General features: G+C 47.9%; 2 protein-coding genes across 3 annotated transcripts; both read left to right on the top strand.

The window, feature by feature from the left end:
• Positions 1 to 21,529: 21,529 nt before the first annotated feature.
• On the top strand, positions 21,530 to 59,709 carry LGMN (legumain). Of its 2 annotated transcripts, none has more exons than XM_081089358.1 (14): positions 21,530 to 21,678; positions 35,228 to 35,393; positions 45,120 to 45,217; positions 46,180 to 46,261; positions 49,171 to 49,256; positions 50,378 to 50,453; positions 50,896 to 50,958; positions 51,706 to 51,772; positions 52,606 to 52,724; positions 52,810 to 52,899; positions 53,575 to 53,775; positions 57,024 to 57,194; positions 58,962 to 59,029; positions 59,276 to 59,709. In XM_081089358.1, the coding sequence occupies exons 2-14, from the start codon at positions 35,241 to 35,243 to the stop codon at positions 59,316 to 59,318; spliced, it is 1,317 nt and encodes a 438-aa protein (XP_080945484.1). In that variant the 5' UTR covers positions 21,530 to 21,678; positions 35,228 to 35,240; the 3' UTR covers positions 59,319 to 59,709. The 2 variants fall into 2 exon arrangements, with proteins under 2 accessions (XP_080945484.1, XP_080945485.1); XM_081089359.1 differs by having other exon boundaries at positions 21,568 to 21,835.
• LOC308529493 (G-patch domain and KOW motifs-containing protein-like) lies at positions 23,293 to 25,824 on the top strand. The gene has a single exon (XM_081105609.1). The coding sequence runs from the start codon at positions 23,300 to 23,302 to the stop codon at positions 24,725 to 24,727; it is 1,428 nt and encodes a 475-aa protein (XP_080961735.1). The 5' UTR covers positions 23,293 to 23,299; the 3' UTR covers positions 24,728 to 25,824.
• Positions 59,710 to 70,937: the final 11,228 nt, after the last annotated feature.

Below are 70,937 nucleotides of genomic sequence, written 5' to 3'. Positions count from 1 at the left end.
TAGTTGTTAACTTTATTGCAAAGATATTATACCTCAATTAAAACAATTCTTAAAAAATATACATATGTATCCTCTAAGAAGGCAATACCACTTTTAGGTAATTATCCTATAGAGGTACTCACACATATGCAAAATGATGTATGCAAAGCTATTAATCACGGGATGCTTATAATAGCGTATATTGGTAACAAGTTAAATGTTCATTGATTTTAAAATCTTGGAGTATTCATCCAACAGAATACTATGAACTGCTTTAAAAAGACAACAGAAGCTCTTACATAGGGATCTTAAAAGAGCCCCACAATCTTAACAATATATGTTGTTAAAAACAAAGGAAAGGTGGTGTTTATAGTCTGCTATCATTTTCATACAAATACCTTTTATGGTAGAGCCTATTTCTTAAGCGACGCTTTCTTTGCAGGAGAACTTGGCTGGGCAGCAGAAGTGAGAGGGAGATTCATTCTTTAATGAATCTTTTTTTTTTTTTTGTATATCCCCTTTGAACTCTGTATCATGAGAAACTATTGTGTGGGTTTTTTTTAATGTAAGTAACATAATTTTTTTGAAACTTTAAACACCTTAGGAGGCAGAATGCCCTCCCAAGTCTTCACAGCCCTGCCCCTCAGATGCCTGAGACCCCACCTTTATGTCACCAGCCCAGCCGCTGCAGGGATCCTCTAGGGATTTTGTGATTCTCATTAGAAGATTCCTGTGTTCCTGCAGCTCTGGGTTCTGTGATTCCACTTCCTTGCTGAACAAATTTGAAGAATGAAATTCTGAGCCTCATTCTGCATTTTTACCTACCAGCAGCAGGGGGCACTCAGTACTTAAAAAGATATGTATGCCTGCCTATTATCTCTGAATTGACAAGTGAAATCAGCATTGCTGTATCCTTTTGTTTACAGAGCACAGAATGTAATATTTCCATGAGTCGATCCTGGATGATGCCTATTCCCATACCTGTTTGGAAGTTCCTACAAATGGATCAAGCCGATTCTGGTGGTTCCCATGTTTTCTGGAATGCTAAATTGTTCCCAGAAAATAGTTCCTTTGCCACTGAGCCCCTGATGAAGCTTCCTAGCCCCCCACCCCCCACCCCACGTTCTCAGGCTGTCTTTGCTTTTGCTAAGAGTCTCCAGCCACCATATGACCCCATGTTGGCAGCTGGGCTGGGTGGAGAAAAAGCTTTGTGTTGTCCTGGAAACAGCACATGCTGGTATCAGCAAACAGCCTGCTGTGCCTTGCTTGGGCTTAATGGATAGCTCCCTTTCTCTCTCAGGGCCTCAATTTCCTCATCTGTTCAACGGGTGGTTAATGAATTTTAAGGTCTAAGCGAATGCCACAGAATTCTTTCTTTAAAGAACATCTGTCTAAATCCCATGTATAAAATAAATCAAAGTTGAGCAGTGCTAGTGGATGAATGAGGATGAAGAGAGTGGGGGCTGGAAGAGGGTATGCAGAGCCCCACCCAATTGCTCCCCACCCTCCACCCAGAAGCTCCCAAGGAACCCCAGAGAGTTTTAAATGCCTTTACACTCAGCATCGGTGTTTTGTAAGAGTCTCTTCTTAGCCTGGCCGGCGTGACCCAGATTGAGCCCTGACCTATGAACCAGGAGGTCCCAGTTCAATTCCCAGTCAGGGCATGTGCCTGGGTTGCAGGCTCAATACCCACTGTGGAGCCTGCAGGAGACTGCTGACCAATGATTCTCTCTCATAATTGATGTTTCTACCTCTCTCCTTTTCCCTTCCTCTCTGAAATCAATAAAATTATATTAAAAAAAAAAAAAAAGGAATCTCCCATCTCTGAGATGCTGGGATTCTCCAGAAGGCTGGACCAGATCTGGTGCAGGGAAGGGACCTATATCTTTTTTGTGACATATGCCCTTTTGCAGAATTGTGTTTTTAAATGCATAAAATAATATGCATAGGATGACAAAGGAACTATATTTAAAAAGATACTAAAATGTGGTTATAAAAATATTTTTAAATTTTGTGATTAAATAATCCATATATATGTTTATTAATACATTAAAATTAAACCCAGCCTCCTTACTCTGGCTCACAAGTCCCTGCAGGACCTGGCCCAGGCCTCTCTTTCAAGCTCCATCTTAAGCAGATGTCCCTCATATGCAAACATTCCAGCCATCCCAACCTTGGGAACAGTGGGATGTTCCCACTGCCTGGAAATTTCCTTTCCACCTGTCCCCTGTCTCCCCACCACCACACACACACACCAATCCCATGTCTTATGGCTGGTCCCTCCCCATCCTTCAGGTCTTAGTATAAAAGTCTCCCCTCCAAGGCCTTCCCTGGCCACCCTGAGTAAACTAGGTTCTGTCCTTCTCCGCATGGTACACCACTCAATATAATTTAATTTTGTACAATTATAATTTTATAATTATGCAAATTTATAATAATTTGCATGGTGAGTATATATTGTTATTTATGTAACTCAGTGTCCACCTCCCCTCCACAAATGCATGGACCACATCTGTCTCTGTTTCCCTATTTCATACTTCTCACCTAGGACAGGGCCTTCTACATGCCAGGTGCTTATCTAGTTGTTAAATGAATACGTGCAGTGGGCCCACCCTGTGGATAAGAGCTGCTAGTCCCATGAAATAGGTCAGTGATGGCGAACCTATCACAGGCGTGTCAGAGGTGACATGTGAACTCATTTTTTTGGTTGATTTTTCTTTGTTAAATGGCATTTAAATATATAAAGTAAATATCAAAAATATAAGTCTTTGTTTTACTATGGTTGCAAATATCAAAAACTTTCTATATGTGACACGGCACCAGAGTTAAGTTAGGGTTTTTCAAAATGCTGACACGCTGAGCTCTAAAGGTTCTCCATCACTGAAATAGGTAGATACCTCAGGAAGAATCTATTGCATATGTAAGCATCCAGCACGAAACCTAGCACACAGGTGCTTCATAAATGGCAGGCATGATTTTTGTGTCCCTCTGAGTTTTCCCCTGCATGTCCTTCTGCTCATTCTTCTCCATCCAAAGTCCACATCCAAAGTCCCAGCTCCGGGCCCTCCCATCCAGCCTGCCTGTCCCACAAGGCCAATCTGCTGCTTTCCTCCCCAAAGTCATCTCAAGAAGCTTCCCTACTTGGCTTTCAAGAACTCCAGGACCATGGAGGTGGGCCATTCTATTCTGCAGAAATTCTGGAGGCATGCCTGGCCTGCACGCGGTCAGATTCCTGGTGGAGTTCCTCCCGCCTGAGAGGAGAGGGAGTCTCCATCGCCCCTCAGAGGAGATTTCATCTTTGCGGTTGGGTGTGACTTGGGTGGAGTGGCCAAGCGGCAGGGCTAGAGCAGCCCGTTGCCTCAGGAGCCAGGAAGCTGAGAAGGAAGTAAGAGTCTCAGGAATGAGGGATGGTGAGTGGTTCTCCCTGGTCCCAGGGGGAAAAGGGCAGAGAAGACAGATGTCTGAGTCATGTGACAGGGTTCCAGAAGGGGCACTGCCAAAGTCATTGACCTGTAAATTGACAGCTAATTGTGGTTTGGGGATACAGTGCCTGCAAGTGGGGTAGCTGAAGGGCCTGTACTCCCACATAGCGGGTGCCAAATAAACGTGTGCTTGCTTCAGTCTGTATTCCTCCCGACTGGCCTGTTCACCCCTAAACAGGGGGCCGAGGCAGCCTAGCAGGGACTCCGTGCTCTGCTTTACCTCTCCAGGGTTGTTTCCTAGCATTTGGACAGCTGTAGGGTGGGACCGCACCGCTAGGGTGACTTTTCCTCCCCTGCCATACCGCTGGTCATGTGGTTTAGACCCCCTGACCTTTCCTCCCTAGAGAGAACATCCAGGCCTCAGTTGTGTTTCAGCTCCAGGCCCAGAAAAGCAGCAAAACCACACAAGCACTGCCAAGGCTGACCTCGGGACCAGCTGCACTGAATAATGACCCCTGCCCTGGCACCGACCAATCAGTGGAGGCCCGGACCCCGAAAGGACACCCCTGGAAAGCTGCTGGATATTCTACTGAGATCTCTCCCTGGGACCTCCCCTAAAATCTCCTCCCTTAACACCCTTAGGATGGAGGACCAGGGTGCTCTCCCTCTGGGGAGCTGGCCCCGTCCCTTTCCCTCCCCCTCGCACTTCCCCCCAGGTGTGTCACCTTTACCTGCCTCACTTCTAAGCTCCAAGGGCCTTCCTTTGCCTCTATAACTTGTTTCCTCAGCCCATTTCTTCTACAAGTTACTCCTTCTGTTATGGGTTCACTCAGCGAGATAGATCACTGATTCAGAATTTAAATTTAAGAGCCTTTATTAAGCTGGCCAGCTGACTACAGTTACAGCACCCTGCCGAAGCAGAGGCTGAATTGCAGCGATGACTACAGGAGTTACATTTTATTATTAAATTTTGTGGAGGCCCAGAGAAAATGTGTCTTTCAAATTCTGGGCCCCCCAATATGGAGGAAACTCTCTTTATTTATACTTTTTCCAGTCTTTTGTCTCCCAAATTTGGAATGAGACTTCCGGGCCTTCTGAGAAAGAAGGCCTGAGTGCTGGGAAGAGGCCATGAGACCATATCTCAAGGCCTGGCCTGATGTCAGTACCTTCCTATCTATGTGTTTTAGGAACAGACAGCACAGCATGACCTGTCTGGCCAAAGCGCCAGATATGCGGCCCAGCACACTTCTTTCTCTGTGACTTTCTAAATAAACATTTTCTTATAGTTTGAGTCTTGGGTCTGAATTCTTTCCTAGCCAGAACTCAAGTACCCAGGTTGCCAAACCCAGGCCTGGTCTCACCCCGCTGGCCAGTTTCAAATCTGGCAGGTTTCTCACCACAGACAACACAAGTACAGTTATTCTTTCTCTGAAGACCTAGGGACTTTCGGCCAGTAAATGTTAAGAAACCCCTTTATTCCTATTTCTAATGGTATTTTCATTTTCCTTCAAACTTTCATAGTCAGCCTCCCTTCAGCTTCTTTTATCTCCTAGAGGCCCTTCAGGCTTTGGTTAGCACACTCCTCAAAGTCCTTCGGTTTCTGCATGCTCTCCCTCTTGGCCGCACAGCGGTGCCTTTCCCTTGCACCTCTTTTCCGCCAGACACATTACCTTTGCCTTCCTTTCTCCTAAGCTCCAAGGGCCCTTCTTTTGCTTCTGTAACTTGTTTCCTACGAAGCCCAGCTGGCTCACTGTGTAACAGAAGCCGGATTCTGCTGCCTGCTGCAGCGCAGCCAAACTCCGGAGGCAGGTGCTGTGCGGGGCTGACCAGCAGCCCCTGAACATTGGATGATGAACAGATTACTCCGACACAGTTTCACTGTGGGGGAGAGGGCTAAGGGGCTTACCAGGCTCAAGGGTCCCAGCAGCCTCGATTGCCTGCCTCATTAGGCTTTTATTGGAATTTTTATCTTTAGAGACAATCAGTGGGGTGAGTAATCTTGGGAGGACACATGTTTACATTGTCCTCTAGGCAAGGGCGTTCAGGGATTAAGCATAAGGATTCTAGTAAACACCCGGGGGTCTGCACATGCACAGACTTGTTTGGAAAGGTCAAGGAATAATGAGGGGCACCGCCTTCAGACACTCCCCTAAGTCTCAATTCCGATAAACAGGGCAGGTGGCCTTCCACACACTTCCCTTTTATGAGAATGTCCTCATTACAAACTTTCCAACCAAGTCTTTTGTGCTCCCCAACAGTGCTGGCAAAAGGAAAGAGGTTTATTGGAGTGCTGGCATCCCAAAGAGATGGGGCACTCTTCCCAATCCTCAAAAACCCCTTCGCAGAGCAGGTCAGGGTTTTTATCAAGGAGGAGAGTGAAAACAGAACAGAGACCAGGGGGAGGGATGTGGGCAATCCATCTTTCCTGGGAGTAGAGAGAAGGGGGGTGGGGGGAGGAGAGACTGAGGGAGTGTTGCTTCTCAAGATTTCCTCTTCCCCTTTTGCTGAATTTGTAGTTTTACCACGGACACCTGTGGATCTTCACAGATGTGCCAGGCATTCCCTTCTCCCCAAACAGCTTTCTTTTAAGCTGTAAAAGAGAAGCTAGATAAGAAAGAATAACACGGGTTTTTAATTACACATTCTTAAGATATCAGAGGTTGGCTGTAGCCTTAAACGGAATGCATAATCTTTTCATCGCTTAATTGGAATGTTAATTTGTGGTTATAATTTCTATTACCTTGGTAACTTTCTAAATAAACTTTTTCTTACCAGGAGCAGTTTGCCTAGGCAGTTCTGGTTCAACTTCTCTGGTGAGGGCCTCTAATGAGCTGATTTTTTTTAATTATTATTACTAGTCTGACTGCTTCTTTATCATCCACTTGGTGCAAGGCACACAGTTACCCGGTGTCAGGAAGGCTGGAGTGTGGCTTGGGTAATAAAGAGCGGGGGCTCTCAACTTCCTTTTTGGTGTCGTGCTGCTTTAATATGAAACAACCCAGCTGCCCGGCCAGCATGGCGCAGGGGTTGAGAGTCAACTTATGAACAAGGAGGCCATTATGTCCTAGTGGAATGGCAGCTGGCTTCCCCCCAGGCCTAGGTGAGTCACCTGGGGAGCAAACCTGAAGGGAGCCCTCAGGCTCAGTTGTACAAATGCAAGGTCAGTGTTAGGTCGAAAGGGGGTCCAGGAGCTGATGCATGCCTCCGCCAGGCAGATAGGGACGTAGATACTGGGCCCTTCCTAGAATCCGTAACAGGCCAGTGCACCAGGTAAATGGTGATGCAGATACTGGTCCCGCCCTGGAATTCCTAACAGGCCAGCTACCAGACAGATGAGGACACCTGGAAACCCTGACGACCCCCTCGGCAGGAACTCCCACAGCTCATGCTCCCCCGCCCTCACTGAACAGCTGTCTAAAAAAATGCCCCTACTCCCTCTCGGTGCGACTCCACTGGCCCAACCCCAGGACCTGTGGACCTCACCGGAGAGCGAAGAATAAATTCTCCTCCTTCAATCTGCCTGACTCTCTGACTCAGTTTCCTGCGCCGCGAACCTCACAGTCAGCACCTGCGATTAAATGTCGCCCTGAATTTTGTGTCATTGTTGCCCTGCCTACCTCAGTAGTTTCAGCCTTGTCCCCCACAGCGAGCAATGCAAGAGACCCATGAGGAAGCCATGATATCTTTTCTGGGTCACCCTGGAAGCCAGAAGTCACCACTTCCACCAATTCATTGTGGGAGAAGAATCCACAAAGACTGTGAGTACCAGAGATCAGATGCAATGATGTCTGGGGTTTGCTATGAAGTAGTGATCAGGACTGGGGGGACTTTGTGAGAGTACAAATCAAACCCGACTGACCACCAGCTGATCAATGTTGAGTGTGGTTGATTGGTACATGGAGGTTCATTACACTGTGCTGTCTACTCTAGCAAATGTTTGACATTTTCCACAATAAAAAGCTAAAACAAAAAAGATATGATATAGGCAGCAGTTTTCCTGCTCAGCCAGAGTGGAGCAACTGCTGGTCCCAACCCAAGTTCACCTTTTTCCTGATGCCTCACAGGGTATTTGGTGACCAATTGCCTCGTTGGTCCGAATTAGCTGAAAGCTAACATAATAACTTTTATCAAAAGTAATTTGAAAGGAAAAATAGTCGCCCAAAGTCCATAGTTTACCTACGGCTCACTCTTGCAGAAGTATCTACATGGAATAATAACATTTATTTTAAAAATTTACAGCTGTAAAACAATATTATGTAATTTAAAAATACTTAATTTTTGCATGGGTGGAGATGGAAGAGGTCATAGAGGGGATAAATAGTGATGGAAAAGTAAAATAAAATTAAAAAAAATACTTTATTATTTTTTAAGGGAAGCATGAGGGGATTTTTATTGATTTTTTTTTTAAGAGAGAAAGCAAGGGAGAGAGGTATAGAGATAGAAACATTGATGAGAGAGAAACATCATCAAGCAGCTGCCTCCTACATACCCCCTACCATGGACTGAGCCCGAAACCTGGGCATGTGTCCTGACCAGGAATCCAACCAGTGACCTCTTGGTTCATAGGTTGATGCTCAATCACTGAGCCACACCAGCTGGGTAATACTTTCTTATTATTTTTTAAATATATATTTTTATTGATTTCAGAGAGGAAAAGAGAGAGGGAGAGAGAGATAGAAGCATCAATGAGGAGAGATAATCATTGATTGGCTGTCTCCTGCACTCCCCCAACCAGGGACCAAGCCTGCAAATGGGGCATGTGCCATGACCAAGAATGGAACGGTGAGCTCCTGGTTCATAGATTGACTCTCAACCACTGAGCTACACTGGCAGGGCAATAGTTTATTTTTTTAAGAGAAGTTTTAGGTTTGCAACAAAATTGAGAGGAAGGTATAGAGATTTCCCCTATACTCCCTGCCCCCACACACATATAGCCTCCCTCAATATCATACACCAGAACAGTACCTTTTTTTTTTTTTTAACCATGGATGAACCAACATTGACACGTCATAATCACCCAAAGTCCATAGTTTACCTAGGGCTCACTCTTGGCGCTGTACATTCTATGAGTTTAGGCACAAGTGCATATGAAATATCCATCATAACAATGTCACACAGAGTATTTTTACTGCCCTAAAATTTTTACTACCCTGCTTATTCATCACCTCATCCTCACCCCTGGCAAACAGAGACTTTTGCCTTTTTCAGAATGTTACATGGTTGGAATCCTACAGTATCCAGGCTTTTCAAATGGGCTTCTTTCACTTAGTAATAAATGAAAATGTCTTTCATTCTTTTCATTGTACCATGTAATTTTTATAGATGTATAATTGCATATTGAGAATATAAAGGTTTACAGTAATAATAAACATTAATATATAACAGTGGTTACTTCTGAGTGGAGGATGCAGGGTCAGAAGAGCCCTCCTATATAAGTTGTTTTTATTTGTTTGTTTGTTTTAAATATATATATTTTTTTATTCCAGAGAGGAAGGGAGAGAGAGAAACATTAATGATGAGAGAGAATCATTGATTGGCTGCCTCCTGCATGCCCCCTATTGGGGATCGAGCCTGCAACCTGGGCATGTGCCCTTGGTTGGAATTGAACCTGGGACCCTTCAATCTGCAGGCAGATGCTCTGGCCACTGAGCCAAACTGGCTAGAGCAATATATAAGCTGTTATTTAAGGGTCAGAAACAAATATGATAAAGCTGAATGGTTGGTACATGGGCATTTGTTATTCTATAGTCTTATGTTTAAAATATTTCATAATTTAAAAAAATAAAATAAAAGCCAAAAAAGTAATATTTCATAATTGTAAATTATATCTCAAAAAGCAAGAATACCTACTGCTATTCAACCTTGTACTAAAAGTCTCAACTGATGTAATAAAACAAGAAAAAAAAATTTTAATTGGCAAATGATTCAAACACTGCCACAGTGCCTGAAATAGATCTTTAAGGGGACTTAGGTAAAGGATCTTTTCTTTTTTTTAATTAAATTTCTCTTGGCACTCTTTTTTTTTTTTTTTTTTTTTTTAAATAACATAAGAGCATTTGTTCAAGGGTAGGAATAATATGAAGAAGACACCAGAGCTCCTTTCTTGAATGATATACGGGAAGGTAAGAGGCCCTGACAGTTTAATAGTATAAACTTAAGAGGATGAGTATTAGATTCATTCATACACTCTGCATAACTTTCCATTCATTCAGGGCCTCATGTATAAAAGTATGACTATATATATATATATATATATATATATATATATATATATATATATAGTCAATGCTTCGTTAGCCAATTGACTGCTTCCTGTTTTGATTCTTTTATTTCCTAAGTCAGCAGTCTCACTTTGAACCAAGTGCTTTGTTGTAGAGAAAGAATGAAAAAGAGGAACTCTTTCTCGTGTTAACTATTTTTCTTTTGAAATGAAATCCATGTCCATGTGTTTTCCTGAACGTCACAAGCCAGCTTTACTCTGCAATTCAGCTTTGGTTTGGGGAAGTCATGGGTTCCGGGATATCAGCCAAAGATAATAATGGCTTTTGGCAACATATTTTCATGCTCATTGAGGCCTGAAGATAGAAGATGTGACAAGAGATAATACTGATGGTATTTCTTTGATTTGCTGAACCCGAAATTGAAAAATAATTTTTATTTGGGAGAAGGAGTATAAGAAAATGATTTGGCAAGTGCTTTTTAGGGAATGACCTGAGATCAGGCAGACTCAGCCCAAAGTCTTAGATTCTTTCACCTGTAGCAACATCTAGAGACACCCTGGGGCTGGAAATCAGATGAGCTGTATTCAAGTCCTGCTTGGTGGCTAACTTGCTGTATGGTTCACAAGTCATGTTTCCTTCAGTATCTTGATTTCTTTATTGACAAAGTTATTCCAGTTCTAAAATTCTGCATCCAAAGTTCGAAAGGGACTTCATTAAATCTAGAAAGAAGGTTCCCAGAAGTTGGAACAAGAGGGTCTCTGGTCAACTCTCATGCATTCATTTGGTATTGAGCCAGCATTTGCAAAGTGCTTACACATCGTGGAGGTTGTTAATGTACTAAGCAGTGACTACTGAGCAAAATGTGATAGAGAGGCCCAGGTCTGTCAAGAGCATTTTGGTGGAGCGCCAGGGTTTTCCTCAGTAGGCACTTGGGCAAAGCCCTTTTTTTTTTAAGGTAATTCTCCAGGTAGGGGACTTTCTTGAAATCTTTAGCTTGAGCTCCAGGGGAAACCTGGTCTTAAGGACAGGGAGAGGGTGAGGAAGCTTCAATTGCCCAGGTCCAGCTTGAGGGTCCTGCTTCAACAATGAATAAATAAAATGTGGTACAGCCCTAACCGGTTTGGCTCAGTGGATAGAGAGTCAGCCTGCGGACTGAAAGGTCCCGGGTCCGGTTCCAGTCAAGGGCATGTACCTTGGTTGCGGGCACATCCCCAGTAGGAGGTGTGCAGGAGGCAGCTGATCGATGTTTCTCATCGGATGTTTCTAACTCTCTATCCCTCTCTCTTCCTCACTGTAAAAAAATCAATAAAATATATTAATAAATAAATAAATAAATAAATAAAATGTGGTACATTCTAACAATAAAACATTACTGGGCCATAAAAAAGAATGAAGTACTGATACATGATACAACATGGATAACCTTGAAAATATGTTAAATGAAAGAAGCCAGACACAAAAGGTCCATCACGCGTGATTACATATATGAAATGTCCAGGAAAAGCAGATCTATAGAGATGGAAAGTAGATTTGTGGTTCCCTGGGCCTGATGAGTGGGAACCAATAGTGATAGCAAGGGGGTATAAGAGATCTTTGGGGTTTGGTGGAAATGTCCTAAGATTAGATGGTGGGGATGGTTGTTCAACTCTGCACACTGACTATAAATTATTGAATTGTATACAAATGAATGGATTGTATGCTAAATAGATTGTATCTCGCCCTAACCAGTTTGGCTCAGTGGATGGAGCGTCGGCCTGTGGACTGAGGGGTCCCGGGTTCGATTCCAGTTAGGGGCATGTGCCTTGGTTGCGGTCACATCCCCGGTTGGGGGTGTGCAGGAGGCAGCTGACCGGTGTTTCTCTCTCATCGATGTTTCTAACTCTCTATCCCAGTCCCTTCCTCTCTGTAAATAATCAATAAAATATATTTTAAATAGATTGTATCTCAATAAAGCTGTTTTTTAAAATGAGAAAGAACCACTGCACACTATGTTGAAGTAAACTTGCTAACCCCTTTCCTTCCTTAACAAGGGCTATTTTTCATTCTGAGAATATTTACTTCCTACTATTTTTTTTTTTTAGTTAATATGTCCTTTTCTTCTGGAAATCAAGTGACAGAAAATGCCAGCAATAGTAATTTTTTAAAAAATCATTCTTCTCCAGTGAGTAAAAAGCAAACATCCTGTGCCAGTTCTTGAAAATTTGTGAAAACTGAACTGATCTTGAAGTCCAAGAGTTTGGGAAGCCATAGACCAGCTGATCTGTTCAACTAGGAAGAGGTCTTAGGGACCAATGAGCTCAACCCTCTCATTTTCAAGATGAGGAAAAAAACGGAGATTCTGGGTAGTTCATTCCGTTTCCATCCTCACTGCTGCCTCCAAGGTGCCTTCTGATTCCAGGAATCTAAGAACTCTTTATCTACCTAACTGTGCACACTAAAGTATGACATTCTGGGCAGGTCAAAATGTTAAGAGGCTTTGCCTGGCCCACATGGCTCAGTGGTTGAGTATCGACCCGTCCGGGCACTTGCCCAGGCTGAGGACTCGATCCTGTTGGGGCCATGCAGGAAGCAGCCAATCAAAGATTCTCTCTCATCATTGATGTTTCTCTCTCTCTCTCCCTCTCCCCTTCTCCGAAATCAATAAAAATATATATATTTTTTTAAATGTTAAGGGTCTTCACTCCTGACACAGTTCTAGGGAAATGCTCGGTTCCCCTGAGCTGAGTTAATCCGGGTGAGTCACTGACTTTGACCCGCCCACACCTTCACATGCTATGCAGTGCATCTGTCAAGTGACTAAGAAGTGCTTACTGGCCTAAAGGAAGAGCTGTTGACTGTGTTGGTAACTAAGGGTTCTTCCCCAAGACTCAGCAACGGGACATGTGATTTGTGACCCTGGGGCTGGACTCCAGCCTTGCATGCTCGGTTTCACTCTGGCTGCTGAAGATACACCATGTTAAAGTGCCTTGTCCCCCAAGGGTCAAGGAACTCGGGGAATGCAAAGATTAATTAGGCGTGTCTGTCTTTACTTATTCACACCCAGTCTTGATCCAGAAGCGAGTGAGAGAATGATAATGAAGTTATCTAAATATGGAAGTCATGTTCTGATCCTAAACCCAACTTTTATTTAAAATGTCTATAGAAAATATTCAACTACATTTTTTATACTAATTAGCTCTTCAGTACAAAAATAACTTTATCGAAATAGAATTCATATAACATAAAATTCACTCTTTAAAAGTGTACAGTTGAGTGGTTTTTAGTATATTCATAGTTGTGCACCCATCACCACTATGTCATTTTAGGATATTTTCATCACCACCATTCCCCCTCCCTCCCCTCAAAAAAAAAAACAACTCTGCATCTGTCAGCAGTCATTCTGTCTCAGTCTCTGGCAATCACTAACCACTTTCTTATGAATTTGCCTAATGGACATTTCATGTAAATGGAATGATACAAATATGACCTTTGTAAGACTCCTTTCACTTATCATAATGTTTTCAAGGTTCATCCATGTTGAGTAAGACACTTTTTAAAAATATAAATAAATCAAGAGAATGAGAAGACACGCCACAGACTGAGAAAAAAAATATTTGCAAAAGATAGATCTGATAAAAAATTATTATCCAAAATATACAGAGAATCCTTAAAACTAAAAAATACAGGGCACATACATACATTGTGGGTTTGATCCCCAGCCCAGGAGCATACAGGAGGCAACCGACCAATGTTTCTCTCTCACATCGATGTGTTTCTCTCTCTCTCCCTTCCTCTCTTTCTAAAATCAATAAAAACATATCCTCAGGTGAGGATTAATTTTTTTTTAAATGAGCAAAAGACCTGAACAGACATCACATCCAAGAAGATACAGAGATGGCAAGTAAGCATATGAAAAGATGTCCAACATCGTATGCCATTAGGTAATGGCAAATTAAAACAACAATGAGACCACTACACATCTATTAGAATGGTCAAAATCCCAAACACTGATGACACCAAATGCTGGCAAAGATGTAGAATAAGAAGCCTCGTTCATTGCTGAAGAGAATGCAAATGGTATAGGTATAACCACTTTGGAAGATAGTTTGGCACTTTCTTACAAAAGTAAACATACTCTTACCATATGATTCAGCAACTATGCTCCTTGGTATTTACCCAAGTGAGTTGAAAACTATGTCCATACAAAATCTGTATATGGATGTTTATAGCAGCTTTATTCAAAATTGTCAAAACTTGGAAACTTGAAGGTGTCCTTCAGTAGATGGTTGGATAAATAAACTGCAGTACATCCAGACAATGGAATATTATTCAGGGCAAGAAAGATATGAACTATCAAGTCATGAAAAGACATGGGAGAAACTTAAATGCATATTACTAAGTGAAAGAAGCCAATCTGTAAAGGCTGCATACTGTAGGATTCCAACTACAGTTATATGACTTTCTGGAAAAGGCAAAACTATGGAGACAGTAAAAAGATCAGTGGTTGCCAGGGGCTGGGTGGGGGAGGAAGGGGTGAATAGGTGGAGTATGGAGGATTTTGGGGGGACAGTGAAACTACTCGGTATGATACTTAATGATGGATACATGTCATTATACATTGGTCCAAATCCATAAAATGTGCAACACCAAGAGTGAACCCTTGTAAACTATGGACGTTGGGTGATGATGATGTGTCAATGTAGGCTCATTGATGATATAATAAATGCACCACTCTAGTGCAAGATGTTGAGGCTGTGTGCATGTGGGCTGTGTTGTGGAGGGAGTGGGGCGGGGCGGTAATATGGGAAATCTCTGTACTTTCTGCTCACTTTTGCCGTGAACCTAACACTGCTCTAGAAAATATAGTCTAATAAAAAAAGGTAAATAACCTGGCCCCAGTGGCTCAGTGGTTGAGTGTTGACCTATGAACCAGGAGGTCACAGTTCAATCGCCGTCAGGGCACATGCCCAGGTTGCAAGCTTAATCCCCAGTAGGGGGCATGCAGGAGACAGGCAACCAATGGTTCTCTCTCATCATTGATGTTTCCATCTCTCTCTCCCTCTTCCTTCCTCTCTGAAATCAATAAAAAATTTATATATATATGTAAATACCTTGGACAGGTAGCTCAGTTGGTTAGAGCATCATCCCAATACACCAAAGTAAGTTGTGGGCTTGATCCCCAGTGTGTGATATGTAAGAGGCAGCCGATCAATGATTCTCTCTCATCACAGATGTTTCTATCTTTCTCCTCTCTTCCTCTCTGAAATAAATTAAAAAAAATTTTTTTTAAAAAAGAATCAACCAATGAATACATAGATAAATGGAACAAAAATTGATGTTTCTCTCTTTCCAAAGAGGATATATTGCCAATAGACCTATGGCCAAAAGGCCTATGAAGAGATGCTCAACGTCATTAATCATCAGAGAAATACAAATTAAAACCATAATGAAATATCACCTCATACCTCTCAGAATGGCTATCATCAATAAATCAACAAACAACAAGTGTGGAGAAAAGGGAACCCTCGTGCACTGTTGGTGAGAATGCAGACTGGAGCAGCCACTGTGGAAAGCAGTACGGAGTTACCTCAACAAATTAAAAATGGAACTGCCTTATGACTCAGCAATTACACTTCTGGGAATCTATCTGAAGAAATCTGAAACACTAATTCGGAAGAATATGTGCACCCCTATGTTCACTGCAGCCTTACTTACAATAGTCAAGATTTGGCAGCAGCCCAAATGCCCATCAGTATATGAGTGGATAAAGCAGCTATGGTATATCTACACAATGGAATACTACTCAGCTGTAAAAAAGAAGGAAGTCTTGACTTTTTGACGGCATGGATGGACCTGGAGAGCATTATGCTAAGGGAAATAAGCCACTCAGAGAAAGACAAGTACCATATGATTTCACTTATATGTGGAATTGATAGAACAATATAAATTAACAAACAAAACTGAAACAGACTGATAGCTGCCAGAGGGGAGGGCGGTAAGGGGCTGGTGAAAAAGGTGAACGGATTAAGCAAGACACATACGCGCACACACACAACAACAACAACAACACTCCAAAATAAATAAATAAACAAACAAACCTCATAGACAGACAACACTATGGCCATTACCAGAGGGAAGTGGGGGAGGCAGAGGAGGGTAAGAGGGGGAGTAATGTTAAAGGAAAGAGACATGACTTGGGGTGGTGAACACAATATACAGATGATATATTAAACCTACATAATTTTATTAACCAATGTAACCCCAATAAATTCAATTAAAAATACTTGGAAACATTGTTCATTGTTCAGAAGCCATAAAAAACAAAGGCTGTGTTGTAGGCGATGGAAACAGCACCAGGTGTCAGACCAGTGTGGTCAGACTGGATCTGGGTTTGGCACCTGGGTACTTGAGTTCTGGCTAGGAAAGAATTCAGAGCCAAGCCTCAGACTGTAAGAGAATGAACATTTATTTGTAAAATCACAGAGGTAGAAGAAGTAATTTGTAGAACAAGTGGGTTTAGGAAACAATTATAGAGGTAAAGGAAGGACCCTAGGAGCTTGGAAGTGAGGAAGGTAAAGTGTCCCGGTAGCTGGGAAGGGGAAGAGAAGGGAAGGGAGAAGGGGAAATGAAGGGGAAGGGAAGGGAAGGGAGAAGGGGAAATGAAGGGGAAGGGAAGGGAAGGGAGAATGGGAAATGAAGGGAATGGGAAGGGAAGGGAGAAGGGGAAATGAAGGGGAAGGGAAGGGAAGGGAGAAGGGGAAATGAAGGGGAAGGGAAGGGAAGGGAGAAGGGGAAATGAAGGGGAAGAGAAGGGAAGGGAGAAGGGGAAATGAAGGGGAAGGGAAGGGAAGGGAGAATGGGAAATGAAGGGGAAGAGAAGGGAAGGGAGAAGGGGAAATGAAGGGGAAGGGAAGGGAAGGGAGAAGGGGAAATGAAGGGAATGGGAAGGGAAGGGAGAAGGGGAAATGAAGGGGAAGAGAAGGGAAGGGAGAAGGGGAAATGAAGGGGAAGGGAAGGGAAGGGAGAAGGGGAAATGAAGGGGAAGGGAAGGGAAGGGAGAAGGGGAAATGAAGGGGAAGGGAAGGGAGAAAGGGAAGAGAAAGGAAGGTGCGGGAAACCATTTACTGTCTTCACTAGCTGAGTATAGACAGAGACCCCCAAAAGCTAGTAACATTTGAAAGCCCTAGCAAAGGTCAGGGCTGTGTACCACCCAGTTAATCTAGGTACTACCCAGTTAATCTAGATAATGATAGCTGAAGCAACCTCCCTACCTTTAATCATGTAAATTGCCTAAGGGTGATGTTGTGACCTAATCTGTGTGTCATTGAAACCTCCTTACCCTAGGGCTACCCCAGACAAACCTCCTTACCTTAGGGCTACCTCAGACCAAATAAAAAGTTGGAGCGGCCAGAGCATCTGAGGAAGTCCGTCGGGACTTGCCGCCTGGTCCCCCAATATTGCAAAATTATCTCGTGTCTTTTTCTCTCATTTGTTGTGCGGCTCCTCTTTCAGATACCGAACCCTACTCCACACAGAACGTGGAGGGAGTCTTACTCGACAGGAAGGGAGAAGGGGAAATGAAGGGGATGGGAAGGGAGAAGGGGAACTGAAGGGGATGGGAAGGGAGAAGGGGAAATGAAGGGGATGGGAAGGGAGAAGGGGAACTGAAGGGGATGGGAAGGGAGAAGGGGAAATGAAGGGGATGGGAAGGGAGAAGGGGAACTGAAGGGGATGGGAAGGGAGAAGGGGAAATGAAGGGGATGGGAAGGGAGAAGGGGAAATGAAGGGGATGGGAAGGGAAGGGAGAAGGGGATGAGAAGGGAAGGGAGAAGGGGAAGAGAAGGGAAGGGAGAAGGGGAAGAGAAGGGAAGGGAGAAGGGGAAGAGAAGGGAAGGGAGAAGGGGAAGAGAAGGGAAGGGAGAAGGGGAAGAGAAGGGAAGGGAGAAGGGGAAGAGAAGGGAAGGGAGAAGGGGAAGAGAAGGGAAGGGAGAATGGGAAATGAAGGGGAAGAGAAGGGAAGGGAGAAGGGGAAATGAAGGGGAAGAGAAGGGAAGGGAGAAGGGGAAATGAAGGGGAAGAGAAGGGAAGGGAGAAGGGGAAATGAAGGGGATGGGAAGGGAAGGGAGAAGGGGAAATGAAGGGGAAGAGAAGGGAAGGGAGAATGGGAAATGAAGGGGAAGAGAAGGGAAGGGAGAAGGGGAAATGAAGGGGAAGAGAAGGGAAGGGAGAATGGGAAATGAAGGGGAAGAGAAGGGAAGGGAGAAGGGGAAATGAAGGGGAAGAGAAGGGAAGGGAGAAGGGGAAATGAAGGGGAAGAGAAGGGAAGGGAGAAGGGGAAATGAAGGGGAAGAGAAGGGAAGGGAGAAGGGGAATTGAAGGGGATGGGAAGGGAAGGGAGAAGGGGAAGAGAAGGGGATGGGAGAAGGGGAAATGAAGGGGATGGGAAGGGAAGGGAGAGGGGAAATGAAGGAGGAACAGAGATGGGAGTGGGAGGGGGGAAAGTGAAAGACAAGAGGAAGGAAAAGGACTGAAGAGCGGGCTGGATCTACTATCCTAAGGGTTTTGAGGGTGGAGATTTTTGCTGAGGTCCTAGGGCAGTGGTTCTCAACCTTGGCTGCACATTAGAATCACCTGGGAATCTTTTTAAAATCCTGATTTCTGGGCCTCATCCTCCGGAAATTCTGTTTCTTTGTTATGGGGTGGGGCCACAACATTAGTAACAAAGAAACAGAATTTCCGGAGGATGAGGCCCAGAAATCAGGATTTTGAAAAGATTCCCAGGTGATTCTAATGTGCAGCCAAGGTTGAGAACCGCTGTCCTAGGGGAAGATCGTAATAGAATACTCAGCAGCTTTTCAGATGCGTCCTTTCAGGGTCAGCATCTGCACTGGTTGCTTGGCTGGCACCAGGGCAGGGCGTCATTATCCGATGCAGCGGGTCCTGAGGTCAGCTGTGGCTGGTTTTGTTGCTTTTCTGGGCCTGGAGTTGAAATACAACTGAGGCCTAAATGTTACCTCTCGGGAGGAAAGGTCACCCTGGGGACAAGGTCCCACCGTACAATTGTCCGTTGCTAGGCGCCTGGGACTTTCCACTTTGATGCCCGTGGGTACCTGGCCCATTGTCCTTGCTTGGCTCATGTCTGTCTAACTGCCTACCACAGATGGTAAGAAAATTAATTATCCAAAATTTCATCAGTTGATGTAAAAAATTAATAGTAAGCTTCTAAGTCTTGTTTCAAGATGCACTGTATTCCATGAAAGGACTTCCCTGAAAAATTTTAAATGAACAAGCCACAGATTGCAGTGAAATAAAAAGGGATTCTGATCATTTAAAAACAAAACAGTGACTTTGAGGAATCATGAACAAAAAAGTGTATAAAGTGAGATAGTAAAGCAAGGGAAAGGCGAGAGTGTGATGGGGGTGTGGGCTATCCTGTGTTCTCTGAGGAGGAGAGTCATGTGGCCAGGAGCCAGCTGTGTGACTGGAAGGGAGAGGGCATTCCAGGAAGAGGAAACTGCACATGTCAGGGCCAGGATGCCGTTGGCTGGAGTGGAGTGTCATATGGCAGGAAATGAGGTGATGGTGATAGGCATCGGCAGGAGTCAGGTGATGTGAGCTGGGTAGAATTTTACTCTGGGAAGAATGGAATGCTTTTTGAGCTGGAAGCCATCATGAAAAGTTTTGGAAATAGATAGTGGTGATGGCCACACAAGAATGTGAATGCAATTAATGTCACTGGAACTACCCACATCAAAATGGTTAAAATGGCAAATTTTATGTTGGATATATTTTACTGCAATAAAAAAGAGAAAAAAGAACAAGTAGTGCTTGGTCAGAATAAAAACAAAGGTGGTGGGGGCCAGAGGGAACAGCATCATTAAATGTCCTGGGGAAGAGAGGTTAGGAGATTTTATTTTTTATTTACTTACTTATTTTTATTACGAGACATTTTAAAAAATCATCTGCAGGAGGCCTAAGGGAAGCTTCTGGGATGCTGGCCAGGCCCAGTTTTCTTTTTTTTTTTTTTTTAAATCTCGGTGTTGATAACCTGGGTGTGTTCACTTTGTGAGAATTTGTTGAGAATTTATTTATGCTTGTGCATTTGTAATTTGTGCATATTTCTCTGTGCATGTGTTAAGAGGAAAACACAGGCCCAAGTGAGCGGGACTCAGGTGAAAAGCCCAGGATACCAAGCATAGATTTAATACCTGATCTAATTGGACAGTTTTCCATTGCTAGGCACCCAGGGCTTTCTGTCCTGGTGACCTTCTGTACTTGGCCTATGGTTCAGGCTTATGCCTGCCTATCTGCCTACTACAACTTCAGCTCTCTGTGCTTCATAGTGTTACCAGAAAGGGGGCCTGACCACTGGTGCGTCTGCCTAAGGCTGGTCGATAGTGTGTGAATTCTTGCTTCCTGCAGGAAAAATTTCACAAGTTCGGGTGAATTTTAGAGTATGTTTATTAAAGCTAGGGACAGTGAAGCAAGGAAGCGCCTAGGACAGTTCCTCATGTTGTGGTGACCTCCAATTTCATTGTTACAAATTGAACATAATTAAAGCATAGTGATTAATCACAAAAACAATATGTAATTATATATGTGTTTTCCAATGGTCTTAGGCGACCCCTGTGAAAGGGTCGTTCGACCCACAAAGGGGTCGCGACCCACAGGTTGAGAACCGCTGCTCTAGGGAGAAGCATACCCTGGAACCTTCATTTTTTTTTTTTAAAATATATTTTATTGATTTTTTACAGAGAGGAAGGGAGAGGGGTAGAGAGTTAGAAACATCGATGAGAGAGAAACATCGACCAGCTGCCTCCTGAATGCCCCTCACTGGGGATGTGCCCGAAACCAAGGTACATGCCCTTGACCAGAATCGAACCTGGACCTTTAAGTCCCCAGGCCGATGCTTTATCCACTGAGCCAAACCAGTTAGGGCTCTATTGATTTTAAAGAGGGAGAGAGAAACATCAATGTGAGAGACACACATTGCTCAGTTATCTCCCTTACACACCCCCACTGGGGATCCCACCTGCAACCTGGGTATGTGCCCTAACCAGGAATTGAACCTTCAGGGTGCACCGGAAGATATTCCAACCAACTGAGCCACACTCGCCATCGCCAAACCATTTACTCTTAAGTGTCCTTGGTTTAGGGAATATAGGATATACTAGATGGCTACAAACTGGTGTTTAACTGTCTATTTCCCTCTTCCCCTTGTCCTGGAATACTAGCCTATCTCTTTAGGATTGTTGTAGAGATCAAATGAATTAATTCATGAAATGAAACAACTAAGAACAGGCTCCAATGAAATGTCAGCTATTGACTGAGTGCATAAGTGTTGGGTACTAGTCTAAGCCCCAAGGGTCCTCAGTCAATTGTCCCCACCACAAGCAAACTGGACTTGTTTTTAGACAAGTACTGCAATTGAAGTATAACATGTTTAAAAAAATATTCAGCGATTTAGATGTAAATATCTAGCAGGCTTTTTAAAGCGATTCATGACTGGAGAAACATCCCATCCAGCAACTAGAAGGGCTCTCTGAGGGGCTGCACAAAATGGGAGGTTTTTACAGGAAGCAGGTTGGGGCAAGGGCACTATAGTGAAAGAAAATAATGGAGTAATGTTGGGCCGGAGCATCTTTTCTTTGTGGGAAGAGAAGAGGAACTGGTTAAAATGCTCTGAGTGCTAGTTTTGATCCTATGAAGGACATGTCTGGAACCATGTCTGGTTCCCCCAACCCCGGGACTTCAGATCTTAGCTCATCTGGCATTCACCTCCACTAGCTCCAGGACCTGTGGGCACTTAGGCCCGGTGCATGCTGGGACTTGTAGTCCCGTCCCTGTCTAGCTCATAGGCCTTGCCTCCACCTCCCATTGGCCTTCCCTGAAGCCCCGCCCCGAAGTTCCACCTATCAGCGTGGCGCAGTCGGCCCTCAAAAGGGAGACGGAGGTCACAGCACTGCAATCACTGCAAGGCGAACCCCCGGAGGTTGCTCGTCTGAGGCTGCGCGCCACAGAGGTTCCCACGGTCCTGCTGTTGCTACCGCCGTCGCCGCTGCGGTCCGCCGCCGCCGGTAACTTCCTGGGCCGGGGCCAGGGCCGCGCGTCTGCCGAGGCTCTGTGCCTCCCGGCTGGGATTTTCAGCCCCCCTCCCCCGGCCCTTTCAGAGTAATCGCTTCTCATCCTGCGAAGGAGAATTTCTGGAAAGGACGAATCCCTGGGGAAAACCCCGTGAGCTCTGAGCCCGCCATCCTGTGGGGGTGGGGTGGGCGTGGGGGTCGTCGTGGGCGTGGTGGGCTCTCTGTTGCGCGTGCTCAGCCTGAGCCCAGGCTCCACCCCCAAGAGCCGGGAGGGACCGGCTGGGGGAGAGGAGAGGGCGTTTGCTGAGGTTCCACAGCCCGCGAAGGCTGGGCAGGGTCTGGGGCTTGGTTCCGACCTTTACCATCCAGGGACAGTGCAGGCTGCTGGTGCTTTTAATGTGGAGGATTGCACCCGTTCCCAGCCAGTTCGCTGTAGCCTAAGGGGAAGGGCTGCCAAGGAAAACAAAAATGCCCAAAGCTCCCGGGTAGTTCTGGTTCTCCGAGGCCTGACCTGGTGGGAATTGCAGGGAGATTCACGTCAACCACGGAACTGAAAGTTAGGTGGACGTGGTCCCCTGCTGCTAGCAGAATTGAGATTATACCTCCTACACGGGTTCCATGGTGAGAACTGCAGTCTGGGGGCTGGGAGAAGGAACTTCGTGTCAGGGGTTTCTTTTTATGGGTGAAAACAAATGCCCACGGTTTGAGACTTTCCCTGTGGTATGTAGTGAGTGGAGGAGCCCAACTTTCTTTACGGTGAGGCTGCATTAGTCAGCCAACATGTGTTGAGCCTTACTAAGCTTTCCGAGCTGGGATTATTTGGTAAAGGGGAACCAGCCCAGTGTTACAGGGGCAGCATTAACCCCAGGGGAAGCGTAGAACTTTGCTGAGAAGGAGTGCTTGGGTGGAGTTTGAGGGAGGGGCAGGAGCTGGTGGGATGGAGAAGACTTGTTTTCACCTGGAAAACAGCATGGGGAAGGCGTGGAAAGAGCACCGATTTGGGAGGTGGAATCCTGGAGCCTGATGGAGCAAGGGGTTTCCTGTGGGCCGTGGGTTTCTTGAGCCATGAGAGGAGAGAAGTACATCTAGCGGGGCCTCCTGTGCTGCTCTGAGAGATTTGGATCTTGTCCTGAAAGCTGAATTCGGTAGATGCGAATCTTAGATACCCTGTCGTGTAGGAAAGTGTTGGACAGTGAGCAACCACCCTCGGGAGCTCATTGCAGTCATTCCCAGGAGAATTGCTGAGGGTTTTAAAGGGTGACAGTGGGAGAGGAGAGGAGAGGAGAGTTGTGAATTGGTATGGAGATGGAATACACCATACCCAGTATTGTTCAGTAAGAATGTATTGAAGAGGACTCTGTTCCTGGAATTTTCCAACCTGTGACTATCTGTTAAGGAAATGCCCAGCATTCTTTTTGAAACTGCAGATATTGCTTTGTAGAGGGTAATCGAATCCCAGTTTGTGGTGGGGAAATGGTCACATGTATCAAAGGTGTTGAGATCAGCATGATTAAACATACTGGACTCTTGTAACCCAGTAGATGCAAATTAAACCCATACTTAGATCCCTTTCTATCCATCAGATTAGAAATAATAAAGTTTGAGGAGGAGCAAGATGGGAGACGCCGAAGAGGGTGCTTTTCGGCAGGCAGGACCCTCCACTGCCCCAGTTTCGTTCAGCTTCATTCGCACGGCTGCCCAGAGACGGCTGGCAGACCCGGGAGATGGCCTGGGTGCGGCTCCCAAAGAGAAAGGTTTCTTGATTGTGGAAGGAAGGAAATTGCAGAGTGTTAATCCCTCAGAAGCCCTCAGGGAACTCGTTGTCCCTTTGATTCAAAATGGCCCTGGAAGACTGCCACCAACCCAGGCTCCTGGCCCCTCTGCTGAGGCCATGGTGGATGGGGTGCTGTCCCAGGCTGTGAAGGAGCTCGTGGAGGAATCCAAGAAGTCTCTGGAGGAGGAAGAGAATGAGGGTGTTGACCCCATACTCCCTATCTCCATGATCCAGAACAGATGCATACCCAGTGAGGAAGGGGCAGACAGCAAACCCTGGACCGAGACCGTACCCAAAGAGGCAGATTACGAGGCAGTCCCTGTGGAGGCCTATGGGCTGGCCATGTTGCGGGGCATGGGCTGGAAACCTGGCCAGGGCATCGGCCGCACCTTCAGTGAAGTGGTGAAGCCCCGTGTCAACACACCGAGGCCTAAAAGGTTAGGGCTAGGCACCAGCCTGATGGAGCTCCAGGCCCTGGCCCCCACCAGCCCCCTCCGCCGGCTGAGGCCAGATGAGGAACACGAGAAAGATAAGGAGGACCAGCCTCAAGGACTGGCACCTGGAGGAGCTGTGGCGGTGCTTTCTGGCCCTCACCGAGGCCTCTATGGTAAGGTGGAAGGCGTCGATCCTGACAGTGTTCAGGCCGTTGTTCGTTTGGCCGTGGGGAACCGCCTGGTGACTGTGCAGGAGCACTTCCTCAGGGCTGTTTCCCAGCAGGAATTTGACAAGAACTCCTCGGATCTCAGCCAGGTGAGCAAAACTTCTCCAGGGGGAACAGCCTTGTCCCGGAAGGCCTTCCAGGATCCAGACCTCCCCACCCAGCGGGGATCGGAAGAGAGGAAGAGGAAACACCTTCCAGGTCGGCAAGAGGAGCTGACGCCCAAGAGGGAGAAAGCAGCTTCCAGGAGGCAGCACTGGTTGCACAGGGACCTGCGTGTGCGGTTTGTGGACAAACTGCACAAGTATTATAACACCAAGATGACAATTGAAGATGTCTTCAGTCCAGATACTTGTATATGTCAGACAGATGAAGGCCAGGTCCTGGAAGGCGTCAGGGAAGACATGCTGGAGACCCTTGTCCCCAGGGTCCAGGGCAGCCGAGTGATGGTGGTGCTGGGGCCACAGGCTGGAAGGGTAGGCCATCTGCTGCGCTGGGACAGGGAGCAGAGCCAGGCCGTGGTTCACCTGCGGAGAGAGAATCGGCTGGTGGAGCTGCACTATGATGCTGTCTGCGAGTACGTGGGTCTCCGTGACTCAGACGAAGACTGACCCGTGGATTCACTCTGTTCCCCAGGCAGTTACCAGTTCTGTCCTGTGAAAAGCCTGTCTTTGTGAAGGTGGGGAGGTCATTGTTCCGTCCTGCACGTGCAGCCCTGGATGGTACAAAATGGATAGACCAGAAGAGAGGCTAGAAGCAAACCTAGTATTTACCAGCATTAATATAAAATAAAAACCATTTTAAAAAAATGATAAAGTTTGATACTATCAGGAGATGTTAGGTATTTTTTTTTTAAATATATTTTATTGATATTTTACAGAGAGGAAGGGAGAGAGATAGAGAGCCAGAAACATCGATGAGAGAGAAACATCGATCAGCTGCCTCCAGCACATCTCCTACTGGGGATGTGCCCGCAACCCAGGCACATGCCCTTGACCGGAATCGAACCCGGGACCTTTCAGTCCGTGGGCCGACGCTCTATCCACTGAGCCAAACCGGTTTTGGCATGAGATGTTAGGTATTTGAAGAAAGGATTCACTACGAGTAGAAGTGAACCTTCAAACACTATAGCTGCTAGCAAAATGGGTATATCTTAAGACTCAGTGGTTCTACTTAGAAAGTAGCCTAGAGAAACAGACATTTGTATACAAGAAGAGGAGTATTAGGATGTTTATGGGAACATCATTTATAATGGTAAAGAAAGATCGAAATAGACTAAATGTCCATTAGTAGGGGACTGTTTATAAAGTGGATATATATTTTTCTAAAAGTATAATATATTGATTAGAAAGAAAATGCTAGCTTCCTATAGTGGTTTCCTTGTGGTGTGGGGAGAATGGGCCAGCACATGGGGAAAATTTCATCTTTTAATGTTTTGTTTGTTTTATGGGGAAAGAGACTTAACAGATTTACAAAATATTAGCTGTTGATGGCCTTTGATAGGTAAGATGTTTTGTGTTATATTTTGTTTATTTCTGAGGTTCAGTATCTACCCTTCAATTTCTTGCAACATAAATTGGAACAAATTTTAACTTAATATGTAGCTATAAAAGTCATTTGGGGAAAAGACTGTAAACTACAATGATACCAGGTTTCAAAAATGGAAATTCAAGTGTTAAATAAGCAGAGAAAATAAAAATTTGGAAAAACCATTAACCATTGGCCAGTCTTACTTTGCTAGATTTCTAAATTTTTCTTACCATTAGTAGATTTAAAAATGAATTTTGCCCTATTTGGGTGGTTCAGTTGGTCAGTGTCTTCCTGTACATCAAAAGGTTGCAGGTTCAATTCCTGGGCAGGGCACATGCCTAGGTTGTGGGTTCAGTCCCTTGCTGGCTGGTATGGGAGGCAAGGATCAGTGTTTTCGCTCTCATATCCATGTTTCTCTCTCCTCCCTTCCTCTCTAAAAATCAATACAAACATATCCTTAGGTGAGGATTAAAAAAATGAATTTTTTACTATTCTGATGTACGATTAGTTGCTTATACCTTTGTAATGTTAAAATATAATTTATCAAGAAAAAGGTAAAGTCCATCACTCTATACAAATATAAAAATGAGCAAGTAAGTTAAAGATTATATTTAACTCATTCATGAGGAAACTTGTAGGTCAGAACATAGTGAAATGAATGTGCAGATGGAGGCAAAACTGGCTTATTTCTGCAGTGGGAGAAGTCAGTCGATCCTCCACTTGATAGAATTAATTTGAATGTCTTTGTATAAGAATTATTTGCATTGTTATCCAAAGTTTATAGAGGTGTAAGAAAAACTCCAGTAGAATTTTTAGATATTAGATACCCTAGAACAGTGGGTCTCAATCTGTGGGTCGCCACCCTTTGGGGATCCAACAACCCTTTCACAGGGGTCGCCTAAGGCCATCGGAAAACACATATAATTACATATTTTTGTGATTAATCACTATGCTTTAATTATGTCCAATTTGTAACAATGAAAACACATCGTGCATATCAGATATTTACATTACGATTCATAACAGTAGCAACATTACAGTTATGAAGTAGCAATGAAAATAATTTTATGGTTGGGGGTCACCACAACATGAGGAACTGTATTAAAGAGTCGCGGCATTAGGAAGGTTGAGAACCACTGCCCTAGAAGGACATGCTCTGATAGAATCTAATTTGCCCCTGAATCAGAAATTTTCTCTGTAGGGAAAATAAATTATTAACCTGAACAAAATACTTTTTTTCATTTGAGAGTTCAGATGAGATCTAGCTGGATTTTAACCCAAGTCTTTAAACAGGAAATAAAAGGATCTGAGAACTGAATAGTCTCTTCCTAATTCAGTTCTACCATCTCATTTCAGCCGGTACCACTCCCGTGATTTCATTGTAAACTTCTGGAGAGCAGAGTAGGATCAAAGACCTTCAGGTTGGAAGGAAGGCTCTTTTCAGATGTCCTTGTCTAGCTTGGCTTTGATGGTTTGCTGATTCTAACCCAGAGCCAGTAGCAAATCACACCTGGCAGTGAGAGGATACAGCCAGTCGATGGTGGTTAAGGTGTGGGCTTTGGTGTCAGACCTGGGTTTGAACTTGACTCTGCTGTATAGATGGTCATGTGACCGTGGCCTTATTTTTTATATTGTTGGTGATAATTTATCTCAAATGGGCACTCTGCCCCAAATCTCCCAAATGGATCGAACCCCACTTGATGGTCGGCTTCTTGAAGTCAAGCATGAAGTCAAGCAGAATCCTTCCGTTGAATCACTGACCTAGTGTAGCCTGGTAACTGAAGGGGTTCCCAGGACCGAGTGGGAAGCGCAGAGGTTTTGTCCCTGGAGGCTTGTGAAATCTTCGTAAAGGCTTGTGCACTGACCTTAGCCTTGTGTGGATCAGGGTGTCTTTGATCGCCCACACGTGCCTTAGAATAGCAGGGTGAAGAGCACGGTGGGTGTCCTCCTGGGGGAAGCACGGGGGTCCGCTCTGTGCTTGGGCTCCAGGTGTGGGGTGTAGTGTCCCCATCTTGGTTACAGGGCCTCCCCGACATTTACATAAACAACTTTTATGACACGCCAGGTGATGTAGTGGAAAAAGCAGTCTTTGGAGTCAGATCTTTTTTTTTTTTTTTTAAATATATTTTATTGATTTTTTACAGAGAGGAAGGGAGAGAGATAGAGAGCCAGAAACATCGATGAGAGAGAAACATCGATCAGCTGCCTCCTGCACATCCCCCACTGGGGATATGCCCGCAACCCAGGTACATGCCCTTGACCGGAATCGAACCAGGGACCCCTCAGTCCGCAGGCCGACGCTCTATCCACTGAGCCAAACCAGTTTCGGCTGGAGTTAGATCTTTATCACTTACCAGCAGCGCCACTTGCCAGTACGTTCCTCTACCTCTGAGCCTCAATTTCTCCAGCGTCTGAAGGGAGTAGTGAGATTGGCCCACGGCTGCTGCGAGGTTTGTGTGAAGTGCCTTGCACATTACACGCTCAGAGCAGACAACCACGGTATCCCACTCTCCCAGCCTGTGCTTGGGGGGACTTGCTCCTCTTTCCTGGTTAGAGTATCAATAGTCTGTTCCTTTTCTCCCCACAGAGGTCGAGTAGACTAAACGCATATCCCCTAATGGTACACCTTGGAGATCTTTCCGCTCTTGGCACATTGAGACCTGCCTTAATCTTTTTAAAGGCTTCACGGTACCCCCTTATAAAGCATGTACCATAATGATTTAACTAGACAGTCCCTGTAGATAGCGGTTCTCAACCTGTGGGTCGCGACCCCTTTGGGGGTCGAACGACCCTTTCACAGGGGTCTCCTAAGGCCATCGGAAAACACATATATAATTACATTTTGTTTTTGTGATTAATCACTATCTTTAATTATGTTCAATTTGTAACAATGAAATTGGGGGTCACCACAACATGAGGAACTGTATTAAAGGGTCGCGGCATTAGGAAGGTTGAGAACCACTGAACTAGACAGTCCCTGTAGATGAACGTTTATGTTTAGCTGTAGGGTGGGCTCCTGCACCTCCTTAAAATCTTCTCTCTTTGAAAACGATACTCCTACTGGGACTCCCTCTCCTGCCTTAGATTTCTCCTGGGCGCTCATCATCACCTGCGTATTTCAATGGTCCGTCTCTTCCCACTAGAATGTCAGCTCCAAGAAGGGTTTTGTTCCTGTGGTTCCCTCTTTGGTGCCTGTGAGCACCTGGTTGGCTGGGCCCTGTTTGTTGGATGGATTGGGGGGCGGAGGCGGTTAAGTGGAAGACCGAAAGCAGCAGTCACAAAGAGCTAGTTTAGCAGGGACCATTGCACTTTCTTCATGACTTTTTTCACTTTGCTGCAAGATTGTGACTTTGTCAGGAATGTTGCTGATCAGGAGGAAATTGCCGCCTGAGGCCGGCTGCTTTGAGAAGCGTTCACTGCTGAGGGGCTGAGGGTAATGGAATGATTATAGTACTTCCACTTTCCATCTTCACCCCAGGCCCCTATAAGTTTCCCCAAATAGTGTTAGTACATGGTCTTTCTAAAGTGACATTTTCCAATCAGTGTCATACTGTGAGGCTTTTAACTTGCCCTTATGCTCAAGGAACCACATCTGTTTATAAGAAAGAAAATGATAGAGGAGAACCATCGCCAAATGTTAGCTATAAAAGTATCACGGTGTGTTTATAAGGCACTTTCCCTCACTGAGAAGTAACTTGCTGGTATATTAGTAGAAGGATGAAAGGAAAACTTGAATTTCAAAAAATAACCTGGCGGTACTTTCAGTAGCTGTTGCTTTATTTGCTAATTTAGGCAAATAAATAGAATGAGCCAGCGCTCATTCTATTCACAGTCAGGCCAACCATTTGATTCCAGTATTTTATTTATCCTTTTTGGCCCTAACTCTGAAGGGAAGAAGTTGCACCAGGGAGTGCCTCCAGAGGAATGAGCCTCCTCCGGATTAAGTCACATGAGCCAGACTCAGAGAGACTGGTGTGCAAACCAGGGAGCCATTTAACGATTGTGGAGGAAAGATGATAAAGCCAGCCACGCTCAACCGGTCGTGTGGGCAGAGGACACCTGCTCCCTCCCTAGGACAGACCAAAGGGACCGCTGGTTTTATTAAAACAATAGCCACGTCTCTGGTGGCTTTGGTGACACAGTGGGAGAGTGGAATAGTTGTGGCAGGAGATGGCATGACTCGCAAGGCTGAAAATATCGGCTGTCCAGCCTTTTATTGAAAGCATTTGCCAACTCCTGTCCTGGGGAAGGCTTCCCAGGGAGGCTTAGTTGCAACCGACAATTAAGGGTGAGCTCAGAATCGAAGAGCTGCTGGGTGAGTCACCTCAGTAGCCACTGCCACGCCCCGCTCCCTGTGGGGGCTCCTGGGGAGCTCTGGGGGCAGGGGTGTGCTTTTGCTTCTTGGCTCTCTCTTGCCTGACCTTACCAATGCTTCTTTTTTTGTTGTTTGTATAATTGTACCTTCTGTTGTTCCCTCCGAGCCCCACAGTGAGCCCTGGGCAGGTATAGCGGGCTTGGGAGAGCTTACGTCGGTGCGTGGGTCACGTGAACAGGCCGGGGCTTCTGCGCCTGCCTGTGCCCTCATCTCTCTGTTCTTTGATGTCTGTTACCGCCATACTAAAAACAAAAACCAACAGACAAGAACTCTTGGCCATTTAAGGATAATCTTTTTTTTAATCTTTATTGTTGAAAGTATTACATATGTCCTCTTTTTTTCTGTCATCAACCCACTCCAGCCCCCCTCCCCCACCACCCTGCCCTCACCACCCCACTATCTGTGTCCATGGATTATGCATATATACCTACAAGGTCTTTGGTTGATTACCTCCCACCCATCCATTCATCCACCCACCTTCCCTCCGAGATTCCACCCTCTGTTCCATGCTTCCATGTCTCTGATCCACTCCATACACCATTTAAGGATAATCTTTAAAACAAACCTGGGACACCTACTGTAGTGACCATCCATCCCTGGCCCTGCAGTGGAGCGAAAGAAACCTGAATCTGGCACCAGCTCACTTTACAGATTGGGATGGAGTTCTGGGGCGGAGACCGCGGAGGGATAGGGCAGGGTCGGGACGCTGGGCTTCCGGGCAGACGTGGACTGGCGCGGGCCAGGGCTGGTGAGGAGGCCTGCTCCAGGAGTCCTGCGCGGCACTGAAGCTGGTCAGAAGTGCAGGGTCCCGGGCCCTACCCCAGGCCTACCCATTCAGAATCTGCATTCTAACAAGACCCCCGGGCGGTATGGATGGACAGTCCAATTGGAGAAGCACAGGCTGGAGGCCTTCTTAGGTTTTTAATTTTCACCAGCCTCACGCTTCCTGTTTCTTCACTTATGGGGGAAAACCCACTGTTTTGAGTTTTAGGCCTGGGTTAGGCAGGGTGCTAAGGATGGTTTCTTAGGTAGAGGTGGTTCATATCTTAGCTGGCTGCATGTTCTGTGAGGACAGAGGCCTTGTCCTGTCTCTACTGCCCTCCCAGGACCAAGCACTTTGTCTGACGGGTGGGTGTCTGACGGGTGGGTGTTCAGGAGACTGGCCCAGCAGGCGATGAATGAGTCAGCGATGCCATGGCATCGGAGGCAGAGGTCAGCCTCACAGACTCTCTGCCCTGAGTCCCTACATGCCACTGTTTTTCCTTTTATCTCAGAATGGCAGGCCTGGCTTCTGTCACAGGAAGGCTGATTTTAGAACAGCACACTCAGGGCACAGGCCGGGTCTGATGTGAGGAGTGCAAGTGGCCAGGACTCAGCCTTAGTCCCGCCTTTGGTGCTTTAAAAGGTTATTTCAGGTTTCGGCCACGGAGTATAAAACTGGGCACGTGCTTCATTAAGAGTAATCTTGAGCCCTAGCCGGTTTGGCTCAGGGGATGGAGCATCAGACCACGCACTGAAGGATCCTTGTTTGATTCTTTCAAGGGCACGTATCTCGGTTGCAGGCTCGATCCCTGGGCCTGGTAGGGCAGTGGGGAGGCAACCAACTGATGTGTGTCTCTCACATCGATGTTTCTCTCCTTTTCTCTGTCTCTCCCCATCTCTTCATTCTCTCTTTAAAAACAAACAAACAACAACTACAAAAAAAAAAAAAAGGAAAAACATTCTCCAGTGAGGATTAACAACAGCAAAAAAGAATAATCTTGATATGCAGAAGCACATAGCAGAAGGCTGGGCTAGGAATTCAGAAGGCCTGGCTCCTGGGCTGGGCCAGGCCGGGGATCTGGGCAGGTTACTTCTCTCTTGCTTCAACCGCCCCCTTTTCTAAAACAAGGATTAAATACTTGCCCTGCCTGTTGTACAGAATGCATGTAAATGGGTTTACGTGTTGGGCTGCCAATGTTTGTTCCTTACCCAGTTTGCTTGCTCACCAGCTAATAAATAGTTACTCAGTGTTTACATTGAATGTGTATTGACCTTTGACAAACTTTATTATATAATATACATTAATTGTAATAAAAAAAGACAAATATGAAAAGGAAAATCATCCTTAATTCTACCTACCACCAGTCATAACTGCTGTTAGATTTTTAAGTTTGCCTTCCACAATTCCCCATGCATCCATTACATGTATATTCTTTTCTTGCAAACAGTTCAAAGCATGTGGTATACATTTTTCTAATGCAGTGAATGTTGTTGATGAACTTTATCTGCTCTATACCAAGTTGTGCCAAAACTTTAAAGGTTGCTCAGAGAGCTTTCTTGATGTTCTTTAGTTTATACTCATAACTGCAACTTGCAATGAAGGTTGGGAGACAGGGGCAGCCCCCTCATCTAGGGAAAGGGCAGCAGAGCTAAAAACAAAGTTCTGCTCTGTCAACATTTTTATCTTCAGCATGTTCTGCGTGATGACTAAGTGGTCTTATCATTTGACTCACTTACTATGATACTTTCTCTCTCTTTTTTTGGTTAATCTTCACCCGAAGATATATTTTCCATTGATTTTTATTTTTATTTATTTATTTATTTTAAATTTATTTTTATTTTTTTTAATTAAATCTTTATTGTTCAGATTATTACAATTGTTCCTCTTCCCCACCCCCCCATAGCTCCCCTCCACCTGGTCCCCCCCCACCTTCTGCCCTCACCCCCCATAGGTGCACAATTTTTGTCGTCTCTTCCCACATCTCCCACACCCCTTTCCCCCTCAAGAATAGTCAGTCCACTCCCTTTCTGTGCCTCTGATTCTATTATAATCACCAGTTTATTCTGTTCATCAGATTATTTATTCACTTGATTTTTAGATTCACTTGTTGATAGATGTGTATTTGTTGTTCATAATTTGTATCTTTACCTTTTTCTTCTTCTTCCTCTTCTTAAAGGATACCTTTCAGCATTTCATATAATATTGGTTTGGTGGTGATGAACTCCTTTAGCTTTTCCTTATCTGTGAAGCTCTTTATCTGATCTTCAATTCTGAATGATAGCTTTGCTGGATAAAGTAATCTTGGTTGTAGGTTCTTGGTATTCATCACTTTGAATATTTCTTGCCATTCCCTTCTGGCCTGCAAAGTTTCTGTTGAGAAATCCGCTGACAGTCGTATGGGTACTCCCTTGTAGGTAACTGACTTTCTTTCTCTTGCTGCTTTTAAGATTCTCTCTTTGTCTTTTGCTCTTGGCATTTTAATTATGATGTGTCTTGGCGTGTTCCTCTTTGGATTCCTTTTGTTTGGGGTTCTCTGCACTTCCTGGACTTGTAAATCTATTTCTTTCACCAGGTAGGGGAAGTTTTCTGTCATTATTTCTTCAAATAGATTTTCAATATCTTGCTCGCTCTCTTGTTCTGGCACCCCTATAATTCGGATGTTGGTACGCTTGAAGCTGTCCCAGAGGCTCCTTACACTATCTGCATATTTTTGGATTCTTTTTTCATTTTGCTTTTCCAGTTGGGTGTTTTTTGCTTCTTCATATTTCAGATCTTTGACTTGATTCTTGTGATCCTCTAGTCTGCTGTTGGGAGTGTGTATAATATTCTTTATTTCAGTCAGTGTATGCTTAATTCCTAGTTGGTCCTATATCACAACCTCGAGGGTCTCGCTAGATTTCTTGAGGGTCTCATTAAGTTTATCGGCGGTTTCTAGAAAATTCTTGAAAAACCTTAAAAGTGTGGCTTTGAACTCTATCCAGTAGTTTTCTTTCCTCCATTTCTGTCATTTGTGTCCTGTTTCTTTGTCTCCGCATTTTTTATGCTTCGCTGTGTCGATACAGTGGCTTTCTGTACTAGGTGACCTATAGGGCCCAGTGGCTCAGCCTCCCCAATTACCTGAGGTGGACACTCTTGGTGCACGCCCTTTGTGGGCTTTGTGCACAGTCTTGTTGTAGTTAAGCCTTGATTGTTGTAGGTAACACTGGGAGGGATTGACCTCCAGGCCAATTGGCTGTGAGAATCAGCTGTGTCTGCAGTGGGAGAACTTCTGTGCTGGAGACACCCTTCTGGGGCTTCTGGGGCAAGACTTGCTTCAGTGGGGCTTTGGTGCTCACTGAGTCTGCCCCCTGAGTGTGTCCTTTATGGATCTGAGGAGCTGCAATCTGGATGGTCCCACTCTGACCACCGGGCACACTGGCTCCTGGATCTCTAAGGAGGTGCTAATCTAGCCTCTGCCTGAGGCTACCTAGCAGGAGCCAGCTGTGAAGCAATGCAAGTTGCCGTGGGGCCTTGGGCCAGCTGCAGTTTGTTAGGTAATTTTCAGATTGCAAAGGGCCAGGCCTTTCATATGCAAAAGCCTCCATGCATGGCTTGGTCAGGGCGGGGTCCCAGGGGATCAACAGGGCGGAGCGAGCAGTTATGGCTGCTCTCAGGCCTGCCCTCAGAGGCCCCGCTTCTCGGTGTCCCGGCAATCGCTGCAAGCACCTCCGAGAAAAAGCCGCCTTCGAGTTCCGACCGATGTCAGACAGTCCAGTTTCTCCTGTATGAATCTGAGTCCCCAGAGACTCACCCGGAACTGGAGTTCAGAGCAGTCGGGGGCTTGAGACTCTCTCCCTATTGAAAAAGACAACCGTGTCCTCAGCTGCCAGCCCTCTCCGCATGTGCCTCCGTACCTCTGTACTTTACTTCTGCACTGTACCTCCTCTGAGTCTCGGTATGCTTTTCTCTTTCCTTCCACTCAGCTAGCCTTCCTGTGGTTCTGGATGATGTCCGTTCTGTCTTTTGGTTGTATTCTTGAAGTGGTTGTGCGAGGCAGCAATCTCCGGTGTTTACCTATGCTGCCATCTTGGTTTTCCCTCTCCATTGATTTTTACAGAGACTGGAAGGGAGGGGGAGAGAAAGAGAGAGAGACACATACATCGACTGGTTGCCTCTCATACTTGCCCTGACCAGGGTCGGGGATGTAGCCTGCAATGGAGGTTCATGCTGTCAATCAGAATCGAATCTGTAACCCTTTAGTCCAGAGGTCGCCAACCGGTGGTCCTTGGGCTACTGGTGGTCCGTGAGTTCCGAAAGGTTGGCGGCCCCTGCTTTAATATGAGGACCAACACTCTAACCATTGAGAAAACCGGCCAAAGCTACTATGATACTTTCTTAGAGGCCAGCAATATTCTTCTGTTCTTGTCCTTCCTTTTTGGCTTGACTTGGCTTTTTTCTTCCCAGGTTTCTGCACGTGATGCCAAGGCACAGAATGATTTGGGAAGTAGCCGTGCTGCTCAGCTTGGTCCTGGGAACTGGGGCTACTCCCGAGGACGATCCCGAGGATGGAGGCAAGCACTGGGTGGTCATCGTCGCAGGCTCCAATGGCTGGTATAACTATAGGCACCAGGTAGGAAAATGGCTCATCTCTTTCTTTATGGCACGGGCATTCTGTAAATAGCCCTGGACGTGGTTAAAAGAGCAGACCTTTAAAAAAGCCATTTACACTCATTTCAGGCTGCCAAAGGGACGTGTTAGCGAGGCTGGCGAGAAATGGGAACCCTTATGTTCCTGGGGGGTTGTAAAATGGGACAGCTGTTTTGGAAAGCAGTTTGCATTTCCTCAAAAAGGCCCCTGTGGCGTCACCTCAGTCTAACCGAGGTTTTTAACCTTGGAGCTGTTGGCATGTGGGGCCAGGTTATTCTTTGGGAGTCTGTCCTGTAGGACGTTTAGCAGCATCCTGGGCCTCTACCCACTGGAAACCAGGAGCATCACCCACCCCAGTCTTTACCAAGTGTCCCTAGTTGAGACCCACTGGCCATCACCTTCCTGATACAGAAAAGGAAACTGAGGCTAGAAGAGGAAGTGACTTCCTGAGACCACACAGGAGGTGAGGTACAGATAGGACTGAAGCCCAGGGGTCTGGTCGAAGCCTCACAAGCCTCTTTGCCCTCCAGGCCTCTGCCTGCTGCTCTCCATACCCTCTTCCCCATCTTTCCTGGCATTTCCAACAAATCAGCCTGGCAGGAGTTAGAGCGAAAAGATGGTGCGGCCACTTTGGGAAACAGTCTGGCAGTTCCTTAAAAGATTAAACAGAGAGTTACCATATGACCCAGCGATTCCACTGCTAGGCACACACCCAAGAGAAAGGAACACATATGTTCTCACAAAAACCTGTACTTGAATGATCATAGCAGTATTATTCATCATAGCCAAAAAGTAGAAACAATCCAAGTGTCCATCCACTGATGAATGGATAAACAAGGTGGTCTGTCCACACAAGGGGATGTTATTGGTCATGAAAAGGAATACAGTACCGATACCTCAACACAGATGGCCTTAAGAACACGCTAAATAAAAGAAGCCAGTTGCACAGGACCATATATTGTAAGGTCCCATTTACATCAAATGTCCAGAATAGGGAAATCTACAGAGACAGAATATCGTTTAGTGGTTGCCAAGGTCTGGAGGGAGGTGACAATGGGGAATGGCTGCTGATGGGTATGGGATCTCCCTTTGGGATGATGAAAATATTCTAGAATTAGATAGTGGTTATGGTTGCATGACTTTGTGAATATACGAGAAACCACAGGGTTGTATATTTTAAAAGCCTGACTTTTATGATATGTGAATTATATCTCAATAAAGTTGTAATTTAGCCCTACCTGGTTTGGCTCAATGGATAGAGCATTGGCCTGTGGACTGAAGGGTCCTGGGTTTGATTCCAGTCAAGGCCACATGCCTGGGTTTCAGGCTCAATCCCCAGTAGGGGGTGTGCAGAAGGCAGCCAATCAATGGTTCTCTCTCATCATTGACGCTTCTCTCTCTCTCCCTCTCCCTTCCTCTCTGAAATCAATAAAAATAAGTAACTAAGTAAATAAGTAAGTAAATAAATACTTTTTTGTAATTAAAAAGCCATTTCATTTTGTAATTCTCAGAAGCTGGAAGCATAGACCAGGGGTGGGCAAACTTTTTGACTCGAGGGCCACAATGGGTTCTTAAACTGGACCGGAGGGCCGGAACAAAAGCATGGATGGAGTGTTCGTGTGAACTAATATAAATTCAAAGTAAACATCATTACATAAAAGGGTACAGTCTTTTTTTTTTTAGTTTTATTCATTTCAAACGGGCCGGATCCGGCCCGCGGGCCGTAGTTTGCCCACGGCTGGCACAGACCCTCACAGTCTGTGCTGAACTGTCCCTAGAGCCTTTTACTCAGTGAGCTCATTTAGTGCCTGCCGTGGGTTATATGCTGTCGTTCCGGTTCTTATTTCCTCTTTGCGAGGGAGTGGGCGGAGGCAGGGAAAAGGCCAGCACTTGACCCAGTGTGGTGGTCAGAGGGCAAGTGCAGAGCCTGGATTCAAACCCAGGCCCATAAGCTCTGGAGCAGCACTGTCGGCAGGACAGCCACATGTGTCGTCGTGAATTTTCTAGTAGCTACAGTTTTAAAAAGTAAAAAAAATAGGTGAAATTGACCTCTGATTTAACTCAATATATCCAAACTATTATTTTACTTGTAATCGACATAAAAAATGGATAACAAGATGCCTTACATTTTTTATTTGGTGCTAAGTCATTGGAATCTAGTGTGCCTTCATATTCACGGTGCGTGCGGTTCAGACGGGCGCGTTTGAAGTGCTGATCGCTGTGCGTGGTCAGTGGCTGCTGTATGGGCCCGCGCAGGCCTCTCGTCTGTGTTCCTGATGGCTGGGCAGTGTCTCCGCACCTGGGTGTCAGTTTTCTTATCTGTTGGGTAGGGGTTGTTTAGATAAGCTCTTGCGAGCTCTAAAATTGATGATTATTGAGTGAGCTCTAAAATTGATGATTATTGAGGGACGTTTGTATGCTAGCTGAATAGGACATTTGTTATAGCAAAATGACCCTTTTTCCTTTTAATACTTAACAATGGGCCTGACCCATTTCCAGAGGAGCAACCCGAGTCCACAGTGCTCGGCTCCAGGCTCCTCCTCCTCCTCCCCTCCCCGCTCCCCCTCCCCATGAGGTAGAAAGATGAGGTACTCAGTACGGGTCACCGATAGTGAACAGGCTGATTCATCAGCCACCCTGGTTTTTATACAACCAACTTAAAAAAATATTTGTTAAACATTATTAAGTGTAGGTATCCCATGAACCTTGCAACCAGAAAACCTTTTTTTTCTTCTTAGATGGTGCTAGTTTCCCTGGGTAAAATACTTAACATTGAAATAAAGGGAAGCAAGGCAGATTAAGTGGCTGCAGACTGAAATATTTGTTCCTGAAGGAGGGAGGACGACAGTGCGGAGGCCACAGAGGCCGAGCAGAGAGGAAACACATGTGCTGAGTCATTGCTGACCTCAGCCCCTGTCCCTGCTGGCCTGATACCGTCCCCAGCCAGCTGCCAACATTTGCTTTCTTGACTCTGGAGGCTAATCATTAAAAGCATTTGAGCCCGGCCGGCACGGCTCAGTGGTTGAGCATCGACCTATGAACCAGAAGGTCGGGGCACATGCTCGGTTGTGAGCTCGATCCTCAGTGTGGGGTGTGCAGGAGGCAGCTGATCAGTTATTCTCTCTTGTCGTTGATGTTTCTCTCTCTCCCTTTCTCTCCCTTCCTCTTTGTATTTAAAAAAAAAAAAAAAAAAGCATATGAAAGAACTTTCCCTGTAGAACCTACATAGATTTTTAAACACATTTTTATAAAGGCTTACATTTTCCTTGGATTAAGACAGCACTCATTATCACAAATTTCTTAATTGTAAACCAGGCACAATTAAGTCATCGCTAAGTGCTTTTCTGTGCTCTGTCTTGACGGAATTGGGTTCCCATTTTTGGCTGGGATTCATGAGTGACATTCTGAGTGTGGGGAGGGAAGGCCGGGGGTTGGCGATGCCCGCAGTGGCGGGGGCGTAAGCCAGCCTCTGGTGAGTGCAGGTGAGAGGGAGAGGTCCTGAAGTGCAGGCAGCCCATGGGGACAGCTGTACAGCCAGTCTGTCCTCCGACAGGCTTGCGAAGGGAAAAGACTAGGGCCTGGGAGCAGTGGGGCTGGACGTGGGTTTCTTTCAGGACTGAGGTTTGAGCTTGTGGAGAAGGGAGATCTGAGGCCTGGGAATGGCAGTGGGGGTGGTGGTTGATGTAGGTTGAAGGTGAAGTTCATTGTTATCAGGAGTTGGGAGGAGAGCCAGGAGAAAGAGGGTTGGTGGGGGGTGGAGGTCCTTGCAGGGCAATGGGCTCCGAAGGAGAAAGCTGTTTGGTGGTGTGTTGGCAGGAGGAGAAGCCCTGAGATTGCTCCCCCACTCACTCCCCTCTGCTGGTCTGGAGTTTGTGGTTGGAGTGGAGGGAAGGCTGTGAGAGAGTGTGTCCTGAGACCCCGAGGAGGCAGGTGGGGGTGTGGGTTCCAGCTGAGGCCCAGAGGGATAGGGGAAGTCTTGAGCTTGTACCTGTGGGAGGTGGAAGATGTGACGATGGAGGGTCTGAAAGACCACCTTTCCTTTTATGTTTAAAAAATGTGCCCCCTTATCACCTTTTAAAAACAGCTTCACTGAGGCATACGTTTCCTAGTACAAGTCGTAATTCACCTATGATCGTTGTACAGCTAAGTGGTTTTTAGTAAAGTCATACAGCGGTGCAAGCCTCACCAAAGCCCAGTTTTAGGACACATCCATCATTCTAGAAAGTTCCCTGGTGCCCTCTGCAGTCAGTCCTCCCTGTTTCTTCCCAGCCCCTGGTAACCATGGATCTGCTCTCTCTCTATTGTTTTGCCTTCTCTGGGCACTTCTTATAAATGGAATCAGGCAATATGTAGTCTTTTGTGTCTGGCTTTTCACTTAGCATAACGTTTTTGTGGTTAATCCATGTTGTTGCAGTTTTGTATTAAAAAGTGAAGCAGGCTTTTAAAGAGGGCACGGCGGGAAGGGACCAGGGAAGAGGGCAGGGCAGGACTGAGTTAGGGGAATGAAGTTAGCACAGGAGGCTGGTCTTGTCCAGGCCTGAGCATCGTGAAAGAGTGTGGGCTTTGGACTTGCACCGACCTCAGGCATCGGTCCCGCTCTCCGCTCCCTGCCGCATTAGTTTGAGCATATTACGCAATCTCCCTTTGAACCTCTGGTTCCCTCTGGATGATGTGAGGTAGTGCTGGGCTCAGGGAGGCAACCCCACAAAGCCCACACCCGAGCCAGTGCTCAGAGCAATGTCAGGTGGGTGTACAGAGCAGTGATGTTCGGTGTACACCTGTGGGATGAGCAGACCGTGAGAACCCTTCCCAACTCCTTCCCGGCTCGGAGGTGGACCCCTTCACAGTGCCTGAGGCCAGAGCGTGCCACCCGTATTGGCCTTTGTTCCAAGCAGGTTGTCCATTTAGCTGACAGTTGGCCTGGAGGCAGCAAGAGCAGACAGCAGCAGGCCAGGGGCTGCAGCCGGCAGTCACGGGGTGCATTAGCACGCCCATCGGAACTCCCGGCGCTAGCGCTGAAACATGCTGAGCTGAAGCGATCTCTGCTCAGTAGTCCCGAGGGTGAAGTCTTGCTCAATGCCCTCCCCTCAAAGGTTACCTCATATGGCCCTTCCGTTTTTAAGGGGAAAAACTCATACAGGACAGATATGATCAAGGGAAGTGAGTCAAGTAGCCTTCACCATTTCCAAATTTTTTTGACTTGGTTTCACCCTACTTTTATTTCTTCTGCGTGCTAGTAGATACTTGACTCATACAAAGAACCCCTGTGAGTTCAAGTTAGAGGCAACCAGGTGCCTCCAAGGACCCACGAGAGAATTGAGATGTGCCTTTGAGACCACTGTGTGGAGTGGACAATGGCACCAGGCACAGCGGGATTGGAACCTGGGTTTGAAGCACTGAGCCCTTCTGAGCTTGTTTCCATCTGTGAAATGGGGGTGCGGGCGTGGGTGACAGGGACAGGACAGCTTCCTGTCAAGGTGGTTTGAGGAGTCCAAGCAGCGTGGGAGAGCGCTAACCGGGACATGCCGAACCTGCCCTTTCTAAAAGATACAGCTCTATAGAAACATGTTTCACATATCACATGTAAGTCATCCATTCCCGGTGCACACTCATGATTTTTTAAGTAAATTTACCAAGTTGTGCAAACATCATCGTAAATTAGTTTTAGAACATCTCCATCTTCCCAATAAGGCCCCTCACACCTATTGGCAGTCCCTACAACCGGCTACCACTAACCCACTTTCTGTCTCCACAGACTTGCCATTTATGAACATTGCATGTACATGGAGCTATACAACATGTGGTCTTTTGTGTCTGGCTTCTGTTAGTGTAATGTTTGTGAGGTCTGTCTATGTTGTAACGTGTGTCAGGACTTCGTTTTCATTGCCAGAGAGTGTTAAAAGCGTATGGATAGACCACATTCTGTCAGTCCATGTACCAGTTGTTGGACATTGGGGTTGTTTCCATTTCTTGCCTGTTATGACCAACACTGCCAAGAACATTTGTGTGGATTAATGTGTTTCTTTTGGGCAGATACAGTAGAGTAGATTTGCTGGGTCATATGGCAAATTTATGTTTAACTTTTTAAGATGCTGTTAAACTGTTTTCCAAAGTGGCTGCATCATTTTATATTCCCTCAACAGTGAATGGAGGTTCTAGTTTCTCCACTTTCTCTCTAACACTTGTTTTGTCTGTCTAGCTGTGAAGTGGTATCTCATTGTGGCATATATGTACACACACACACACACACACACACACACACGCACACTCTAGAGGCCCAGTGCACGAATTCATGCACCAGTGGGCTCCCTTGGCCTGGCCTGTGGGATCGGGGCTGAAACTGGCTCTCTGACATCCCTGAGGGGTCCTGGATTGCAAGAGAGCGCAGGCCACCCCAGTGGTGCAGAATCAGGGCCAGGGAGGAACGCGGGAGGTTAGCCAGCTGGGGAGAGACCATGAGAGGGCTCGATTGGCCAGACCCCAGCAGCAAGCTAACCTACTGGTCAGAGCATCTGCCCCCTGTGGTTAGTGCATGTCATAGCAAGTGGTTGTGCCGCCTTAGCATATCATTAGCATATTGCGCTTTGATTGGTTGAACGGACGACTGGATGACAGACACTTAGCATATTCGGCTTTTATTATATAGGATTTTAATTGATCTTGGGGGGGCGGGGAGAGGAAGAGAGAGAGAGAAAAACATTGATGTGGCAGAGATATACATCGATCAGTTGCCTCCTGCACAGAGCTCTGACTAGAGATCGAACCCACCACCTAGGCATGTTCCCTCACTGGGAATCGAACCCACAACCTTTTGGTGCATGGGACAACCTCTTCAACCAACTGAGCCACACTGGCAAGGGCACAATGTAGTTTTAATTTGCATTTCCCTAATAACTAATGATATTGGGATCTTTTTGTATGCTCATTAGTCATTCATGATCTTCTTATTTTAAATTGAATTTATTGGAGTTACATTGGTTAATAAAATTATTTTGAATATTTCACACCAATCCCTTCTGGCCTAAGGTGTTTCTGTTGGGAAATCAGTTGACAGCCTTATGGGAGTTCCCTTATAGGTAACTGTCTTCCTCATGCTGCTCTTAAGATTCTCTCTTTGTCTTTAACCTTTAGCATTTTAATGATGATGTGTCTTGGTGTGGGCCTCTCTGGATTCATCTTGTTTGAGACTCTCTGGGCTTCCTGGGCTTGTGTGTCTGTCTCCTTCACCAGGTTAGGGAAGTTTTTAGCCATTATTTTTTCAAACATATTCTTGATCCCTTGCTCTCTTTCTCTTCCAATACTTCTATGACACAGGTGTTGTTACACTTGATATTGTTTGTCCCTTAGACTTTCCTCATTTTTAAAATTTCTTTTTTCTTTTCTTTTTTTTTTTGCTGGTTTAGGTGTTTTCTGTTATCTTGTTTTCTAAATTGCCGATTCAATCCTCTGTTTCATCTAACTAACCTGCCGTTCATTCCTTCTAGTGTATTCTTCATTTCAGATATTGTGTTCTTCGTTTATGATTTTTTTAAAATGGTTTCTATATCCTTCTTCATGTTTACTATCTCTTTAAGTTCTCACTGAGATCATTCATTCTCCTAAGTCCTTGAGCATCCTCATAACCATTGTTTTGAACTTTGCATCTGATACCTTGTTTGCTTCCATTTAATTTAATTCTTTTTCTGGGGATTTCTCCTGTTTTGTTTTTTTCATTTGGGTCATGTTTCTTTGTCTCCCCATTTTGTCTGTGTTTGTGTGTGTGTGTGTGTGTGTGTGTGTGTGTGTATTTGTCTCTTCGTATTGGGTAGATCTTCTATGACTCTCAAACTTGTTACGGTGGTTTTCTCTTCCAGGTGTCTTGTGGGGCTCAGTGGCGCAATTTTCCAGATCACCTGAGCTCCGTGCCCCAGGAATGTCTCTTTTGTGGGTAATGTGCTCTCTCCTGTTGTAGTTGAGTCTTGAATGCTGTTGGCCTATTCGTGGGTGGGGTTAACCGTCAGTCTGGCTGACTAAGGACAGACCTCGATCACGTTTTATGAGCCATGTGTAGGGCTGCCGCCCTAAGTGGAGTTGTTTCCAGCAAGGTCTGGAGCCTGCCAAGACCTCCCTTTGGGTGTGCCACCTGTGTGGTTAATTGTGCCAACTTCTGTTGTGGTCTGAAGCCCACCACTGGTTGTGCTGGTTCTGGGTCCACTTGGGTGGGATTCCAGTGCAGGTTGGTATCAGATGCTGCCTGTAACCAGCCTTGGGCTACCTGTGTGGAGTTACCACATAATCCACTGTTTTTGGCTGCCTCTACTGGGCCTGGGTGTGTGTGGTTGTATATCTTCTTACGTGATCTTTACTCAAATCTTTTTTTTCCTAGGTTGATTATTTTATTGAGGTACAAGAGTTCTTTGCAAATTCTGACAAGTCCTGTTAGATAATGTGTTTTGCAAATATTTTCTCTTCCTGGGTTGCTTGTCTTTTCATTTTCTTAATGGTGTCTTTTGAAGTGCTAAGGTTTTTCATTTTGATGATGTCCAATTTATCAAATTTTTTCTTTTATAGACCAGACTTTTGGTGATATATCTGTAACATCTTTGCAGTTATAACTCAAGGTTCCAAAGATTTTCTGTTGCCTTCCAAAAGTTTTGTTTTAGCCCTTACAGTTAAGTCTATGATCCACTTTGACCTAATTCTCACAAGAGTGAAGTGAGGGCCTACGTTCATCTCCTTGCATGTAGATATCCAAATAGTCTCAGCACCATTTGTAGAAAGACTGTTCTTTCCCTGGAGTAGTTTTGAAATCAGGAAGTGAAAGTCCTCCAACTCTGTTCTTTTTCAAAATTTGTCTATTCTAGGTCTTTTGCAATTTTAGGATCATCCTTGTCAATTTCTGCAAAAACCTGCTGATCTTTTTTTGAAAATTTACTAGTGCTAAGACTTCTGATCCATGAATATAAGATGCCTCTTTTTGTCTAGATCAGTGGTTCTCAACCTTCTGGCCCTTTAAATACAGTTCCTCATGTTGTGACCCAACCATAAAATTATTTCGTTGCTACTTCATAACTGTAACGTTGCTACTGTTATGAATCGTAATGTAAATATCTGATATGCAGGATGGTCTTAGGCGACCCCTGTGAAAGGGTTGTTCAACCGCCAAAGGGGTCATGACCCACAGGTTGAGAACCACTGGTTTAGATCTTTAATTTCCCTCAGCAATATCTTGTAATTTGCAGTGTGTGAGCACTGATTTTGTTAGATTTACTCTTTAAGTTTTTGTTTCTTATGAGCCTGTGTTCAGACAAGAGTAATAAATAATAGGTGAGTTGGTGGGTGTGTCTGCTCACTTCCACCATCATTGTAAGGGTGAGTTAAATCTAACATAATACTGATTTTCTTTTAAAGTCTCTTGTTACCTGTGGATGCAGTGGTGGTGGTTTGTATGTCCGTGTGTGTGTGTGTGTGTGTGTGTGTGTGTGTGTGTAGTCCACATGAATGTTAACTGCCTCATGAATAAGAGCTTGGATAATGGAGGCGGAGTGAGATTTTTAAAAATTGAGTGCAAAAATATAAATGTCTATGTTCTAAAATAATTTAAAGACCTGGCCAACAGGGAGCGACTCCCAGCATGCCTTCCTGGAGAAAGAACGTGCTGCTCGTTAGAACCCCAAACCTGGCCTCCCCCTGGGCAAAATCTAAGGCTTGCTGAAATCTTGTCTCCCAGGCAGATGCGTGCCACGCCTACCAGATCGTCCACCGCAACGGGATTCCCGACGAGCAGATCGTGGTGATGATGTACGATGACATCGCCAACTCTGAAGAGTAAGTATGCAGCGCTCTCGCGGGTGGCGTCCTTACACCAGTGGCCTCCCATTGGGATGAAACAGACTCGCAGGTGGAATGTCACAGGGCTGCTTCACGTAGAGCTTTGCACATAGCTTGGGGCACCCTGGCAGTGGCAGGGACATGGGCAGTGGGTGCCGAAGGGGGTTTGGGGTGGCGCTTTCGAAGTGTTGAAAGCACAATACGTTCCTCCTCCACCCGGAGACCTGGTCACTGGGTCCTGAGGTGCTTGTCCCTGACCTCCAAGCAGGCAGACAGCATGGGGGGGACCCTCCGCAACCTGTATGCAGAGGGCTCATTTGCAGGGTGGATCCCACCACCTTTACGTGCCTGTTTTACTATTACTGATTTAATTTATGTTTACAAATAGTTATGTCGCGCCTGCTTATCTGACTTCTGGAGGAGAGGAGGAACAGCAAGTCTGGGCACGAAACCTAGGCAGTGCGAATCTCCTCTGCTCCTGGTCACCCGCTGTGGCCCCCATGAAGGCCACTGCCCCGTCCCGAGATCACAGGGTAGCTCAGTTTCCACGCTGAGCTTTAACGCCTAAACTCTCTTGTTAACATCCTTGTCTGCCAGGCAGATGTGTGCCACGCTTACCAGACATGTCCCATCTTTTCCTACAAGTTGCTTTGCTCTGAGAGATCTCTGTGAGACGTGGCCCCGAGATGCTGTGTGGTTTCCAGCGGGAGGGAACCCAGGCACACCTAGGCTTTGGTCCCTGTTCTGAGTGTCAGAACTCGGACTTCACTGCTCCTGCCAAGAGCTTGACTTGCGGGATGACCGGGATCCCCAAGCTGCTAAAATCACTGCACTTGATGACTGTCAGGCGATGAGCAGTGTCTTAGACAGACAGACCGTTACTGTCTTTCTGTGTAACGGGCGTAGTTTTGAAGAGAGATTTCAGAGACATGTCAGAGTTTGTGTCCTTTGATTTTCAGAAACCCCACTCCAGGAGTTGTGATCAACAGGCCCAACGGCTCGGACGTGTACAAGGGGGTCCTGAAGGACTACACCGGGGAGGTGAGGCCGGCAGCATGTGGCCCTGGTGCCGGTTGCGTTTATTCTCATTTTTGTGATGATTTTCCTGTTTTGTGTATTTCTGGCATCAGAACCTCACTAAACTGGTTTCTGATTGGTGGTTCATGTTTGTATTAGGATTTGTGCTTGAGCAATTTTTGAGAGCTTTGATGGAAAGTAGAAGGAAAAAAGGAAAGAAAACAGTAAGAAATAAGTTGTAGTCTACCAATCTTTAGTTTCCAGTCTTTATATGTATTTACTAGAGGCCCAGTGCACAAAAATTTGTGCACTTGGGGGGGGGGGACACCCCTCAGCCCGGCCTGTGACCTCTCGCAGTCTGGGACCCCTCGGGGGTTGACCACCTGCTGACTTAGGCCTGCTCCCCGGGGGATTTGGCCTAAGATGGCAATCAGACATCCTTCTGGCAGCCCGGCAGCCCTCGGGGGATGTCCACTTGCCAGCAGAGAGCAGACCTAAGCTGCAGTCAGACAGCCTTAGCACTGCTGAGGAGGCAGGAGAGGCTCCCACCACCACCTCTGTACTGGCAGCCATCAGCCTGGCTTGTGGCTGAGCAGAGCTCCCCCATGTGGGAGCGCACTGACCACCAGAGGGCAGCTCCTGCATTGAGCGTCTGCTTCCTGGTGGTCAGTGTGTGTCATAGTGACCAGTCATTCCCAGTCTTTCTGCTGTTAGGGTCAGTTTGCATATTACCCTTTTACTACATAGGATAGAGGCCTGGTGCACGGGTGGGGGCTGGCTGGTTTGCCATGAAGGGTGTCCCGGATCAGGGTGGGAGTTCCGCTGGGGTGCCTGGCCAGCCTGGGTGAGGGGCTGATGGCTGTTTTCAGGCTGGCCACACCCCCTTTAGGGTGGGGGTCCCCACTGGGGTGCCTGGCCAGTCTGGGTGAGGGGCTGAGGGCCGTTTTCAGGCTGGCTGGGACTGAAGCTCCCAGCCTCTCCTTTTTTTTCCTTTTTTTTCCTGGGATTTATTTACCTTCTATAATTGAAACATTCTTGCTGTCACTGGCGCTCCCAGCTCAGGCCGCGGCCTGCTGAAAGCAGGTTTCTGGGGTTTGTTTAGTTTCTATAATTGAAACATTGTTGCTTTCGGGCTCAGAGCCGGGCGGCAGCAGGCGGGGAACCTTGGCTTCCTCCATCACTGGAGCAAGCAAGCCTCCTGCTCGCTTCAGCTGCGTGGCTGCCGGCCGCCATCCTTGTTGGCAGTTAACACATTGCGTACCGCATAGAAATCTCTAAGACATACGCCAGGGACCGCACGTTTTTGGGCAAACTGCACGTTATTTAAATTATCATAATGCACTTTAGGTGTTGTTTTTCTTTTTTTTTTTTAAATATATTTTATTGATTTTTTACAGAGAGGAAGGGAGAGAGATAGAGAGTTAGAAACATCGATGAGAGAGAAACATCGATCAGCTGCCTCCTGCACATCTCCTACTGGGGATATGCCCGCAACCCAGGTACATGCCCTTGACTGGAATCGAACCTGGGACCTTTCAGTCCGCAGGCCGACGCTCTATCCACTGAGCCAAACCGGTTTCGGCAGGTGTTGTTTTTCAATAATTATTTTTATTTACAAAAACAATTAAACAATTAAAGTTCCTAGTACTTTTTTAATGTATGGTACTGCGTAAAACATTTTCCTCTATGAAGAGGTACCAAACAAAATTTACATAAGTATCTAGATTCGCTCCTTTTTCCATGGGCGTGAAAAACGAGAACACTTGTGAGTGGTCCTTAACAGATGGCGCATGAAACACGAGAAAACTCCTGAGCGGTACGAAATGTGTTAATTTGCATATTGCCCTGATTAGCCAATGGGAAGCGTAGCGGAGGTACAGTTAATTACCCTTTTTGTCTTTTATTAGATAGGATTGATTTTTAGAGAGGAAGAGAGAGACAGAGAGTGTGAGAAACATCGGTGAGAGACATACATGGATCATCTGCCTCCTGCACGCCCCCCACTGGGGATCCAGCCCCCAACTCGGGCATGTGGCCTGACCAGGAATAAAACAGTGACCTCCTGGTTCATAGGTTGATGCTCAACCACTGAGCCACTCTGGCCGGGCTTCATCATCTCCTTTTCTTACTATGAGAGGGATCTTTCAGGAACTGATATTCCTGGTGATAAGTGTTTCTCTGAAGTTTAGCTGTCCTTTCAGTTTCAGTGTTCTCTCTTAAACTCAAGTACAGTTAAATTGAATGTACATGTAATATGGCTGATCCCTTCTTTATGAAATTGTTTCTACATAATTTTACAGGGTGGGGCCAAAGTTGGTTTACAGGTTTACAGTTTGTATGGGAAAGAATACAAAAATTAATAAAGAATAAACTTTCATGTACTTACAACTGTAAACCTACTTTGGCCCCACCCCGTGTAAGGAAATGTCTAGAATCGAAGTGGTGGGATTTTTGTTCCCCTTGGTGCTTTCCTGTGTTGCTTTGTTTTTAATGAGCGAGTATCAGTTTAGAAAATCTCCTTTAGGGACATCCCATGTCTTCGGGATTTGGCCTTTTAGGCGACAAGCTGGGCAAGGGTGGGCCCAGTGCAGACGTTCCTGCTGCCTCTTTGCCTTCTCCCGGGTGATATGCTCTTCCTCTACCTCCTACCCTACTGCCCGGCACCTTTGGGTCTCTCCGCACGGCCGTTCTACCGGCCGAGAAGGAACGCAGGCTTGCTCAGTGCATCAGCCAAAGACGAGATGTTCTTTGAGGAGAGGCCATGCACATGCCCTGGAGACATCAACCTTATTTGGGTCTTCCTTGGTTCCAAAGCGTTTGCTCTTAAACCTCGGGCCTTGGAGATGTGTGGGCTGGTGGCCTGGGTCTGCACAGACTCAGCAAACCTCTGATTTGGAATGACACGCCTGACTTCAACTCCCACTTCCTTGTAGGATGTCACACCGAAAAATTTCCTTGCTGTGCTGCGAGGCGATGAAGAAGCAGTGAAGGGCATAGGGTCCGGAAAGGTCTTGAAGAGGTAATGCCTGCTCGCTTTACGCCATCACACTTTTCTGAATGACCTGGCAGCCCAGAATCGAGTTGGTCTTGGCTCCCGACTTGGGAAACAGCAGAGCGGGGTGCTCTGTCCTGAGTTAAGACCGGTCGTGCAGGTTGGATGGCTCCTTTGGCAGCCCATCGCTGCACCACGTTAACCCTGTGACCCAGGGTCCCCCATCACGGATCCTAGTGCTGTACATTCCACGGCCAGTGGCACATCCCGAGACTGGTGTGAAGCCCCGCAGCTGTCAGGTCACAGGGCCACACCTGCCGCCAGCCCTGTGCTCTCACCACAGGGCAGCGCAGCGGGGGGAGCACACTTATGAGTCCGGAGCTAACCTTTGCGGTGGGAAAGCTCATACCAGTGCTTGCCCCGACGACGCCTGTGGGCGAGAGATGTGTCCTCTTTAGCTTCTCTTTCTGTAGCATTTTTACATGATGTCAGGGCCTTTAAAAGCATGCCTTCAGAGAGTCCCAGGTACTTGGCAAACAGCACTGTTGCTCTCACTCTAGGGAGGCCTGGGCACAGTAAGCTCATGTGCGTTAGAGCAGAGATGGACAGTTGTGTGGGATGCACCAAATTGGTTCCAAGGTAGCTAGCACATTTCTCCAGACTTGAAGCAGCGCCCCGAGTGGAATCCCTGGCGAGGGTGGGCAGGTGGGGTCCCTGACTGTGCAGGCCCGGGGCCCGGAGGGAGCTGGAGCTGGAGCTGCAGGACACGTTTGGATGTGTGTCCTGGCTCCCTTACTCACTTGGGGGACATCTGGTTAGAGCATGTGACTGCTTGGGATGAGGCCCAATTGCCAAAGGACCCTGCTCTGCAGATCACACCTGGTCTGTCTGATGAGCTGCCCAGCACTGGCCTCCTCCTGACTCAGTCCCAGGCCCTAGGATATGCCTTGTGCTCAGAATAGCACTCAGCTGGTCAGGGCGGCAGGCCTTGTGTTCCTTTTTGTACCTGGGTGGGGGACTGTAGTCCACAAACTTCTTAGTTTTGGTTTTTTTAGGGGGTGGGTGGGGTGGGGTGGATGGGTAAGGGCGACTTTTCAGAGAAATAGACTAGGAAACGGTGGATTCTGACTCCCATTCTCTCGTGGCAGCGGCCCCCAGGATCACGTGTTTGTTTACTTCACTGATCACGGAGCTACTGGACTACTGGCCTTTCCTAACGACGATGTGAGTTTTCCTCAACACGAGGGTGGGGAGCAGAACGCGGTGGTGCCGTTAAACCCTCGATGTGGGTTCCTGGCGTCCCACCAGGGTGGTGTGTGGGGCACACATTTAGCAGCTTGAAATCTCCCCGGGGCACCCCCTCCAGCCACTTTTCCCGACATTTCTCCACATATCACTGCCTCAGGGGCTGTCTCAGCACCTGGGAGCCTTGCACTTCACACAGTAATAGACCCCTGTCCCTGAACGCTGTGGGCAGAGTGAGGAGTGCGGAAGCATGTTCTGCCCTTTTTAAATCTGTGAATAAACCCTTGGGTGACTGACATCTGGATGCTGCTCACTAGGACCGTTTCTGGGGATCGGTAAATACGAATTCCAAAGCGCATTAGGACTTCACTGTGGGTTACCTGGAGGTCCTGATCTGAATGCCAGTATTCTTACCTTTTAGCTTCATGTGAAGGACCTGAATGAGACCATCAAGTACATGTACAAACACAGAAAGTACCAAAAGGTAAGGTTGGCTTTGGGGTGGCTGTGGGGGGCGGTACGAGGAAGGCAGCGGACGCAGCGCCCACCTCCGGGATGTGCCTCTGACTCTGGGCGGCAGTGTTTTCTGGAAAGGGGGCCCTTTCGGTCAGTTTCCCAGGATGGACCTTTTCTGCTCCTAGGACTTTAGCTAGTAGATCAGAATCACGGGCATCTTGTTGCAACAAAGAGTGTGAGTCCCATTCCGGAGTTTCACTCAGGGCTGGGGAGAGGCCTGAGAATTTGCCTTCGAGTTGGCGCTGAGCTGCTGGGCCTGGGACCGTACCTTGAGGAGCACTGTTCCTAGGACTGTCAGCAACGTGGTGCAGTTGGGAGGAACATGTCACCATGTTATTTTCACCTTGGCCCTCGCTCGCCTGTAGCATCCTTAATAGAAGGTGCACAGCTCAGGCCCGGACGTGGTGGCACCGTGGGAAGACAGCCGGCCACCCCAGCTCCCCGTGCTGGATGGTGAAAGTGTCCTTTGCATCGTCTGAGGCTCCATTTTCCCGCATTCTTTCAGCTAATAGATGGTTTATTCTATCAGTGACGAATAAACTCGAGTCCTTCTGGTCTGTGTGGCAGCAGCTTCTGCAGCCTCTGGCAGCAGAGATGTCTCCCAAAGCAAAAGCGAAAGACTCTTAGGGTGGGTCAGAGCGGGCAGAGCCGAAGCAGCTTTGGGGAGCGTCTGCCTGGCCGAGGGCTGAGCCCACCTGTCTCGTTCACCTCGCAGATGGTGTTCTACATTGAAGCCTGCGAGTCTGGGTCCATGATGAGACACCTGCCCACCGACATCAATGGTAGGTGGTGGGAGCCCTGGCCTCTGAGCCAGGCCGGGTGAGCCCGTGGCTCGCGGGTGCAGTTGGTCAATCTCTGATTCTGCCACTGTGAAGAACCAAGACGTCTACATAAGCGGGGGCCTAGGGCAGCCGTCGAAGTGGGGAGATAGGTGTGGGCAGCTCTGGGCTCCCTCTAGTCCTCGGGGATTAGTGGCCAGAGAAGAAGGAATCAGCACGTGAGTGTCACGGTGCTCGTCCAGGGTTTGTAAAGCTCCGTGGATCCACCATCGCCGTCTTGGGACTAGCCTGGTCCTCTGAGGCGTGGTGCTTGCTGGCTCTGGTCTTGGCCAGGTGACTACCCTCTTGACCCTCAGGTATTCCGCCTGTAAAATGGGTGTAACGGTAACGCCTGTTTATTTGTTTATCATTTTAAGTGATAACATTTGTCAGGCACAGTTCTGAGCCTGAAATGGTTGCTATTGCAGAGGTTGAGCCAGCCTGTTCCGTCCATAAATGTCAACTCTCTCCAGAAACTAAGTGCGGTGCATATTCTTCCAGTTGCCGGAGCTGTTGAAATCTTGCAGCGTTATTCCAGAACAGCTCCATGTCCTAAAAGCCCACGTGCCTGGTTACTGCTGTCCCAAGTGCCCATCAGCTGGCTTCTCCTCCTTCCACGTGTCATTTGAGTCGCGTAATCGTAACTGAGCGAACAGAGCTGGGTGCGCGGCGTCTCCCCACCCTCCCTGTGCTGACCGAGGATGGCACTTTGCACCGAAGGAGGAAAGACTCAGCTTCACGTGGAATCCACAGCAGAGAATAAAACGTGACTGAAAGGTGTCTTTAATCCCTCGCAGTTTATGCAACGACTGCCGCCAATCCCGACGAGTCATCCTACGCCTGTTACTACGATGAGCAGAGGTCCACGTACCTGGGGGACTGGTACAGCGTCAACTGGATGGAGGACTCGGACGTGGTGAGCCCTTCAGGGCAGTCTGTCCAGCTGAGGCTTAGCCTTCAGGCTGGGATGGTTGAGGGACCTACTGTTCACATTTTTGCAGGAGGACTTGACCAAGGAGACTCTGCACAAGCAGTACCAGCTGGTAAAGACCCACACCAACACCAGCCACGTCATGCAGTATGGGAACAAGGTGAGTCTTGTCGGTCCCCAGTCCCTGGCCGCGGACGTTAAGTCTTGGTGAAGGAGCGGGGCCTGGGGGAGAGATGGCTGGGGTAGGGGTGGCCTCGCCTCTCATGGGCACTCCATCCTGGGAACCTGATTAGGCTTTGGAATCGGACCTTGCTAGGGTCAAACTGGCAAAGTCGTGAGACTTAGGGGCAAGCTACCTAACCTGGGTCTTCATTTCCTCCATGGTCAGAGCCCTCGCGTGTGGGGTAATTAGGGGCATTCAAGAAGGTCATGCGTGAAAAACACTAAACATGGGCCAGGCACATGGGGAGGTCCCTGCGTCGGCAGCTGCTCCAGCTTCCCTGGCAGGGCCCACAGAACCCATGCCTCGGATGGCCCGGGTCCTGCCTCGCTCTGCAAGTTGCAGGCGTTACCTTGAACCTTTGGCTGTAAGTTAGAGACGTTCCCCTTCCAACTCTGTCTAGAGGGTCCTAGGTCGTGAAATAGGTTCACCAGGGCTGTCTGGACAAGGTTGCAGCCAGTTTTTAGGCTGCGATGCTGGCCCTTCAGTGGTACCGAAACTATGCGGCATGAACTGTGGGCCTCCAGGACCAGGGTGAGGCTGGCCCATCTGCTCTTCCCATTCCAACCAGTTTCTCTCTCTCTCTCTCTCTCCCCCCCCGCGCCTCCCCCGCAGTCCATCTCTACCATGAAACTGATGCAGTTCCAGGGTGTGAAACACAAAGCCAGCGCTCCCATCTCCCTGCCTCCCGTCCCACACCTGGACCTCACTCCGAGCCCCGAGGTGCCCCTCATGATCATGAAGAGGAAGCTGATGCTCACCAACGACCTGCAGGAGTCCAGGCGTCTTGTCGAGCAGATCCACAGGCACCTGGAGGTGAGTCCTGGGATGGGGGCCGCTCCCGGCCTCGCGCGCTGGGTCTCTGCCTCCCAAGTGCTGCTGGGAGCCGGGGGCCGAGCTCTGGGGCCACCCCTCCTCCTGCACGTGAGAGTTGGTGGGAAAGGACCCTGGCCTTGGTTTCTGTGTAGATAGAAGGCCCTGAGCAGGGCAGAGGTGGTCTTCATTCTTCATTGGTGGATGACCTTGACCTCCGGGTGCAGGGAGCAAAGGAGTAGGGCCTTTGCTGTGTACTGCCCAGAGCCCACAGCAGATGGGCGGGTATATTTTCCCTTTCATTCCTGGTTTTTTAGACATTTTCATTTTGATGCTTGGTGAGTTATTAATCATGTTTCTATATTTTAAATCCAGTCTACTAAAATGTCTACTGCCTTAGGAAACCCTAGTCAGAGCCTAAAATCCTTAAGATGCTTGGGCTGTCTTTTATGGTCACGGAGTTTGTTGTCAGTAGCTCGTCCACTTGCTTGGAGCTGGCAGAATTACCTGGCAAATCACAGCTGTGCGGCGAGCACCCCAGGCAGGCACCCACTGGGGTGCTGGGCGGGGCTGGCGGTCCCGGCAGCAGAGCCAGCTCCATGTTCACGCCGTCCCCTGTGTTCACGCCGTCCCCCGTGTTCACGCTCACCCCCGTGTTCACGCCGTCCCCTGTGTTCACGCCGTCCCCTGTGTTCACGCCGTCCCCCGTGTTCACGCTCACCCCCGTGTTCACGCCGTCCCCCGTGTTCACGCCGTCCCCCGTGTTCACGCCGTCCCCTGTGTTCACGCTCATCCCTGTGTTCACGCCGTCCCCCGTGTTCACGCCGTCCCCCGTGTTCACGCTCATCCCCCGTGTTCACGCTCATCCCTGTGTTCACGCTCATCCCTGTGTTCACGCCAACCCGTGTTCACGCCGTCCCGTGTTCACGCTCATCCCTGTGTTCACACTGTCCCCCGTGTTCACGCCGTCCCCTGTGTTCACGCTCATCCCTGTGTTCACACTGTCCCCTGTGTTCACGCTGTCCGTGTTCACGCCGTCCCGTGTTCACGCCGTCCCCTGTGTTCACGCTCATCCCTGTGTTCACGCTCATCCCTGTGTTCACGCCAACCCGTGTTCACGCCGTCCCCTGTGTTCACGCCGTCCCCTGTGTTCACGCCGTCCCCTGTGTTCACGCCGTCCCGTGTTCACGCCGTCCCCCGTGTTCACGCCGTCCCCTGTGTTCACGCCGTCCCCTGTGTTCACGCCGTCCCCTGTGTTCACGCTCACCCCCGTGTTCACGCTCACCCCCGTGTTCACGCTCATCCCTGTGTTCACGCCGTCCCCTGTGTTCACGCTCACCCGTGTTCACGCTCACCCCTGTGTTCACGCTCACCCCTGTGTTCACGCCGACCCGTGTTCACGCCGTCCCCTGTGTTCACGCCGTCCCCTGTGTTCACGCCGTCCCCTGTGTTCACGCCGTCCCCTGTGTTCACGCCGTCCCCTGTGTTCACGCCGTCCCCTGTGTTCACGCCGTCCCCTGTGTTCACGCCGTACCCTGTGTTCACGCCGTCCCCTGTGTTCACGCCGTCCCCTGTGTTCACGCCGTCCCGTGTTCACGCCGTCCCCTGTGTTCACGCCGTCCCCTGTGTTCACGCTCATCCCTGTGTTCACGCTCATCCCTGTGTTCACGCTCATCCCTGTGTTCACGCTCATCCCTGTGTTCACGCCAACCCGTGTTCACGCCGTCCCCCGTGTTCACGCCGACCCCTGTGTTCACGCCGTCCCCTGTGTTCACGCCGTCCCCTGTGTTCACGCCGTCCCCTGTGTTCACGCCGACCCCTGTGTTCACGCCGTCCCCTGTGTTCACGCCGACCCCTGTGTTCACGCCGTCCCCTGTGTTCACGCCGACCCCTGTGTTCACGCTGTCCCCCGTGTTCACGCCGTCCCCTGTGTTCACGCCATCCCCTGTGTTCACGCCGACCCCTGTGTTCACGCTGTCCCCCGTGTTCACGCCGTCCCCTGTGTTCACGCCGTCCCCTGTGTTCACGCTGTCCCCCGTGTTCACGCCGTCCCCTGTGTTCACGCTCATCCCTGTGTTCACGCTGTTCCCTGTGTTCACGCTGTTCCCTGTGTTCACGCTCATCCCTGTGTTCACGCTGTTCCCTGTGTTCACGCTGTTCCCTGTGTTCACGCTGTCCCCTGTGTTCACGCCGTCCCCTGTGTTCACGCTCACCCCCGTGTTCACGCCGTCCCCTGTGTTCACGCTGTCCCCCGTGTTCACGCTGTTCCCTGTGTTCACGCTGTCGGCAAGCACGGGGATTGACGTGCTGGGCGGAGCGTAGCCTGAGTTTTCCAGAGAAGAGAAACATCTGTGATGTGTTTTAAATTCATATACAGGGTGGGGCTACAGTTGGCTTACAGTTTGCACAAAACACAGTTATTCTTGTGTTGTTATTTAGTAACTATTGTGTAATTTCCCATAGGAACAACGTAAACTTACTTACTTTTCCTCACCCTGTATCTGATAATCCCTACGGTGGGTCTCCTGCACTGTTGCGCTGTAATAACCAGGACATAATGCTTCTTGTCCATCCCACAGTGTGATCATCATTGTCATACTTCTTTAGCTTTAGGCCGATTTACACTCTTAAAATTATTCACCCCAGAGAGCTAATATTTATGTGGGTTATATCAGTATTTCCTGCATTAGAAATGAACACTGAGATTTAAAAAGTATTAAATCATTTAGAAATGAAAATAATTTTTGTTACTGTTAATCCTTACCCGAGGATATTTTTCAATTGATTTTTAGAGAGAGTGGAAGGGAGGGAAAGAAGGTGGGGAAAGAGAGAGAGAGGGAAAGAGAGTGTGTGAGAGAGACACATCCATTGGTTGCCTCCCGCTCGATCCCTGACCAGAACCAGGGACTCAAGCCTGCAACCCAGGTACATGTCTCTGATCGGGAATCAGCCCTTGACCCTTTGGACATCAGTCTATTTGGGAGGTGAACCTTTCCCTTCTTTCCGTGGAGTGGGCCCCATGCCCGCTCCTAAGCTATTTAGATGCCAATATGTCCGTAAGGCACGGGATTCTCAAGGTCTCCGGCTGTCACAGGCGCCACATCTTCCGCCGCCTGCAGGGTGCACCTGTTGGCGTCTGTTTTAACATACGGGGGTGGGGGCTGTGGGAAGAGAAGCTCCCGACCCACCCAGGGTCCCGAGAGAGGCCTGGTGAAGTATAACACATTTCAAAAAGATGCATTTCCTCACAGAGCAGGCATATCATGGAGAAGTCGGTGCGAAAGATCGTCTCCTTGCTCACGAGGTCTGATGACGAGGCGGAGAGGCTCCTGTCCGAGAGGGCCCCGCTCACGGCGCACAGCTGCTACCAGGCCGCCGTGTCCCACTTCCGCACGCACTGCTTCAACTGGCACTCCCCCACGGTAAGCCGGGACGGGCGGGGCCGCTGCGGCTACGCCCCGGCTCCCCTGGGCCAGTGGGGCCTTGCCCTGCATCCTAACCCCAAAGCTACAGCACTGTCCATGGAACCTTGTCACAGGGTCCACCCAGGCTGAGAACAATGGGCTCATTCAGCGGGGTGAGAGGAAGAAGGTTGTCAGACTCGCTGACCATAAGTGCTGGCCCCGTGGGTGGGAGTTCCCCAGCCGTAGATGTCTCAACTCCCCTTCTCTTCATACCTCTGTCCCTGCCACACCCACCCCTCACCCCTGCCCTCCACACCAGCCACACAGGTTTTTCTCCCTTTTGGATCTGCTCTGGCTGCTCCCCAAGAAATACTGTCGAAGCCAGGCCTTGGCCATGGAGGCGGAGGGGTGCCGAGGGTGGAAGGTCCCAGCAAGCCTCCTCTCCGTTCAGGACCATGTGGTGCTTGACCCTTCCGGGGAAGGGTCAGCAACCTGGCCCACAGGTCAAGGCCTGCCCGAAGCCCGTGGGTCCCCTCCACTCCCGTTTTTTTTTTTAAATATATATATTTTATTGATTTTTTACAGAGAGGAATGGAGAGGGATAGAAAGTTAGAAACATCGATGAGAGAGAAACATTGATCAGCTGCCTCCTGCACACTCTCCACTGGGGATGTGCCCACAACCCAGGCACATGCCGCCGACCAGAATCGAACCCAGGACCCCTCAGTCCGCAGGCCGACGTTCTATCCACTGAGCCAAACCGATTAGGGCTCCACTCCCGTTTTTATAAACAAAGTTTTCTTGGGACTCAACTGCATTTGGTGGTCACATTGCACTGCAGGAGAGCTGAGTGGCCATTCAGCCCGCAGACCACAATACCTGCTCTTCTGGCCCTTCACAGAGAGAGCCTGCCCCTCCTGCTGGAGCTGTGTCCTTCAGTATGGTAGTCACTAGCCTCTTGTGGCGACTTGAATTTAGATTTAAAATAGTTAAGATGAAGTAACATGTGAAGCCCAGTTCCTTAGCCGCACCAGCCACATTTCCTGTGTCCAGTAGCCACACGTGAGCAGCGGCTCCCACATGGACCCTGCAGCACGTTTCCATCGTGGCCGAAGGCTCCATCAGGCTGTGATGCGCAGGCCGTGGTCACGTGGGCTTCCAAGGAAGGGTCCTGGCCACGCGGGAGGTAGCTCTCCAGTATGAGGAAGCTTTTGTTTTTTTCACTTATTTAACACAGTTCTCTCCTTATTCATTTAACAATTTAAAACTTCCCATTTATCGGATGGATATTCTTTGCAATGCTTCTTGCCTCTGGAATTGCACACAGTGAATCTCCTTTTCCTCGTGAGAGTTTTCCGATTCCCCTGAAGTTTTCTTCAAGATGAGCATCCCCGGGTATTCGGGTCTTAGCCTGTTAGGGTCCGGCTTGGCATTCACTTACCATCCGTCTCCCTCATCCGCGTGTCCCTCCCAGAACGAGGTTCCAAGAAGCAGAAGCTGGTGGCCAGGGGAGGTGCTGGGTGCCAGAGGGAGCAGGGCCTGAGGGCTCTCCCCCAGGAGTCCTCACCTGGGCTGCGTGCTCTCGGGGGCCTGCCCACCCACACAGGTGCCTTGGGGGGATGGTTCATAAATCTTACCAGCTTATCAAAAGGTGGGGAGGGGGTCCATGACCCCAAAGAGGTCAAGAATCACTATTCAAGATGCTTCACCTCTGTCACCATGAAAGTGAAGAGCGGATTGCGTGGTGCGGTGATGCCTGATTGTGTCTGGTCTGTTTCCCTCCAGTACGAGTACGCTCTGAGACATCTGTACGTGCTGGTCAACCTCTGTGAGAAACCCTACCCGATCGACAGGTGAGCCAGCGCATGGCACTTAAGGTCATTGTCACTCAGAGCAGAGGGAGCGGCGCCGCTCTCCCTCCTGCCAGTGGGCAGCGGGCTTCTGCCTCCGCCTGTAGCCACACGAGACCCGCGGAAGCAGCAGAAATAGCTGCCTTCTCCGTGGCCGTCACAAGTGACTGCCTGCTGCGTGCTGGGCTACGTTGGTCTCTGCGTCTCCAGAGTTGACCTGCTTCACCAGCTTCTTCCCGTTTCTTGCAGAATAACATCGTCCATGGACAAGGTGTGCCTTGGCTACTACTGAAACGCTGCCGTCTCGCTGCTTTTCCAAGCATGAACACCGTCCCTGGGAGTGTGCTGACAGGAGGTGGATGGAGCGAGGGGAGGCCGGGCCTTTCGCCGGGCCTGCTCACCTTTCGCCCTCCCCGTCTCCTGCAGCCCGTGGGAGGCTCTGAAACCTCAGGTTTGGCCGGTTGAAGGGCCTGTTGGCTTTCCAAGAGGCTCTTTGCCTGTTTGTGTTAAGAGGCAAGGAGTTCGCTTGGGCTGCTGTAGCCAGCGAGACTCTCTGGGCTGAGGAGCTGGAAGCTGGAGCCTCGAGTCTTCAGGATGGAAAACTACTTTTAGAAAATAATACAAGTTTTGATTGCTTTTTATGTTTTATTCCTCAATAATGGACAATAAAGGTTGTAACTGAAGCCGAGTGTTAATTTGGGGCCCGTGACTCTGCAGTCAGGCCCTGGCCTCCCCTCTCTGCCTCCCTCCCGGCCGCCCTGCATCCGCCCCTCTGCCGGCCTGCACCGGGCAGCCTCCTGTGCCTCCCCCCCTCTGCCGCCTGCACCGGGCAGCCTCCTGTGCCTTCACCGCTGCTCTTCCTCTTGCCTCAGTGCCTTGCCCTCCACCTCACAGAGCCTCACCGTGTATCTGGAAGTGCCGCCTCTCCCCCGAACCTTCATCTTCCTCTTCTCCCCACCCTTCTCCCCTGTCTGCGCCTTCTTTGCATCTCTCAGCAGGTGTCAGGGTCGGCCCTACACCAGTTGGGGGGTGGGTGGGGGAGGCGTGCCCTAGGGTTATCGCAGCTCCGCCAGGGCCACGGCGGCCTGACTTTGTGTCCCTTGGCTGGTGCCCGCGCAGGGAGTGCTCACAGTGGGTTCGTTAAAGACAAGTAAGAGGAGCAGGAACTGCAGCCACACAGCGGGGCTTTATGCAGCAACGAGAAGGAAAGGAGCCAGTGACATGCTGGACATTAGGCCAAGTGAGAGGAGCCTGTCTGCGCGATCCCATCGATGCCTATAGAGACAGAGCGAGTGGTGCCGAGGCCGGGAAGAGAGGAAACGGGACATGCGCCTGCTGGTGGGCATGAGATTCCTTCCGAGGGGACGGAAATGCTCTGAAATTCATTGTGGTGGCGATGGTACAGCTCACATAGACGGAAACCATCGAGCTGTGCACGCTAAGTGGAAATTATGTGGTTAATTATACTTCAATGAAGCTGTTTTAAAAATAAGCCATGTAGTGGATGGCTGTTTAGCTACCAGCTGGAGAGAAGCGAAGAGGAAAGGTGGCACCTGCTAAGCTGTCACGACCACTGGTGTTCGTGCTGGGGAACCGTTTCGGCAGCGACGCTCTTGAAGTTTGCAGTTAGGAAGGGAAGGTGGGAGACTGGCAGGCAGGGTTATGTCTTGACAACTCAAGGGGGATACTTTATTTCTGACGGCTGGTTTTTTGTTTTGTTTTTTTTTTATCAGCACAAACATCCTTCCTCAGTAAGGCTCTCATAGGCTAATCAAGTGACTTCAGGATAAAGAACGCGTTGTCTGGGTTTGGGGCACTCTAGGGTTTTAAGTAACAAATACAAGGCCACTGCATGTGTTTATCGCTCATGCTCAACATGGGCAACCTCAGTGCTGGCTGATTTTCAAAGAAATTCAAATACTGAAAAGAAGTTTTAAAGGGAGTATCTTAAAAGGCCTCAAGATTCTGGTGGTAAAAGCTCTGGTTTTTCCTAGAACTGTTAACTACCCTCTTGATCCCGCTTCTCTATTTGTCATCTCTGTAGAAAATGAAGTATATTTGCCTATTTAACAGAAATGCGAATGTTCATGGTACTAAAGGGGAAAGCAGCTGTGTTTCATTTATCAAATAAACGACGATTTCATAATATCAATGCTTTGCTGTTTTCTCCTGTGGTTGGTGGGTCTCACCCCTGTAGAGAGCCATTTCCTCTAAGGGTTTAGATTTCTAATGTGGGTGACTTTTCCATGCGCGTCACAATTAGGACCAGCGTTTTTTCTCTAATTATATCCAAAACTAGAGGCCCGGTGCACGAAATTCATGTGGGGAGAAGCGGGGGCGTGGTGTCCCCTCAGCCCAGCCTGCACCCTCTCTAATCTGGGACCCCTCGGGGGATGCCCGACTGCCGGTTTAGGCTCAATCCCAGGGATCGGGCCTAAACTGGCAGTCAGACATCCCTCTCACAATCCTGGACCGCTGGCTCCTAATCGCTTGCCTGCCTGCCTGGTCGCCCCTACCTGCCCCCCCACCCCCGCCATCCTAATCACCCCTAACTGCCCCCCCTTCCATCCTGGTTGCCCCTAACTGCCCCCCCTGCCAGCCTAATTGCCCCAAACTGCCCCCCCCCCCCCCGCAGGCCTGGTAGCCCAAAACTGCCCCCCCCGCCAGCCTGGTGGCCTCTTACTGTCCCCCCTTCCATCCTGGTCTCCCCTAACTGCCCCCCTCTGCTGACCTTGTTGCCCCCAACTGCCTCCCCCACTGGCCTGGTTGCCCCATGCAGCCTGCTTGCTCAGTCATTTGGTCGTCCCTCACTAACCCCCCTGCCGGCTTGGTCATAGGCAGCCATCTTGTGAGGAAGTGAGGGCTAATTTGCATATTACCTCATTATATAGGATGTACAAACACACTGGCACATGAAGTATGCAGCACAGAAACATTCAGAGCAAAGCTTGACCATCCCTTTTCTCCCCAGAAACCTCACATACAGTTTGGTATTCATCATTAGAATCCCCTTTCTCCGTATTTACATACCTAACTACAATTTATGCTTTATTTTTTCCTTTTCATTATAAAGCAAAACATTAAAAACCATTCAAACACAGTGAATTACAAAGCAGACACCCTTTTCACTCCCACTCAGGTCAAGAAATAGAACTTTACCAACTGCATTGGTCAAGATTCTCCAGAGAAACAGAACCAACAGGGCGTGTGTGCATACAGAGATTTACCTTAAGGAATTGGCTCCCACGATGGTGGAGACTTGGTGAGTCCAAAATTGCAGGCTGGAGACACGGGAGGAGCCTGTGGTAGACTTACTTCTTGATCAGGGGAGGTCAGTCTTCATTGTCTGAAGACCTTCAACTGATTGCATGGGGCCCACCCGCATTATGGAGGGTAATCTGCTTTGCTCAAAGTCCACTAATTTAAATGTTAATATCCAAAAAACACCCTCACAACAGCATCCACAACGTTTGACCAAATATTGGCACTGTGACCCGGCCAAATGGGCACAAAACCTTCCCGCCAGCCACCTCAAGCCCATTCGTGCTCTATCCAGTCACAGCATTGCTCCCCCCAAAAGTAACCTCTCTCCCTGTGTGTTTTTTTCTTTTCTTTTTTTAAAATATATTTTTATTGATTTCAGAGAGGAAGAGAGAGGGAGAGAAAGAAACAATGATGAGAGAGAATCATTGATCAGCTGCCCCCTGCACATCCCACACTGGGAATCGAGCCTGCAACCCGGGCATGTGCCCTGATCGGGAATCGAACTGTGACTTCCTAGTTCATAGGTCGGCGCTCAACCACTGAGCCACGCCAGGCCGGCTCTCCCTGTATCCTATGTGATTTCATCGCAAGTATGCAGCTCTAGACACTAGTCTTACCCACTTTTTTTTTTTTTTAAGGTCATTTCTTCCAGTCTCTAATCTACAGGTTTCCCCCTCATCTCTTCCCCTTCCACTTACTGCTGAAGACCCAGGCTGCTATTTGTGGAGTTTTTTGGTCTGGATTGTACCGATTGACACTCACGGTGCCATTCGGTATGGTTTGGGCCCCCGTGTCTCTTACAAACCAGCAGCGGAATCAGCAGCTTGAGCAGACTCTGGCCGATCTTTGGTGAGAAGGCACACTGTGGCTGGGGTTTGCTCCTTTTTGATGATACAGTGGCTGATCTTCAGTGCATAGATCCATTAATTCATTGAGGAATTGCAAATTGGTGAAATTCTAATTTTATTTTATTGTAATTTATTAGCTGGAATAACTTTATAAGGAGTCACTTCCTCCCCTTATCTGCTATATCCACTGGTATAGCTCATGTAAAAAAGGCAGAAAAATCCATTTTATCCTATTTACCTAATTTTAATAAATTGGTTCCTTTCCTCAAAATATGATCCAATAACCTTTCTAAATATCTTGAATTTACAGTTTAAACATATCTAATGGGTTTCAATCCATTGCACTTTACTGAAGCCCAAAGTGTCCTTTTCATGGTCGATGGAATCTTCAGGTTGATTCCCAAAGCCTTTCCGCCCCCCCTTACCTCTCCTCCCAGCCCCTATCCACGCCCACCCCCAGTCTTCACCCCCATTGCCCGTGTCCATGGGCTATACATATAAGTATACAAGAAGTGTAAGTTCCTTGGTTTATCTCTTCTCGTCCCCCCAACCCCACATTGAGGTATCAGTCTGTTTCGTGCTTCTCCCAAAGCCTTTTGATGTGACCCTAATAAACTTCGGTAGCTTCCTTCCTATCTGGTATTTCATGATGATCCGTTCTTGTACATTTCCTGTCCCAAAGCTAGGATCAGCTGTACCTCTAAGAAACCCTGGTTTCTTTTCATGAGAAATGGTATTTTGAGACAACAATCTGAGTGCTACTGTTTCTAGGTCCCTGTGAACGGAGGAGGGGCACTGCTCTAGACACATATATGCATGTATATACATTATATATGCACGTGATCAAAGACCTCAGCAGTTCATACTGTTTTTTCTAGTTCCAATTCTGGACGACTAGATTTTAAATTAACCTCATATATATTGTATCTCCTTTCTTCCACATCAGGAATGCTGGTCCTCAAGGGTACAGGGGATGAAACAATTAGAATATCTCGGAGTAATAACATGATACTACCATCAATGATTGTAATCACCAAAAAAAGCTCTACATGTGCGATCCCCATTTTCCAGGTTTTTAAACGGTTGGACCTGTATTGCAAACTGCATTCTTTTTAAATCCTCATTAAATTTGGATTGATGGGAGGCAGATGTTCCAAGTTAGAGTTCATAGGTTTTTTTAAAATAAAGTATTTTTTATATATTTTTATTGATTTCAGAGAGGAAGGGAGAAAGACACATCAATGATGAGAGAGAATCATTAATATGCTGCCTACTGCACACCCCCTACTGAGGATCAAGCCCAAAACCCGGGCATGTGCCCTTGACCAGAATGCGAACCCAGGACTCTTCAGTCTGCCGGCCGACGCTCTATCCACTGAGCCAAACGGGCTAGGGCTTCAAGGTCATAGTTTTAAAGAGCTGTCTGCAATGACCCACGCCACGTTTCCACACACGTGTCTTCCACAGAAGCACATGTTATCGCTAATCACAGGGTCCCACCACGTTTTTGCAGATTTTATTGTGGTTTCACACATGGTGTCGGATGCTGTGGTGTTGAGCCATGGTTGCTCACCAGGAAACTGGGGGCCGGGGGGGGGGGGCATGTACAGAAAACCAGCACGCCCGCTGCAACCCCAGAGCTCTGATCGCGGCTGTCCAGGCGAGGCCCTGGGACCTGGGCTCCTCGGGTGAGTCTAGTGAGCAGCCGGCACTGAGCGTCGCTGCGGGACAGCTTCCCCGCAGGCGCAGGACCAAACCCAAGGTGCCTATCACGCCCACAGGTCTTGCTGACCAGACCAAGACACCTCTCCCTCGTCCCTCGCTCACCACCCTCCAGACACGGGAGCCTCTTTGCTGTTCTCAAACACACCAACCAAATTCCCATGCCAGGGCATTTGCCCTTGTCAGGACCCCTTTCCGGAATGTTCTTCCCCTAGGCATTTGCCCGTCTTGCTCCCTTACTCCATTCACGTCTCTACTCAAATGCCACCTCAGAGAAGCCCTCCGTGGCCACCCATCTAAAATACCAGCCTTCACCGAACTCTACCGCCTTACTCTGTTTGTTTTTGCTTCGTAGCCCTTATCAACACTAGACCTTATATGTTATATATTTAGCGGTTTATCTGGCCAACATCAATGCCTGGAAAACAGTAAAAGCTTGGTAAATATTTCTGAACAAATGAAGAGTGGATGGGACTAGATGTAAAACAATGCAAGCTCTCACAGGTAGGAAGTGCTCCATAACTGTGAGTTTCTTCCCCAACTCACAGAAAGCCAGTTGGTTCCGCTGCCTTGTGACAAATTACTAAAAAAACAGCGCCCCCTGCTGGAATTTGCATCTGAGTCCCAGGAGGCATAGAAGTCCACCAATGCCAGTGCCAAGAAACACCTAGATCAGTGATGGCGAACCTTTTGAGCTCGGCGTGTCAGCATTTTGAAAAACCCTAACTTAACTCTGGTGCCGTGTCACATATAGACATTTTTTGATCTTTGCAACCATAGTAAAACAAAGACTTATATTTTTGATATTGATTTTATATATTTAAATGCCATTTAACAAAGAAAAATCAACCAAAAAAATGAGTTCGCGTGTCACCTCTGACACGCGTGTCATAGGCTCGCCATCACTGACCTAGATATAGAAATAACCAGCACCTGCGAGGCCTTCTGATGTGCATTCGTGACAAATTCCCAAGAAGACGTTTCTGACGATTACAAAAGCCTTTGGTTGGTACCACATCTTCCAAAGCAGGTGCTTCCTGCTGCCCCGTGGCCAGGACCGGGAACTCCCAGACCGTTTGCGATGACCTTCTTTAGTCAGAAGGAAAGTGCGGGCAGCTGGGCTTTCCTGGAGCCCTGTGACAGAACACCTGTGGTCATTGGACCAGGCTCCGGCACCGCCAGCGTCTCGGGCTTCCATTTCTTAGAAACAAGAAACAACTGGGGTGACTGTCTCGTTCGGTGGCTTCTGCGGGGGGACAGCTGAGAGAAGTGCCTACAGGCCAGCTCTCCACAGCCCAACCCTGTCTGACCTTGGTCCTCCCATCTGACAGCCCCTGCTCTTACCCGGTCACAGCTAGATGCCATGATTGGGTCTGAGCACTCACTAAATGTCTGTAAACTCCACGAGGGCAGGCTTTATCCATTATGTACCCCACCCCCCAATACATTAATCCACATTTAACCCAGAGCAGATTACCAAATAGCTGGTGAAGGAAGATAACAATCGCTAGCATTTACAGAGCACTCACTGTAGGCCGTGCACTGTAGGAAGCCCACACACTTCCCATACATCAGTTCATAGATTAGGGTGACCCACTCGTCCTGGGGTGCTCAGGACGGTCCCTGGAACTCCCTCAGCCCCTGAAAGACGGGGACGGTTGGTCCCTGTATTCGTCAGCTCAGGCTGCCATAACACTAGACCACAGACTGTAACACAACAGAAATGAATTTTCTCACAGTTCGGGGGCCTGGAAGTCCAAGGTCAAGACGCCATCAGGGTTGGTTTCTGGGGCGACCTCGTCCTGGCCTATCTGCTGCTCTCCCTGAGCAGAGGGTTGGTCTCCTCCCTTCTCAGAAGGCCCAGTCCCCTCCCGAGGCCCCTTGCTCCTGCGATGCCGGCTGAAGGGCCTCAATACTTACTGGTCACACATGGGTTGTTACTTTTAGTAGCTGGGTGGGCACACAGGCCTACCTTGTTTTATTGCATTTCACAGGTGTTACAGGTTTGAAGGCAAGAGCCTTCACCAGCAATAAGATTACACGCTGCTTTATTGCAATACTCGCTTTGTTGTGATGGTCTGGAGTTAAACCCCCAATTCTTCTGAGGTGTACCCGTACTAAGAATTCTCTCCAGGTTTATAAACCAAACCGGGGACCCAATTAGGGCTCATGACTTCATTGTAGGTGAGTCTCACTGAAGGTGGGTCTTACCAAAGGTTAAAATCCGGGTGAACGGCAGGGGGCAGCAGAGAATGTCATTTCTGCCAGAAGGTACCCTGTAGGCGAGGGCTCTTGGCACCTTTTGCTGGAAACTCAAACTGAGCTCTCTGACACATGGCCGGTGCCGCCCTCCTCTCTCCTTCCTGTGGTGATGGGGGACAGAGGATGTTTAGGGGAGCCCCCTATGAAAGGGAAACTTAAGGGAAACATTTTCTTGACTCAGCGCTTAGGACAGGACAGTCCCCAGGCACAAAGGCCGGCCACAGGGACAAACCCTCTGACTCCCACACACGTAGAAAGCTCTTGGGGCTCCAGAACATTCGGCCTTAAGAAGCACAAGGCCTGCTCTAACTGGTTTGGCTGAGTGGATAGAGCGCCAGCCTGCAGACTGAAGGGTCCAGGTTCGATTCTGGTCAAGAGAATGTACCTTGGTTGCAGGCACATCCCCAGTAGGGGTGTGCAGAAGGCAGCTGGTCGATGTTTCTCTCCCATCGATGTTTCTCTCTATCCCTCCCCCTTCCTCTCTGTAAAAAATCAATAAAATACATTTAAAAAAAATGCAAAAAGCACAAGGCCATTTGTTCCAGGGTCGCAGACCTGACCCCTATTCCTCTTGAGTCATTAAACACAGCAGTGGAGCCCGGCCGGCATGGCTCGGTGGCTGAGCGTCAATCTACGAACCAGGAAGTCACAGTTCGATTCCAGGTCAGGGCACATGCCCAGGTTGCAGGCTCGATCCCTAGTGTTGGGTGTGCAGGAAGCAGCCGACCAATGATTCTTTCTCATCATTGATGTTTCTATCTCTCTCTGTCTCCCGTCATCTCTGAAGTCAATAAAAATATATTAAAAACAAACAAACACATCAATGGAGCCTACAAGTCTCATTGGAACAAACCACACTTTACATCTAATAAAGGTGCTGATGGCCCTGAATCACCAGGGGTTCGCAGGATGTGGGAACGTGAGACGGAAAGCCATCCTGGTCACACTGCAGGGGGTGCAGGCAAACTTGGGTGCTTGTCACAGGCCTCGGAGCCCCAGGAGGCCCAGGCTCCCTCTCTCTCCTGTTTATTGCCTGTGATCAGGTTGGACACAGAGCCGCTGGCACAAGGGCTCTCTCTAGCAAGCCTGCACGCCTTCTGGCATCACACGATGGAGGCAAATGGAAGGAGAAATGCTTTTCCTTTCTCTGGAGGCCTCTTGGAGAAAGGGGGGCGGACATGGAGAGGGTTCGTGTTTAATGTGAATGAACTTTGAGGTTTGTAAGACGGAAGTTCTGGAGATGGATGGGGAGGATGGTTGTCCAGCAGCTCTTAATGCCACTGAACTGTGCATGTAACCTGGCTAAGGGGTCAATTTCATTACGGGTGTTTCACCACCTTTAAGCACTAAACAAAATGGGCTGCCCATTCTCTGCCAACCTGTTCTGCTCTCCAGCACCGCCACTAGCCACTCCTCACACCCTCCTCTGCCCCCCAAGCCAGCTGCCCCTCAAGATGAGGCACTGATCCCTGCATGCAAGCTTCACAGCTAATCACCATGACCTTGGAGGGGACAACACTGGATGCCCACCGGCAATGGGGCGTGCAGAACGCGCATCCACGGGGGAGGGCAGAGCATCACAAGGCCCTTACAGGAGGCCCTGGCTCATTCTAAGGCGGTGAATGCGTTGCATCTTTTCTGTTCAAGCCTTTGAGAGCAGAGCTTACCAGCCTCTCCCCCCTGCTCACGGCCCCTGTTGACCATCCAGGCCAGCCCTGGGGTGTCCATCTTGGGTTTCAAGAGCACCATTGCCTCTCTGAGGCCCTCCAGAATCCCCTTTGCCCTTGGCCCCTATACAATGCTCACCAGCACATGCTTGCTTCTCACTATGTGAAGGGAGACAGTGCAGCCTGGTGGTTAAGAGCCAGGTCTTTCTGCTCAGTCCTGCTGGGGTTCAAATCCTGGCTCAGCCAACTGGCCTTGGGCAAGGTACATAAGCTGGTAATTCTTCAGCTTTCTTATCTCTAAAACAGGGGTAACAAGACCTTCCATAGTACTGTTATCAGAATGAAATGGAGTTAACCCATCCAGTCCATTAAGCATTGGCATTGAGACACGGGTTTGTGTAATGACTGGCCAGAAGACCAATTGGTAACCACCCTACCTGGCCGGCCCAGCAGTTTTATTCAGCCACTAGCTGATATGACCATGTATATGTATATATGTATGCATATCACATATATGTGTAGATATACTGTATACCCATGTCATATGTATGTGTAGATATGATGATGACCATTAACAGATAAGACAGGGGTACATACATTCTCCTTTTCCACCCGTACCTGTCACTGAACTGGCCAGCTCTGCCCACAGTAAGCACAGGATGCTGCCAGCAGATGCTGTAACAGCCATCCTGTCTGCAGCAACGACGTCATGTTGGAAGGAGCCCGAGGAAGCAAAGCAAAGAGAATCCCCATCTCAGCCTCAGCAGGAGAACACAGCTCAACCGGCCATCTACTGAAGCAGTCTGTGCTCGTGTCAGCAGCCCATATACTAGAACTGGAACAGTTATTTAAGCAATCCACCCTAAAAACTCACACAGTCGTGCTGGTTCGCCGGGTGGTGTGGCTCAGTGGTTGAGCATCGACCCATGAACCAGGAGGTCACAGTTCAATTTCTGCTCAGGGCACAGGGGCTCTATTCCCAGTAGGGGGTAGCCAACCAATGATTCTCTCTCATCACTGATGTTTCTATCCCTCTTCCCTCTCCCTTCCTCTCTGAAATCAATTTAAAATTTTTTAAAAAATATATCTGGGTGCACCAAGGAAGCATAACAAAATGCGGAGACAAAGAAACAGGACAAAATTGTCAATGGAAGATATAGAGTTCAGAACCACACTTTTAAGGTCTCTCAAGAACTGTTTAGAAGCCGCCGATAAACTTAATGAGATCTACAAGAAAACTAATGAGACCCTCGATGTTATATTGGGGAACCACCTAGAAATTAAGCATACACGGACTGAAATAACGAATATTATACAGACTCCCGACAGCAGACCAGAGGAGCGCAAGAATAAAGTCAATGATTTGAAATGCGAGGAAGCAAAAAACACCCAACCGGAAAAGCAAAATGAAAAAAGAATCCAAAAATGCGAGGATAGCGTAAGGAGCCTCTGGGACAGCTTCAAGCGTACCAACATCAGAATTATAGGGGTGCCAGAAGATGAGAGAGAGCAAGATATTGAAAACCTATTTGAAGAAATAATGACAGAAAACTTCCCCCACCTGGTGAAAGAAATGGACTTACAGGTCCAAGAAGCGCGGAGAACCCCAAACAAAAGGAATCCAAAGAGGACCACACCAAGACACATCATAATTAAAATGCCAAGAGCAAAAGATAAAGAGAGAATCTTAAAAGCAGCAAGAGAAAGAAACTCAGTTACCTACAAGGGAATACCCATACGACTGTCAGCTGATTTCTCAACAGAAACTTTGCAGGCCAGAAGGGAGTGGCAAGAAATATTCAAAGTGCTGAATACCAAGAACCTACAGCCAAGATTACTTTATCCAGCAAAGCTATCATTCAGAATTGAAGGTCAGATAAAGTGCTTCACAGATAAGGAAAAGCTAAAGGAGTTCATCACCACCAAACCAGTATTATATGAAATGCTGAAAGGTATCCTTTAAGAAGAGGAAGAGGAAGAAAAAGGTAAAGATACAAATTATGAACAACAAATATGCATCTATCAACAAGTGAATCTAAGAATCAAGTGAATAAATAATCTGATGAACAGAATGAACTGTTGATTATAATAGAATCAGGGACATAGAAAGGGAATGGACTGACTATTCTTCTGGGGGAAAGGGGTGTG

This window comes from Myotis nattereri (genome assembly GCF_964212035.1).
Source record: "Myotis nattereri genome assembly, chromosome: 1".
Taxonomy (NCBI): domain Eukaryota; kingdom Metazoa; phylum Chordata; class Mammalia; order Chiroptera; family Vespertilionidae; genus Myotis; species Myotis nattereri.
The sequence above is the reverse complement of the archived record's forward strand: the minus strand, read 5'-3'. Positions and strand labels throughout refer to the sequence as shown.

Coding starts and splice junctions, on each gene's coding strand:
- LOC308529493 (XM_081105609.1), top strand. CDS start 23,300: ATGGGAGACGCCGAAGAGGGTGCTTTTCGGCAGGCAGGACCCTCCACT.
- LGMN (XM_081089358.1), top strand. CDS start 35,241: ATGCCAAGGCACAGAATGATTTGGGAAGTAGCCGTGCTGCTCAGCTTG. Junction 35,394..45,119: donor GGTATAACTATAGGCACCAG/GTAGGAAAATGG, acceptor CTTGTCTCCCAG/GCAGATGCGTGCCACGCCTA. Junction 59,030..59,275: donor AAACCCTACCCGATCGACAG/GTGAGCCAGCGC, acceptor CGTTTCTTGCAG/AATAACATCGTCCATGGACA.